Genomic DNA, 72,089 nt, shown 5'->3' with positions numbered 1-72,089 from the left:
ACAATAACGAATCTAGACTATCACGCAAGTTCCTTTATTCCCCGCTATATGTCAACCACCAATCACTTAACACAAAACTGCTTGAAATAAACACAACATAAAATGATCCAATCCAGAGGAGAAATTGCCTAAATGTTAACCTATCCGGGAAGAATTTAACAATTTTGGAAAACCTTGCAATATTATAACCCTTTCATCCTTAAAATTTAACCACAGCATACTGTTTTCAGTTCAGCAATATTACTTAGTTGCCATAAAATAGGAACGACAGGAATGCTTAAAACACAACTGGAACATTATATAGATTAGGTCAACAGTATCTAGATACAAGCAAAGCAGGCCAACATAATACTAGAATTGTCACTAAAAATCAAACTCCGAAAATAAACCTACTTGAAAAGAGAAAGGGTAGAAGTATAGAACAAGGCAATGTTACATAAAATAAAAGTAATTTTATTACCCAATTTGGAACAGAAAGCTTGTGTAAGAAAGTTAATGAGGAAGGACGCAAAACAAATAAAGTTAACATCCCATTAATAACTTTTTGTCTAAATATTATAAAAATAATCAATAAAAGTATTATTAGCTAGGATATTAAAAGGAAACTGCTAATCTATAGAAAGAAATAAAACAGGTTTGATTGCATACCACCAAATGTTCGTTATCACAGAAGGAAGAACCTAACCTTTTGAGCAATAAGTCAACTTAAGTATCACCACCACGAAAATTTCATTATCACTAAAATCTCTCTAATTTGGAATTTTATAAATATTAAAACATTCTTCTTAATATCCAATTCCCTTTCTAATCAAATTCCCTAAACATCCAAGTGAAACAAACAATAAAGGTATCCATAAATAGAAAAAAAAAATCAAATAATGGAGCTGCTTGTAGTTGTTTCTAGCCAAAGAGAATACGTGCAACTGAAACAAGTTTACATGCTAAATCTTTGTCAATTGTTACAAGTCCAACGAATGAACACTATATAACAAAATACTCAATCAAGCATTGAGTGAAAAGACAATAAACAAATTCTCTCTAGGCAATGAAAGATTGCTTTAAATTGAAACTTCAATATACAGGAACAAAGAGGGTGGAATTTTCCCATTAAATGCTGTTGTCATAAATAACAAAACGAAAAACTCAGTAACAGTAAGAATACCCTTTCTTATTGAATATTTGTGATGGATTTGATTAACTACTGCCAAGCTAAACTGAGCATATCTACTCCAACCATATGGCAATGCAGAAGAATCCGCAACATCCAGGTACATAGACAAGTGATCCACATTGTTTCCCTTTGGAAAAATTAGTATCCTCCTGCACAGAAGAATCAACCCGACAACCGAAGATCTATTACATACAGTCCGCAGCACACCAAATAAAAGATATTCCAATAATGACAACACAAAGAAAAGTCACCATTTACCATTTGTAACCACCAACAACAAATATATCTGAATAATGCTTCTTGGTGTTGAGCCTAGAAAAATTCTCAATTGTCCAAGTGAATTTCATTGATGGAGGCTCCTCCACTTGCTGATTCTCAACCGTACTAGCTGGCTCAACTTGGGCAACTAAATTAATCAAGATCATAAAATCAACAAAAAATCAAAACCCTAACAACCTGAATAATCAAATTATTACTCCATAATAAATCACTCCATAATTACAATAAATAAATAAATAAAAGAAAGAAAAACCCAACTTCCGGATCAACCTAAGATTATAAAATCAATAACGCGAATTAGAGTGAACTAAAAAATTTCTATAAAAAAATACAAACCTTCCATTGGCTGAGTTCCATCGACTACATCAGAATGCGGCACGAGCATCTCCTCATCTTCTTGCTGTTCCAAAATCCAAAGTTTAAAACAATCAAAACTCTGAACAACCATATCCTAACCCTAACACTCTCAATCAAAACCCTATCTCAATGCATTCAGAAAAAAAATTGCACGAAATTCACGTAAAAAATTAATCACTTGTCAATTTAAAAGTAAATAACTTGAGAAAACAAAAAGTAATCCCTTGAAGCACATCCACCAAGAGAGAAATTCAAGAACAAAATAATTATTGAAGTAACTATTGAAAGTGAAGAGAGGAAAGAGTGTTATGTACATCTAACGGCGGAGTCGTCATCATAGTCATGGCTGGAGAGATGTGAATCGTTGATCAGAAAATTAGAAAAAATAAAAGAAATTTTAAAGAGTGAGAGAGAGAGAGAGAGAGAGAGAGAAATTAAAGAAGAGTGAATTTCGACAAAAGCTGAGGACGGGAAGGGAAGAAGCGGACACTGCAAAGCCACTCAGTAAAGAAGAGTGGTGGTGGTGGCAATTTGAGTTTTAGTTGAACGTAATGGTATTATCGAGGTTTTATGGATGGAGCGGGGGTTGTTCTGGGAAGAAAAACATATCAGAAATGAATTGGAGACGTGGGAATTATTTGAGGTAGGGGCTAAAGGTAATATGGAGTCATTGTATTCTTTCTAATTAAAAAATAACTAAATTAGTATTTATGTATAGTGAATTCATCTTTTTGTTTAAAATTTTATCCATAAATTTTTGTATGTCATATGGTGTTGTCGAATTATTTACTTTAACAATATCAATTTTTAATAGTATAAATGGATAAAATTTTTAATATAAATAATTAATATAGTCTTTTATTTATTTATTTTGATAACAATGAATTAAGGTTTTAATCTAATGTATAAAAATTAATCTTTTTATTTTAAAGAATGAGCAAAATACAACTTAAAATAATAATATTTTTATGATAAATCATGTGATCATTTCTATTACATAATGTGGCCCTTGCATACATGTTTGAATCTGTCCACAAACAAGGCCGATTTGTTATTATCATTTGAATTTTTATTTGTATTAGATTTTAGTGAGTGTTGTTTTTAGAAGAAAATTATAATTTTATTAAAATTCTACATTTTCTGATTCTTTATCCCGAAAAAGGTGCTTAATTTCTTCATTATGGATTTCCAGGTAGGAGTAATGTAATTCAACATCCAAAAAGCTTCAATTTTGAAATATGAATTAATAAAATTAATTGATTTATATTATTGTCTGAAATATATCATGAAGAGTTGGATAAATAATTTTTGGACCGTTCCCTGAACCATTCATAGTGAAGGTCTTGTCGATGCTCGTTTGTTCTATGCAAATGTAGTCCCAAAATCATTAGGATAAGGTAAATAAACCATTAAAGCTGTGACATCCTTTGTAAGAAGCTCATAAACCTTAGCATATGAGCAACTTCCATCGAATACATGATCTACAAACAAATAAAAGGAATTCTTGAATCTTCTCTCCATTTTATTTTATGATATCTATTTCAGCCTTTCTTTTCTTTCCTTAAACTTACCCGAAGCCACTAATTTTTCTTTTTTTTGATCTTTACTCACTTCAAATTTGGATTCATTTAATGAACTAAATCAATGAAGGATAAAAAAAAAATGAGTAGTGAAAACTTAAACGTTGATAAAATAAAATAAAAGGTTTTGTGTCTATGGCAAAGTGGTGAAATATGTACAAGTAAATAAACTCTGCGTAAACATCAATGGTTGTCAAGCTTTGCTTTTGATATAATGCCTCTAATTCATTTACACTCTGTTTGGTTCGATGTACTGGGTATACCATTATGCGCCGAATCGGTGGGCCCTACCTATTTCAGCGTTTGGTTCGCTGTAATGCCCATTACGCTCGTATTACATTACGTACGTATTCCTCCTTACTCACCGATTTCTATTCCCTGCCCAAAGTTCAGATTAGCTTCCGTTTAGCATTCTTAGAATTTCTATGCCCTGTTTTACCCTCATCTTCCCAAGCCGAAATCCACCTCCAGAACTCTCCCTCCCAACATCAAATGAAGTCGCCAAAGAAAGTGACCTCCACCGCTCCCGTTTCACTTTCATTTGATTGTTTTGTCGAACCAAACGCACCCTTCTGTTCTTCAAATGCAATGAGTAGGGAAGTCCAAAAACAGACTTCTGTTCTTCAAATCCCAACAAGTATCTCCAAAGAAACCCTCAAGAAAACCTTTACAATTCAATCAAGGTAAACATTGCCTGCCCTAACATTTTTCTGTCAACGTGTTTTCCCTTTTATGTCTATGATGAGAGATTCAACATTCTAGAAATTGAATCATGCATTCACCTTTAAAATGAGGTTTTAGTAAGACTTGATTCATCAAATTAGTTGAATCTCTGTTTACAATTGTTAAAAATTGGCATCTAAGGTTTCTGAAAACTAGGGCTTAAACTAGTTGAATTGAATCATGAATCCCAATTTTCGTGATCAAAGATTTAATATATTCCTAAAATAAAACTTTAATTCATTTGATAAAGAATTAGAAGTTGTAATGGCTTGATTCTTGATCCTTTTTTTTCAATTTCAGCAGACAAATCAAAAAATCCCAGAGTTGGGGAAAATACAGTTAAAAGCGTATAGAAAAGAGACAAGGAGAGCTCTTCGTCTTCTTCTTCCCAATGCTCTGTAAGATGCTTTTAATTGTAAAGATCATACCCTTTAATTGGTTAAGTTTTGTTTCAGTTCATTGCTGGTTTGTTTCAGAATTGTTGACCTTTTCTTTTCGTTTCAATTTTTGTTTCTTTCTGGGATTTATGTTAGTGCTTTCTTTTGTATGTACTTTCATTTTCTTCCTTATATCTACTAGTGATTCAACTTCTACGTGATTTTGGCTCTTTTATATATAAATTGTCAATAGCAGTTTTAGAATCATTATTTTCTGATTTAAGATGCTTTTTCATTCTTAAGGATAGGGTATTTATTTATAACATTGATATGAAACGAAATTGTATGATAACTTATTTTAGCTTGTCTTGGCTTGGAATATGTTGAAACTGAAATCAAATCGTCTGTCAAGGGAAATTTTCATATACTACCTTGAACTTATTTTCTTTATAACATTGATATGAAACAAAATTGTATGATAACTTATTTTAGCTTGTCTTGGCTTGGAATATGTTGAAACTGAAATCAAATCGTCTGTCAAGGGAAATTTAACTTATATCAATATGTTGAAACTTATTTTCTGGGATTTATGTTAGTGCTTTCTTTTCTATGTACTTTCATTTTCTTCCTTATATCTACTAGTGATTCAACTTCTAGGTGATTTTGGCTATTTTATATATAAATTGTCAATAGCAGTTTTAGAATCATTATTTTCTGATTTAAGATGCGTTGTCATTCTTAAGGATAGGGTATTTATTTATAACATTGATATGAAATGAAATTGTATGATAACTTATTTTAGCTTGTCTTGGCTTGGAATACCTTGAAAGTTGAAAAGAGGTAAGTTTCCATCAATCAGAGGGTTTTTAGGACATTCTATTTATGTCAAGTAACCTTCTTCTATGTTAAATTGTGTGAGTGCTTTGATATAAGCATATATCCGACATGGTTTTAGTGTGTAATATATACATGAGCAAATCTTATTACTCTTCTCCCTTTTGACTTTTAATACAACCACAATTGTATTAGTTCCCAGGTTAGAAATAGTGTATGAGGGAGTTTCGGCCAATCTCATACTGCTCTACTTTTTTGTGAGTGTATCACTAGGATTTTGGTTAAATGACTTACAAAGCACTTACCTGATGTGATTCTAAATTTTTTTTTCTGGTTTAAAGCCTAACCCTACAAAGACTGAAATTTTTGCTTCTGGGATTCTTGAGAGGAAATGGAGGATATTCTTAGAATTACTGGGATTAACATGGGAAGGCTGCCTATTAGGTACCTTGGTGTTCCTTTAGTGACCAGGAGGCTGACAGTTAAGGATTGTGCTCCTTTAATTGACAAAATAATAATTTGCCACTTGTTATAATTATAAATTTTACAAATATTGTGATAATTATTTTAATACTAGTTGATTTTAATTTGATTTCGAATGCTTAGAAGTGTAAATTCTTTTGTATATTAGCACCCTTGTTAAATTTCTTGCTTTGGTGTATCGACCACCGTTATTCCAAAGAAATTGATGTTCAATGTGAACTTTTGTAGGTATTGGACTGTTAGCTACCGATTTGCTCCAGACATAAATCGTTGGCAAGCTGAAGCTCTATTTGCAATTCAAGAGGTATTTTATAGTTGCAATTCAAGAGGTTTTTTATAGTTGCAATTCCAGTAAATTGGACTGTTTTTTTATGGCTTACTCCATAGTAATGTTTTTATAGTTATATTTTGCAAGTGGTGATGTAATAAGTTGATTTTTATTGGTATTGAAAATTTTGAATTTGGGATCGAATTTCTTAAGTTGAGGTAGTTTGAAAATTTTAATCGAGTAATTACGAGACCTGTACGAAATTATAAGATTGCTTGCACTAGTGTATATTCATATACAACGCATTAATTAAATGTGTATATTCATATACAACGCATTAATTAAAAATATTGTTATATCCAACAAAATTAAAAATATTATTTTAATAATATTACATATATATCGACTTTTGAACCATTATAAATTAAACCTAATCCAATCATGAGTAAATAAAATAAAATAAAATTGGATCATTAGATATAATCAAGTAAACAACTTGATTAAAAACAAATATTTATAACATATTAAAATTGGATCATTAGATATAATCAAGTAAATAACTTGATTAAAAACAATTATTGGATATATGAAAATTGGATCATTAGATATAATCAAGTAAACAACTTGATTAAAAAACAAATATTCATTGTTAATGTTAAATTTGTAACATTGTTGTCAAAAAATACAGTTAAGATTCTAAACTAGTATTGTTCATTTTTCTTTGATAGTGTGATATTGCTTCCTATTGAGGCGGCTTGTTTGATTGCTTCCTCCACCCACAGTTCAGCGTTTTCTTTCCACACAATCACTGTAAGTTCTTTGGCAATGAAATTATTTAATTTTAGTTTACTGTTATTGAAATTATGATTGGAGAAATGTGGCCCTTTTACTACAATTTGACAATATGGAACACATTAATATCTTGCAGTAATGGCTCGTCTGCCTTTAATTGCACAAAGTGTGAGGCGTAAAAGAATTGGAATTGCATTGACAATATGGTTGGAAATATGTAAAATTGCGAGTTGGTTTTTACTTACATTGGGTGCCATCGATAACCTACATACTTATAGACCAAGGATTAGGTCCTATATTTTAGATTTTTATGCACAACGGGATTATGTGAAAAAGCTTGTATATACTAGTGACGAGACCTGTATTGAACAAGTTAGGATGAATAGATTTTCCTTTTCCAAACTATGTGAGATGTTACAAACGTTAGGGGGATTGAAGTCGTCAAGGCACATGCTTGTTGATGAGCAAGTAGCAATGTTTTTACATATCATTTCCCATCACCTTAAAAATCGAGTTATCAAGCATCACTTCAATAGGTCCGGGGAAACTGTTAGTAGATCATTTCATAGTGTTTTAAATGCTGTCATACACTTACAAGATGTGTTATTTAAAAAGGCGGAGCCAATTACAGCTAATTCTTCAGATAGAATGTGGAAATGGTTTAAGGTATTGGACTGAGTTTTATATATAGCTTGTACATAATTTAGTTGATTTAGATTTAAATTTCATATCCTAACTCAAGGTTTTATAACATGTCATATAGAATTGCTTAGGTGCTCTTGATGGAACCCACATCAAGATTAGGGTTCCAAGGGTTGATAAACTTAGATATCGAACGCGAAAAGATGACATAGCAACAAATGTTCTAAGTGTTTGTACACCTGAAATGCAATTTGTTTATGTTCTTCCTGGTTGGGAAGGTTTTGTTGCTGATGGACGAGTTCTTCGAGATGCCATTAGTAGGAGACATGGACTAAAAGTTCCTTATGGTAAAGTGGATAGTTAGAGGACTTTGAATTATTCATTAAGATCAATTTTTGGGGGGAATTAATCATTTTTTATTTTTTTAATAGGTTGTTATTATCTAGTTGATGCTGGATACACAAATTGTGAGGGATTTCTTGCACCTTTTAGAGGACAACGATATCATTTGAATGAGTGGCGTCAGGGTTATCAGCCAAGTACTCCACAAGAATTTTTTAATATGAAACATGCCTTAGCACGTAATGTTATTGAAAGATGCTTTGGGTTATTAAAACTTAGATGGGGAATACTTAGGAGTCCATCATTCTATCCTGTAAGGGTGCACAATAGAATCATTATTGCATGTTGTTTGCTCCATAATTTTATTCGAACCCATATGAGTATTAATCCTATTGAAGCGGAGGTGGGAGAAGGATTACCTAGTGATGTGGTAGATGACGATGAACCTCATATCGTCAATATTCATCCATCGGATGCTTGGGCTACTTGGAGGATGGAACTAGCGAACCAAATGTTCGATGAATGGCAAGCATCTAGAAATTAGTTAGGTTTAGAGAGAAAATTAGTTTGAGTTAATTTGTTTATGTTATTTTATGTATATAGTTTGTGAAACTTTGTTGGTGTTTTTGTGTTTTTTGTATTGTACTAAACTTGTTGAATTATTATTTGATTTCTTTTCATTCATCATGTGTTATAATTTTATACAGTGTTGAGTTTGTGATTCATGATATTGAACTCAATTTTGAATTTTATAAAGTGTCACCTTTTGATTCATTATATTAAACTTAATTTTAATTTGTTTTTTTTCTTAAGATAATTATGTCAGGTGTTTCAGAATCAAATGTTCCTTCCCAATCATCTCGAGGAACCAAAAAGAAATGGGTTCCAGAAGAAGATGCAGCACTGGTTTCCTGCATGGTGGACTAGCACAATGTTGGGACATTTAACGCTGATACGGGGTTCAAAGCCGGTTACTTAAACGAGTTAGAAAAAATGTTAGAAAAGGCTTTACCCAATGCAGTGTTGAAGGCTAGACCTAATATCGAGTCAAGGATTAGGTTACTAAAAAGGGATTGGTCAATAATGTATGACATGCTTAATGGCCAAAACAATAGCGGTTTTGGTTGGGACGACCATAGGCAGGTCGTTGTTGCTGAAGATGCGGTTTGGGACTCTTATTTAAAGGTAAGAATGAGTTCAAGTCTTTATTATCCTATTCTTACCAAACTTATAACTAATATGATTTCCTCGTTTTTATAGAGTCATAAAGAAGCCGGTCAGTTCAGACATCGTAGTTTCCCTTACTACGACCAACTTACTGCCATATACGCAAAAGATCGAGCGACTGGGAAAGACGCTCAAACAGCCGCTGACGTTCTTGAAGAAATAAATGCTTAGGATGTACCTACTGCAAATATTAATGAAGAAAGAAACGAATACTATGACTGCGATGCTAATGTCTCTTTGGAGGACATGGATGTTTCTGCTACGGAGCCGCAACCAGATAGAAACCAAGGGGGTTCCTCCTATTCAAAGAGGAAAAAAATGAATTCTGATGCAAGTGGTCATTTTTCTTCTTCAGTTGATGATGCTGCCACTTTATTGGCTGAAAACATGTGGGCCATTGGCGAACAAATCAGTAGGAGTATTGCGTCCGATATGGTAGTTCAACAAAGGTCAGAAGAATTCCAGACCATCCAAGAAAAAGCTACAAATTTATATCCAACCTTATGTGAAATAGAAGGTTTAACTGTGGATGAGCGGTTTCGAGCATTGAGTAAAATTCCAGATCATCCAACTCAAATGCTCGTTTTCTTTAGTTTACCTTCTGATGTACGGTTGGAATGGGTCAGGAGATTTCTTGCTGACCATTAAAAATTATGGTTTTGTTGATGACATTTTCGTAACATTTTCTGTTTGTAATATTTGGGATGGTATGTCATTTCAATGTTCTAACTTTTTGATGTGGCAAAATTGTATAACATATGGATTGTGACATAGAATTTCATGAATTTCATTTAACCTTTTGTTAATATATGAAAATTATGTTTATGCAAAATATAATTCTAAAGTTATTTATTACGCTAATATTTTTATTGTAGAATAATTAAATTATTTGTTCCACAAATGATATTTAACCACATTAAATATGTATTGCGTTTAAAAATAATAAAGTAGATTATAAATTATATTTAATAATAATTATTTAAATTATATTTTATAGTATTATATATTATGATTTTAGTAAATTCACATAAGAATATTTATTAACAATTTTATTAAAATATATATTTTTATTAAATTATATTTAATAACAACTATGTTAAAATATGATTAAATTATTTATTATTTATATTAATAATCTTATTAAAATTTAATAACAATAACAATAATCATCTACCTAAAAAAAATTCTGCTAAGGGTATTCTAGTCATTTTAGCTTTTTTCCTTATGCTATTACACCTCTATTCCATTCAACCAAACACAAGAATACCATTACGCCTCTATTTCATTCCATTCAACCAAACAAAAGAATTACCTATTACGCCTCTATTCCATTACAACGAACCAAACGTGGTCTTAGTTCTCATGTAAAGAGCTCTTATTGTAGTTACTGTTTTATAATGTGCGGTAAAAAAATTATAATTTAATAAGTTTAAAGTGCTTGGACAATGTATATATTCGTTTTAATAATTAAAAAAATAAGTCTAATTATAATAATATAACTATTTTTATTTTTATATTAAATTAAATGGAATTTTTGCAAAGAAAGATATAAAAGGTTGCAATCCGATTATGAATAACATATGAAAATAATAAAATTATTTTATACAAGAAAAAGAAAACCTTTCAATTTGTAGGTAAAGGTGACAAACCAACAAATTCAAGCTATCTTCGGATTTCAATTATTTCAAGTTTGGACTTTTTGAGGCTCGTATTCAAATTTCCTTGAGCTTGAGCTTTCTCGAGCTCAGATTTTTTCAGGCTCGAACTCTTTCAGATTTGATTCTTTTTCAAGCTTAATTTTTTTTTAATTGGATCAGCCTAGGTGATGTGTGCTAAATTGGCATATGCAATTAAGGTGGTGTCATACTTGCTTTAGCTTTATTTTTTTAGTGAATTTGAGTCATTTAGTGCTTAGTAGTTTAATGTGTTGCATGTAGGACTAGTTATGTTTTTATGCTTGTTTTAGTGTCTTTGATGTTGTTTTAGTTTTAGGTGGTTCATGATACTTATGGTGCTTAATTTGTCTATTTAGGAAAGCTAGGAGACCAAAGCATACAAGGCTTGGAAGTTGGTGGAATAAAGACTGACATCACAACGTGAGGATTCTTTAAGTCGTAACATGAAGGGCTATCCAAAAATGCCTTAAGATGATCAGCTAGGAGGTCACGATGTAGATGGAAGTTAGGTCACACTTGACAAACTATTTGGAAATGAATGGATAGAGCTTTGAAGGCAACACCGCAACATGAAACCTTTGAGGTTGCAACATTGGATGAGCTTAGCTTGAAGAAAGTGTGGACAATAGGTGGCACCGTGACGTGGAAAAGGCTAAAGTCGCAACGTTAGATCGCTAGGTTGTGACATGTGAATCTTGAGGTCGAGACGTCAATGCCTTGAACTAAGCCAATGAGAAGTCATTCACCAATTTTGCGACGCCGTGATATTGTTGGTCACGACATCACTCTGTAGATTTAAATCAAGTGATGGTTATCCAAGGGCATTTTAGTGGAATTCTAACTTCCAGCCTTTGAAAAGTTTATTTCTCAGTAAGGACCACTTAGTGATTTAGCTCCTTACCATATAAACTTGTTTGTATTAGAATTAGAAAAGAGAAAGAGAACTTAGAAGTTTTAGAGAGCATTTTCAGATTAAAAAGGATTTTTGTAGGGAAAACTTGTAGAAGTTTTGTTTTTTGTTGTAGTTGCTTCATTTATTTCTTGTTGATGACAATGTAAATGGAGATCGGTGCAAACTCTAGCTTTGATTCAGACATTTCTCCATGACTGAGCATTTCTAAACTTGTGCTTAATTCCTTATATTGATTGATTGTTTATAATTGTTGTTTGTTTGTGATTACCATGATGTGCTAGATTTTATTGATGGTTGGTTAGAATGCTAGTGGCTAAGTGTTGGTGATATATATGTTGATGATCAATTGATTATTTCATTGTGTTGCCATGCTTATTAAGCTAGAATTGGAGCCTCTAGCTGAACATCTAGATAGGTGAAACAGAGAGATAAATTTATAGAGTAGCGTCTTAACACAATCATGTTGAAAAGCGAGACTAAAAAGTGAGCTATGAACTAGGTGAGATCGAGAGGAGATCCTAAGTGGTAGTTTTTAAGTTAGGATGAGATCGAGAGGATATTTCTACTTAGTAATGGCAATTGAATTAATCAAGACATGTATGTTAGCCTAATTAATAACTAGTTAACCAATCAACCATCACTTCACTAATTACATAGTTTAAGACAAGTAAGAGGACAACTAGATTAGTTCATACAGTAGATAATCTAGATTAGCTTTCATGAATTTGAATTGATTTGCATTAATAATTCCTAAATTGACTAGATTGGTAATCACTAAACTAGTAGATCATATAACTATTTCATAATTCTTTATCAATCCCTGTGGAAGAACAATCCTTGAAATACGTGCTTGAGTGTTTCTTTGTAAAACTACTATATTAAAATTTGATATGGTCATGCTTGCGGTTTATCGTGCTTAAAAGTTTTTAATATTTTTGTTTTGTAAGTAATACAAGCAATCAAGTTGTTGGCACTGTTGTCGAGAATTGTAACGATGTAATTGTCCTTGGTTATTTGTTTTGTTTGCTAGTTATTGTATATCAATTGAAAGATAATGGAATTATTTAGTACATTTTTATTTTGTTGTATTATTGTTTTTATGGTGTTTTTAATTTCTTTCTCACTCACTTTTTTGTAAATTTGTAGGTGTTCAATAGTTTATGTATAGATAAAACAAGGGCTTGATGCTATTAGATTCTAAGATTGAATAAACTTTGTGTAACACCCTTAACCCCTCTCCGTCGTTGAATTAGGGTCACGGGCATTACTAACACATCATACAATTAATCAATCATAATTACACATATATATACTAGCCATTAACAATATAATATACAGGGGCAGGTCACAAACAATAAGATCATATCATACTAGAATATTATACAATCGAATAATGATTCATGCTATGCAATGCTAAACTTGGTCTTCAACTGTCTACACTCTTATCACTATTTATACATTGCTAAACTTAGTCTTCCACTATCTACACTCTTATCACTATTTATCCCTTCTTGAATGTCGAAATTCGGATACATACAAGACTATCCCAATTATTAGCATTAGAGTGTTAGTCCATGCTCCATGCTCCATGCTCCATCTACGATTATCTTTTTAATTTATCTTCGATGATGTTAATGGAATGCACTTAATTTAGGTTTGCTGATCCACCCCAATACAGAATAAAAATTACTCCTATAGCCCCTATTTCGAGTCTACGGGACCTTTAAAGTAGTTAAAAAAGGCAGGGACTAATTTGAAACAATTCTGGAAGTTTAGGAAATAACTACAAAAATTTTGATTTTAGGGGTCACACGCCCGTGTGGCCAGGCCGTGTAACTCTCTGACTTGGGTCACATGCCCATGTGTGTTGCTCGTGTGTGACACATGTCCGTGTGGCCAGGCCGTGTGCACCCCAAAGTACCATAAAATTCAAGTTTATCATTTCCTAGTTACTTGGGCACTAAGCAACTCAATTACCAATCATTTAACCTATTAAAAACACGATTAAACATGCCCAAAATACACCAAATTCATCATCTAATATGCCTAACCAATGTACCCTCATTGGTACCACATTTTATATGTTTAAATACATCAACAACACATCAAACATTCAAGACTTTCATTCATATCACATTTACCATATTTGAACTAACTTTCAACCTCTAAAGTACCAAATATGAAGCTAAGCACATACCAAGCATTATGCTAAGCTACCAAACTTTAAACTATCGCATACCTAAATATAAACTAGGCTAACATACAAACATAGCCTCAACCACAACCATATACACATTTAACCATCATTTCACTAGCAACTAAGTCAACAACATCTTATAAACAATATCAACAAAAGACTCCCTAGGTACATGCCATTACAAAATGAAATATCACCACACTTGAGATCTGGATTTTTTTTTTGATGCTGAGTCAGTGATAAATCTAACAATACCTAGACTGCGCACAGAAAACAAAACTGCATGCTGAGTAAAACTCAGTGGTATTTCTATAATCCGAATAACATAAACTCGGTATAAGTATTTAAAATGCAAAATGCAACAAGTAAGCTATGTTCATGTGTTTCAATTCAATAGTATAATTTTTGCTCATTCATTATTCACATCTACTAAGATTTTCACATGCTCAAATATATAAGTGTATATCAATGGCATTTCATTTAACATTTGAATACATCATCATGCAATGGCATGATTCATATGTTTGATCAATACTTGAATTCATTTAAGTTTCACATCTTAATTCATCATTTCATATTTCATTTCTCATCTCATATTCATTTCTCATCTTTGTCATTTCAATATCAATCACATAAATTATTATTTTACTTTCCCCTATTAACACGACACAGACTCAGACGGATACAACTAACACACCAGTTTGGCAACTAGTGCCTCATCGGATAAATCCGAAGTAATGATTGTGCCCAGTGCTATATAAATTGACACCCACTTTCTCATCGGTTAAATCGAAGCAAATTGGCACCCAGTGCCTCATAGACTCGAGGTCGAAGTAATCCCTGAACTCTTCCTATCATATGGCATGCCATTTATATCCGACTCAGCCCGATACAGTTAACTGGGATTCATTTCACTTTCCAATACAACAAATGTCTCAATTTCATGAATACATATCATCACATATAAGCATATATTCAATTTGATAATAATCACATTTTTCTCAATACACATATATTCATAACCAATATATTTCATAATATACAAAATCAATCCATTTCATTTCAATTATGAATTTAATTCAAACCCAAAGGACCAAAGTACTCACCTCAATTGCTTACCATATGCAAACAATTATATATGCAATAATCTACTATTTAATTCGGATTATAGAAACACAAACCGTGATTTTTGAGCTATTCGACGTCGATTTTATCCTTCTCATTTTTACTCGAGGATTCCGGTACGACGTTAGCTACGGAATAAAACAATTAAATCACATTAATATTACACGTTTCAACTTCACATTAAATTTTAATTTTCACACTATATTTTGTTTATTCTTCAATTTAGTCCCTAAACCGAGACTAATTTTAACCTTCACAATTAACTTCATATTTTTATACTAATTTCACTCTAGACCACATTTAGCTTCCTCTTTTACAATTCAACCCATTAATTTTGAGTTTTCACAATTTAGTCCCTATTGTTCAAAATCAACAATTAATTCCACAATTTAATCCTTTTCTATTTCCAACTTAAAAATCTATCTATTTAATCCCTAATACTTAAACTATTCAACAATGTCAACATATAAAATCTTGAACAATACTAAAAATTAAAATATGGATAGGGGAGCCCTAAGTACCGGGATTCAAAAACTATAAAAATTACAAGTGTAAAGACTAAATTGCACTAACCTATTTGAGCTTAAACTTCCAAACCCCTAGTGTCGTGCGTTCTTTTCTCCTTTTTCTTTCTTTCTTTTGTTTAATTTGCATGCATCCACTTTCTTTTCTATTTCATTTAATTTGCTTTCATTTAATTAATTAATTATTATTATTACTAACTTTATAATATAACATATATAATATATACACATGCATTTACACTTAACCATATTCAACCACCTATACACAACCATTTATTAAATGGTTTAATTGTTACTTTAGCCCCTTTAGCTTATTTCAATTTATAATTCAATTTTTAACCCTTACGTGATTTAGTCCATGTACCTTAATAATTCCTAATTTCACAAAATTCACTAATCCAAAAATTAATTAGCTGCCCAACTAACTTCGTAAATATTTAATTAAATATTTATGATCCTGGTTTATGAAAACGGAGTCCAAAAAATATATTTTCGACACCCCTGATTATCGGGTCGTTACAATTCTCCCCCACTAATTAAATTTCATCCTCGAAATTTACCTGAAAAGAGGTGGGGATATTGAGATCTCATCGTCTCTTCGGGTTCCCAAGTCACTTCCTCAACACTATGGTTACGCCATAAAAAATTTTACTAACGGAACACGTTTATGAGGTAATTTTTTCACCTCGCGAGCTAAAATTTTGATAGGTTCTTCTTCATAAGACAAATCAAGTTGAATATCAATTTCTTCTGTGGAAATAACGTGAGACAAATCTGAACAATACCTTTTAAGCATTGACACATGGAAAACATCGTGCATTTTCTGTAATTCCTCTAGTAATGCCAACCGATATGCAACTGGTCCTACTCTTTCAGTGATTTCATACGATCCAATAAAATGAGGACTCAACTTCCCTTTTCTGCCAATCGCAGAACTTTCTTTCAGGGTGACACTTTTAGAAACACCTTGTCACCAATAGCAAACTCAATATCTCTTCGTTTCAAGTCTGTGTATGATTTCTATCTATCAAAATCTGTTTTCAATCTATCTCGGATTATCTTAACAATGTCTTCCATTTCTTGAATAAATTTCGGCCCAACAACTTTTCTTTCACACAATTCCATCCAACAAACAGGTGTTTGACACCTACGACCATATAAGGCTTCATACGAGGCCATTTGAATACTCGATTGGAAACGATTGTTGTATACGAATTCGACCAAAGGTAAATAACGTTCCCAACCTGATTCAAGATTACATAAGTGCGAAGCATATATTCCAAAATCTGAATAACACGTTTATATTGTCTGTCTATCTGCGGGTGAAAGGTTGTGAAGAAATTGAGTCTCGTAGCAAGAGATTCATGCAACTGTTTCTAAAATCTCGACGTGAAACGTAGATCTGGATCAGAGATAATGACATAGGGACACTGTGCAACCTCACAATTTCCTGAATATACACTTCAGCAAGTTTTTGAAGTGACCAATATGTCCTGATTGTAATGAAATGGGCCGATTTTGCAAGTTAATCAACAATCACCCACACAATATTTTTCTTTCTCAGAGATAAAGGTAATCCCGTTACAAAATCCATCGTGATGCATTCCCATTTCCACTCACGAATAGAAATGGGCTGAAGTAGTCTTGTGGGAACCTGATGTTTTGCCTTAACTCGTTGACAAGTTAAGCATTTAGCTACGAACTCAACTACATATCTTTTCATTCCTGTCCATAAATACACTTCTCGTAGGTCGCGATACATTTTCGTTCCCCCAGGATGCAAAGCAAAAGGACTATCATGAGCTTCGCAAAGTATCAACTCTTTTGATTTTGTAACATTTGGAACACAGGTTCGATTTTGAAATCTCAAACAATCACAATCATCAATAATGAAACATTCTAGTGCACCATTTTGAACCATGTCTCTTTTCTTCGCTAATTTCACATCATCTAACTGTGCTACTTTAATCTGATCAAGCAACATCGACTTGACCTTCAACTCAGCCAACAAGCTCCCATCATTATTGGTACGTTGAGAAAACATCGCTCACAATTCAACGATTGTTTTCCTGCTCAATGCGTCAGCTACGACGTTAGCTTTACCAGGATGATAATCAATAACATAATCCTAATCTTTTAGAAGCTTGACCCAATGTCGTTGTCTCAAATTAAATTTCTTTTGTGATAAGAGGTATTTAAGACTCTTGTGGTTGATATAGATATGACACTTTTCACTGTGCAGATAGTATCTCTAGATCTTTAAAGCAAAGACCACAGCAACTAACTCTAAGTCGTGTGTCGGATAGTTACATTCATGCATTTTTAGTTGAGGAGACGCATACGCGATCACTTTTCCTTCTTGCATCAAGACATAATCGAGGCCACTCAATGAGGCATCAATGTAGATTACAAAATCTTTTTCCAATTCACTGTAAGCCATTTAATGAGACACAATCGAATGCTGTGAATGCATAACCCTGTACAAGTATGTGAACATTTTAAGTATGATTACTGGATGTCAAATTGTTATCACATGACATTTAAATAAGTGGCGTACTATGTGTTATGTAATAAGTACTTTTATTTGTGTGAAATGTATGATTATATTATATGTGGAGTATAGAGTTTACCTTTACAGGGTAGATAAAGATATGAATAATTGGCATAATAGAGGAATGGAGAGACTAAAATATGGATTGAAGGGAGTTGGGCGGCATTGTGGAATGATATCTACTGGTTCATTAGAGTGACACCATGAGAACGATCTATCAACTCTATGGAGTGACACCGCGACGACGATTATCGACTAGTCCTTCAGGGCGACACCATGCAAATGATATATAGGTTCTTCGGGGCGACACCTCAGAAGAGGTTTATTGATTTTTTGGAATCAAAGGTCTGTGAGAAAACATGGCACCATATTGTATAAGACCATAGTTGGGATATGGCAACAAATGAAGTTTGCCAGGATGGTGAACCAGGAAGCCGACAGGGCACAAAAAGAGACACTATTGTATGTCTCTCGCGACGAGTATCATACTAGGATGATCGCAACGCATCTGAGAACACGGGTAAACATAATAGTAGGAGAATCTGTCAAATTACGAAGATAGGAAAAGATGGTAGAAAGGTATGAGAATGTGAGTAAGCTTGTTAATAAGGGGATCCGCCAAATTTTGACGAGGAGAGGAATTAGTATAAGCAATCTTGTCACACCCTATATTTTATTTTAAATCCGTTAGTTCATGAACAAGTAACTAATCTAGGCTAGTGGTTAAGGGCCTAATTAATTTCCCTTAGGTCTTATGTTCAATTCCCCACACCCTCATAAATTTTTTAAAAAAAATTTAACTTATAAATCCTTGGCCAACACCCTTATGTCGTCCCCCTATTGTTGCCATATTATGAAGATTTTTTCCTCATTTAGTGATTCAACCTTCCTTATTTAGCCCCCTTTTTACTCCACATGTCCCCTTTAATCCACTTTTCATACCTTTGTCCCTCCAATTTTCCATTTCCTCCCATTTTCCTAGTTTGAACTGTAACAGCCCGATTTTAGTTAAATCAGAATAGTAGTTTTGAAACAACAAATCTGAGGTTAAAAAATTATTTTAATATTATTTTTGGTATTTACAACATGTGGTTATATATGTGTGAGAGTTTCGTAAAGAAATTTTACTGTTTGAATGCTTAATTCGGTAAAAAGGACTAAATCGCGTAAAGCGTAAAAGTTGTGTTCTATAAGCTAAAGGTGTCTAATAGCTATAGAACATTAAAGTAAAGGTCCTTAAGTGGTAAATAGGCCATTTTTGAGTTAGTGGATGATAGTGGAGTGGCATTTGGTGTAATTACTAATGTTTTTAATGATACAATAGTAAATAAGTAAATTAATGATAAAATAAATAAAACCAAAGCTAAAATTTTGTCCATCTTTTCTTTCTTGGCCAAATATTGAAGAATAAAGACACCATTGATGAACACTTAGGGTTCAGAACACACATAACTTGATTAAGGTACGGTTTGAGCTCGATTTTTGATAATTTTTACGTTTTTGAGATCGTTGCTTCGTGTTCTAGCTAGCCCATGCCTTAATTGTTGAATTTTTTGATGAATTTGTGAGTTTACATTGATGATACCTTGATTTTTTTGAATTTTTATTATGGAAAATGAATTATTTTTGATAGATTAATATGTTTTGTAAAGTGATTTTTGACAAAAATGTCAAATAGGGATTAAATTGTGAAATATGCAAATTGAGTGGTTGAAATGTGAAATAAATGAAATTTTTGGGCTTTTAGGGGCACTATAGTAATTCAGCTAAGCTTGGGTTATATTGAATTGTGTGAATTTTGTGTATTTGTGAAATAGGGACTAAATTGAATAAATGTGAAACTTTAGGGGCTAAAGTGAAAAAATTTCCAAATAGGTATTTTTGGATGAAATTGAATGAATAGGTGATTAAATGAGCTAAATTTGAATTCATATAGATCAAGAAATAAAGAAATCGAATTTAGATTGGGGGAAATCGAAAGTTGACGAGTAGTTGGTCCGATCCGTTCGTTTCCGTACGAGGTAAGTTTATAAGTAAATAATTTTTTTTGAATTCAAATGTATATGTTTTATATATTTTTGAATTTATTTAAAAATATATATTACTGAATTGATTTGAGCATTGGATGACTGGTTTCGTGCATGAATTGATTTAATTATGAAGTCGAAAGCTCCGAATGAATGTTAGGAAATGTATAGGATACTGATGTCATGATATTAGGACTACCGAGGTGTGATTTCATGTATGACCATGTCTGGGACATTGGCATCGAAGTGAGAAAATGTGTAAGACCATGTCTGGGACATTGGCATCGTATATGATTCGTATAAGACCCTGTTTGGGACAGTGGCATCGATAAGCGTTAACATGTAAGACCATATCCGGGATATGGCATTGCACAAGCTTTATATGATTTTCGTGTGTTCTTAACAATTCCGAATATGAATTTGAGCTAAATGGTTCAGGTATGTATGAAGTTTATATTTTCATAAAATAGTAAGGTAAGTTTAGTACTCAATGGGATAATATGAATTTATATGAGAGAGTTAAATGTATATGTGTTTGAGATTTATTTAAATTCGACCTAGTTGAATTGAATTATACATATCATTGATATGATTTATTTGCTTATGACTTACTAAGCTTCCAAAGCTTACTTTGTGCATCCTTCCATTGTATTATAGATATATAAAGCTAGCTCGAGCTCAGAGATCGTCAAGGATTTTCGTCACACTATCAATCGCCATTTTGGTATTTTGAAAGCTTGATATTATGACATATGACATGTATAGACTATGACAAATTTTGAATTGTATATAAGTTGCCATGCGAAATGGCTTGTTAGAGATACTAATTTTTATGTATATTCGGTCATGTTATAGGCTCTTTTGGGAAGTATGTTTCAAGGTATATATGTATGATAATGTTTGGTTATAAGATTCGGCTTGAGTAATGATTTAGTTGGTAGATGTGTTTTGTTATAATGTAATATGTTTCGATGTATGTTACTTGGTTCAAAATTTGAATAGTAGAATGGTTATGACTTGGTTAAATTTCAGTGTATGAATTGTATTGTGAAATTGGTTTGCGTGGAAAATAAGTATGGTTTGTATATGAGATATGATTAGTAGACATGAATTGTGATAAATGACTGTGTTAGACTATGTTATGTTAGGTAATGCCTCGTAACCCTAATCTGACGACGGATACGGGTTAGGGGTGTTACATGAACCATCCACCCTACTACAGTAGCCATTATTCTCATTTTTTTTCATTTTGTTTTCTCCTCCTCTCTTCTTGATCGTTCCTCCTCATTGCTCCTCTCTTTCTCACTTTCTCTTTCATTTTTAGCCTATAAACCACCTCTTTTGCTTCATAGTTTTTCCATTTTTCACCACCAATTATTAACCACACCACCACCGGGCCACCACTGGACCACCACTACACCATCTCTGGACCACCACCATCACCGCCGTCATCGCATTGCTGCACCACCACCATTGTTGGTCATTATTTTTCTTCATTTTCCATTTTTCAACTTTCTAGTACTCCTCTTTTCTTATTTTTCTTAAATTGTTACTAAATCCTATGCCCATTGTTGTATTTTTAATGATGATTTTCCTATAGTCTCTACTCCTTCTTCGAATCAAGACCCCGATGAACCGTCAATCCTTCTAACCCAATCGTATCAGGTGTGGGATGGTTCAGGTATAAATCATCACTTCTTTCCCACTATTTTTATTAAGGGCCGAATATAGTAGTAGTATTAGATATCATTTTTCTTCGATATTAACATCTCGTGTATTATTCGTGTGATGAAACATCGATTGCTAACAACTTGGACCACCCTTGACTTTTTAAGTGAATCACGACTCCGATTCTGGTTATATAAGCATAAGTGCGGGATTACAAATCCAGATTAAACTGCCTCTTATTAAAATGGGATAACTAAAATAACATTTTATTGATGGATTGTTGTTTCACGCTGAAATTTGTAATTGATTTAATTAGATATGAGAGTGGGTGTTCAAAGGAGTGTAGTGTTGCATTTGGTCTACTAAATTCAAGTGGGGGTTGTAACGCGTAGGTTTGTGCAAGTGTACACAGTCATTATCAAGTAATAAGTAAGTATCGAGTTATCGTCTCCACAGGGATTGTATTTGTGCTAAGTCACTTAATTTGTAAAATTATAGTAACAATTTGGTAAATAAAAACACAATATAGTTGAGAAGTGGTGATTAAGATATATTAAACTAAATGCAATGATCCCTAATGCAAATTATCCTAAGTATGCAAACTATATGAATGAAATACATTTTAGTAAAATTAAATACAATTTACAACAATTATATCATAAATAAACTAGGACAATTACTTTAATTAAACTCAATTTATTATCAACATGCTTAATAACATTTGAAAAAGCATTCTATGGCAACTCGATCTTTCATGAGTTTGGAAACCACATTAGGTCCTTTCGGAATGCTTTACTTAGTAAATACGCATTTTACTGATCTTTATTTACTAAGAGTTTCTTAGCATTCGTGTGAGGTAACAGGGATGTGTCAGGTTTGAAACAATTTAATCACATAAATCTAAAAACTATGTAGATAACAGAGCTTGGTCAGAGTTGTTATGCAACGTACAATTTAATCGGGTCAGGATCTAAATTGAGCATGCACATTTCAATTATGTGTCCATTAGCCATCGTCTGGTCAGGATCTCTCATCTAATTTAGGTGCATTTCAATCACGTATAAACGAAATACAGACTTGATTTTAATTGAAAACATGATCAATTAAGGCACAAACATTATAAGCATGAATCAAATAAATATTATTTAATCAAAGCAATCATCCTAGCTTAAATAAAATTAAGCTAAAATTGTTGTAAACAAGAACAAGGAACACATAGCAAACATCTTTATATTAAATTAAATAAAAGAAAGATTAAACCCAATTCAGAGTGGTTGTCACCCAAGACTCTAACTGACGAGGCTCCTTCGTTCCTTTGCTTTGCTCCTTTGCTGATGGCTCTCCAAGGTGGCCGACCAAGGGTTCTTTAAGAGGCTTAATTGCTAAAATCTCTATGAAGAGATGATGCTAGGCATGGGAATAAAAAAACTAAGAGAATTTTGAGAAAAGAGAGAATGATGAATGATGAGAATGGATGAGGAATGATTGAGGGATGCTTGAGGGATGATGAATGAAGGAATGAGAGGGTCTTATTTATAGGTGAGGAGAGGGGGATAGTTTGGTAAAAATAGTGGATGTTAACCTCTTCAAATCTCCTCAAATTGTGGTCGACCATGCTTAGTGTCTTTTGACTTGATTTTTGCTTGATTTTAAAGCAATTTTGGATGCCACACAACTCAGGACTGAGACTCGGTCAATCGTAAATCTTCGGGCAAATCTCTAATTTCTTCAACACTGCAAGGACCTTGTGTAGTTAAACCAAAGAATGGTTTAAATGGACAGCCATGTGTAACCAAATATTGGGTTGACTTGGTCTCTAATTTGGACGGTTTTGTAATCCAGGAAAGCTATCAGACCTATCCAGAATAAATCAACAAGTTAGAGGACCAAAGAATAAAATTTATCCAATTTAATTAATTAATTAAAACCCAAATTATTAACGAAATATTTTAAAATGAATTATTAAATATAATTTTATATTTTATTATTTAATTTAATCATGCATGGCCCACTTTATGTCTTAAAAAATAATATATTCAATTAATATAAAATAAGTCATTTATTGCATGAAAACTATATAATAAAGCATAAAATCACATTTTAATAATTTCTATGTCCTAATTTCATATTTTCACTTATTTCATTAATTTATTAAACAATTGCTTAGTTTTAACAACGGATTTAAGTAAAGAGGTGATAAATTACATAGGAAAAATCTTATATATTTTTCCGCTTACATGGGTCTAACTTAATACAAAATTATATGAATAATTGCTAAAGAATATATATATGATTTATACTTTTATAAGTACTCTAAATGTGACTATATCTGAATACACTATGTATTCAAAAGGGATCATAAATCCATTAAAAAGGATGATTTCCAAGTAAATGATTCTGAGCTAGTTAATTCATGATGATATGAATGTGTTTGTGTGTTTTATTGATGAATGAGATATCATGTTTATGTTTTGACACTCATTTTATGTGATTTTATGGCATTATTAGATAAGCATGAAAAATAAACCATGCCACTATTTCTGTTATAAAAATTTGATTCACATGTTAAGCATGCCCATTGTACCATCTCGTAATAAAATTTGATTCACATGTTAAGCATGCCCACTAAAAATATTTGTTTCTATATGCCATATCACATGCATGGGGTTGAGACGATATTGAAAAGGGGAAGATTCTGACAGTTTAATGATATGCATATTCTAGTGGTTTAACCATATTTTCTGGCAGTTTATTTGCGATTCTAGTGGCTTATCCATATATATTTGTATCTGGCAGCTTGTCTATATTTTCTAGTGGCTTGTCTACATTATTGGTGTGTTATTAGATGGACGAGTTTTGGGAACTCTTTTATGGTGTGTAGCAGAGTTAGGTAGGAACGTTTTTCTGAAAACTTTGAACTTATTTCTAAAAAGTTGTGTATTGACGTCATCATGGATACTGTTGTCTGTGAAATTGAGTTGTTATATAAATTTTGCAATTATTAAGAAATGTATGTTGCTACTTAAGTTAGTACTCACACTAGGCTTAAATAGCTCACTTTATAATTTTCTAACTTTTTACATAATCCTCGGGGTTAGGGCATGCTGTCAATAAAATTTCACCTAATTGGTTAGTATAATATACATTAATATACAATAAGTTAGAGTTAACTAAAGATGTCAGGTATTGCTATGAGACTCATCTGTCAACTCAATTAATGTGCATTTGAACACCTCACATGTTTTGTTTTTATTGGTATTAGTTCAATATCCGTCATGCCATTCTACCTTTGTTCGTTTATCTTACTATCTGAATTTACCCTTTCGACCTATAATGATCACTAGCAATTCTTTCCACAGATGGTAACGATTAGTCCCTTTTAAAATCAAATAGTAACGTGACCACCCTAACCTTTTTTTATAGTCTTTGTTCCACAATAGATTTAGGGAGTGCTATTGCATAACATTTTTAAATAATGCATTTAACAGGAATAATGTTATGGAGGGTATAACGTTATTATTTACCACATAACTTGAGTTCTGATTCCAAAATTTTTCGGGTTTTTCTGCAAATTGGGTTATAAGTCTATTGGATGATTTTTGTAGTAACTAAGATTGATCTTTTTGTTCGGCCACCCTTTCCTCAACTGGTTCTGTAATTTCTCGTGAAGCTATTTCTCCTAATTCGCTCGGATACTATTCCATACTCAAGATTAGTTGGCTGTTCGAGGGTTCCCCTTCCTCACAAGTATGTTTAGTTGTGTTTTTCTCTTCGTCAAATTTTTAGCTTTGCTTGTATTGATGACCTATTGAATTTGTATTGATATTAATATCATTTTCTTGCAAAAGGGCCGATTTTCATTTCCTGTTTCCCACCAAGTGTTTTCGATTTGGTTCATGTATTAGTAATTTTGAGGGTTGTAAGTAACATTCTAGCCTTACTTAATGGCGAATCGGGTATATATTTACACTAATTATTTGACCTTGATGTATGCTATGAAGAAGAAAAAAAAGGCCAATTAATAAGGTGGGTACTACTATTTCAAGAGTTTGACCTTTGAATCTTAGACAGGATAGAGAAAAAAAACCAGGTTACAGATCATCTCTCAAGGCTAGAAACAGATATGGAGAAAGAAAGAGAAATGACAATAAATGAAAAATTCATCGATGAGTAGCTGTTCCGAATTGAGCAAGGCCAGGTAATACACGTAACACATGGGATGCCATGGAATGCTGATATTGTAAACTATATGGCACGAGGGGCTTTTCCTACAAATGCATCATGCCAACAAAAGAATAAATTATACATTACTCAGGAAATTAGATCTCGGAAGAATCATACACATTTTGACAATGCGTTGATAAGTTATCATTTATAGTTAAATATCACACCAAAAATATAAGAGCTAAGAACGATGATGTCTGCAAGTGCACATGTCAAATTTTAATATAGTTTAGTACAATGAAATACTTTAGAAGTATTCTGAGGATCGTACCCAAGTGAGGATAGAGTAAATAATGAAAACCTTTTTACAAAAATAAATCTAAGTAGTAGTAGTTGATTCCTATATTACGATAAACCATTAAATAAGTTGATGGAATAAAAATAAATAATTAATGAAAATAAACAAAGAAAGGAAAATAAACAAACGAAATAAAAAAACCAATTAGGAAGATTAACTCGCTTTAGAGTTTGTAACTAAATTTATATTAGGGTTTTAGGATGGATTAGCTATCGATTAACCAATTATTACCTCTCAGCCTCTAATTAACTAATCGATTGGTTGATAGTCACTTATCTCTCGAACTCACTTTCTAAGCCAGGATAAATGATAATTTACTCGGTTTGACTTATCTCACGACCTCGTCTTGCCTATGATAACTTCTTAGGGTTGTCAAGCCTATTAGTTTAAGCACACGTAATTCGTACCAACTAATCCCTATCAATAAACCTTAAATCCTCTGTTAATCACATCCCCATCCACACATTAATTCATAATCTCTATCTTGATTGAATAAATAATGTGAAGAACATAATTGATTTGAAGGAGAAAAGAGATTTAAATAATCGTGGATTTGATCTCGAATGGGGAACGTAGTAGTAAATCTTTCAATTGGAATAAAGAAATAAAACAAATGCAAAAGAACATAAATTGAAATATTTGAATTGAATAAGTAAACTCTTGAATCAAAACTTATTTCAAGAGGAAAAACAAAATAGTATTAAAAAGCTGAAAAGAAAAGAAAATAAATTAAATCTACTTCTAAACTACTAGGTTTATGTAGGCGTATAAAACGACTTAGTTAAATTCAACCCTAATGTCTTATTTATAGAAGTGTTGGCAGCCCAAATTAGGTCTTCGGCATGTCTCAGGTCTTCATATAAGTTTGATTGAGCGGACAAAAATAACCCTGATTAACTTGGGTAGCACGTTAACGTGTGTTGCGCCACATCCCTTGTACAGTGCGACACGACACCAAAATTCTACCCTGTGTCTTTTCTTTGTGCCTTGACATCCCTGGAAGCTTATGCATCACTCTGCTTCCACATCAATTAGGCCTTTATATTTTCATTCTATACACTCAATTGAACATATTTGCACAACCTAAGGCCCATGTCGGCCTATTGGGTCACAATACTTACAAAATGTGTTAAAAACACATATTTTATTAATATTCTATCCTAAGGCCTAAATACTAAAAGCAAAATATAAAATAACAAATTGCTTAGAAAATAAGGTCCTTAAGTGCGAAATTGACCAGACTTGACTACTACATTTGGTGGCAGGTCAGTTATTAACATGGGTACGTAGTAAATATTATATTTTATATCATGCTTTAATATATACATTATTTGCATTCATTGATATATTCTTTATTTTCTTTGATAGGGTACGAGTTCATCCAACATCGATTCCATGAAATGTTGGAGAATTTGTGAGCAATAAACAAAAAAATGATTAATACCTCGATGGGATACCCAAGGAACAATGGACTCAATCATATGATAGAGGTCTACGATACAGACATATGGCAATAAACCTAGCAGAATTCATAAATTCCATATTGAAAGGGACACATCATTTGTCAATAATGTCGGTGGTCAAAGAAATATATTTTTGCTTATTAGCGTTGTTTCCAAAGTAGGCGGAAAAATGTGTTTGATAGATAAAGGGCATACACATTTGGTGCGAGGAAGTGAGGAAAGATATGGTAGAAAATGCAATAAGAGCAAACTCTATGTCTGCAATGGGTCGCTTGCATCTAAATGAAATATTTCGGGTTACAAAGTTTCATAGACCCAACGAGGGTATCATCGGGGGATCGTATTGTGTATAACTAAAACAAAAAACCTACGGTTGGAGGAGATTTCAAGTACTTCATTTTCCATGTGCACATGTAATTGCTGCATGTGCCTTAACACATTTAAACTGCATGAAGTATGTTGATGAAGAGTACAAACTAAAATAGATTTATAAAGTATGGAAGTCTGAATTCCCATTGGTCTTAAATGAAGGTAGATGGTCGTTTGTTTTGAACGTTCTATTTGAATTGCTATAGAATATTGAGTTGCGTTGCAAGCCAAAAGGTTGATCAAAATCTATTCGGATATGCAACAAAATGAAAATTCAGGAAAAGATAGACCAACCGAGGTTATGTAGCGCTTGTAGGAACCTAGGGCATATTAAGTAAACATGTCCACATCTGGGGGCAACATTGAAGTGAGGATCTAATTAAAAAATTAATTAATTAAGCTATGTTTTTATATTTTTAATAAACATATAAAAAAATTATGATAAAATATAAATAAGTAGATTAATGATGTAAAAATAGAATACAAATATTAATGGAAGCAATAAATATATAAATTGTAACGACTCAAAAGTTAGTCTTGGAATTTATGGTTTGAACCCCATTTTATAAATCGAACTCATAAATATTTTTATTAAATATTTACAGAGGTATATTAGAAGTGAATTGAATTTTGGTTAGGTAATTTTGTCGAATTAATGATTAATTAAGATATAGAGACTAAATCATAAAAGTGTCAAAATTTAATTATTAAGGAATTATAATTAGAACTTAGTATAAAGGGCTTAAATGAGAATTATACCTATGTATCTTACTTTTATAAAGCATTAGTTAATAATATAATAAATGAATTAAGTAACAAGATGATAACTTGGTGGAATTAAAGAGAAAACTCTTCTCTGTTTTCATTTCCACAATTTCAAAACAAGAAGAAAATGAAGAAGAAGAAACGCACAGTTTAGGGCTTTTAATTTCAAGCTTTAATTTGGTTTAGTCAATTTAGTCTCTTTTCTTGTAATTTTTGTGTTTTTAAAATCTCGGATGTTTAAGCTAGCGGACCCATGTCCTATTTTTCGGTATAGTTAAAGAATGAAGATGATGCCATTGATGGAGATTGTTGATGTTTTAGGGGTTAAAGTGATAGATTTTAAGTTTATAACTGAGATAGATTTTAAGTTTAGAATTGAGAAAAGGACTAAAATGTAAAGTTAGTTGATGATTTTTTTCTATAGAGACTAAATTGTACCAATTTCAAAATTTTTGGGATAGAAATGAGAAATTGGGAGTTAAATTAGGTCTAAAGTGATATTAGTATAAAAATTTGAGGTTAATTGTGAAAGTTATGTTAGTCCCAATTTTAGAGACTAAATTGAATAAAAATGAAAAAGATGCATAAATTAGAAATTGAATGTGGATTTGGCTTTGTATTGATGAAATGTATTATTTGTTTTAATTTGTAGCTAACCTCGATTCGGATCCCTCAAAAAAGAAAGGAAAAGATAAGGTTGTCGACGAATAGCTCGAAGTTCACGGTTTGTATTTCTTTAATCTGAATTATTTCAATTATTGCATATAAATATTGCATCATATGGTAAGATTATAAGGTGAGTTAGTTCTTTAGAAATACTTGTGAAATACTAATTAAATTAAATGGATGTGGTTGAATGATTAGTTATGGAAATAACTTAATTGATGGTTATGAAAATAACGTGTATTGAATTATATGTTGAATTGAATGGAATGAACAATGTTGACAGATACATGATAATGGATTATGAATTGACGGAAACATGATTTTATATTAAAGATTTAGTATGTTGATTTGAATTGAGAAACATGTTTCCGTATTAACTGTTTGGGCAGGGTCGGGTATAATTGGCATGCCATAATATAGGAAGAGTTCAGGGTTATTTGACTATGGGTCGGGGAGTGTTGGGCACCCTATTTGTTGGTTATACCGCCCAGTGCTGAGCACATTTATTTGTCAGTCTTTACTGGCTAGTGTAGGGCGCAATTTATTATTACGTTTGTTAGTTGAATCCGCATATCCATCTGAGTCAGAGTCATGTTAATAGGGAATTATAGAAGAAAACCGAAACCATGATGGTGGAACATTTGAATTAAGGATGAATATGAACTTTGAACGTATTCATGGTAAACTATGAGATGGAATGTGCTAGAATATAATTTGAATTACCAAACGGTATATGTAATGAATTTACCATGTTCTAGTATTGATAATAATGTGATGGTTTTTAGAAATGAAAAAGTGAATTGGTGTATAGTAATTGTCATGTTACATTTCATTAATTATGTTAATTTTTGCATCATTTTGTGTTAGAATAGATATTAATATTTGGATTATTGAAATACCATTGAGTATACTCAAAGTATGATTTTATTTTCCATGTGCAGGTTAGGTACGTTTTGATTCGATCATCAACTTCAGCATCTAGTGGCAATCTCGAACTCAAGTGCTGGTGATGTATTCATTTTGGTCTTGCCATGTACCTAGGATGTTTAATGATTATAATGAACATTAAGTATTTTGGTTGGCATTTTGGAAGTTATTTATAAAAGTGTATATGTATGTGATGGAAATAGTCATGTTGTTATTATCTTGTTAGGTAGCTTGGATCATATGTTTAATGTTTAATAGTGGAGAAAATTATATGTTATGTGGTATGCTTTGATTAATGTTTGGTTATATGATGGTCACTAAACTAACTATAAATATGACTAAGGCAAGCGCACCTATCAAACAATAGTATAGTTATGGTGAGTAGGGAATATCGTATCCACGAGGACTAAATGTACTAGCAATTACCGTTTTTCTATTATTTAGCCGACAAATTGGAGTGATTGTTTTTAATCTAAATTTACTAATCTAATTTATCTAATAACGCAATAGAGAATGAAACAGGAAAATAAACAAAGATAACCAATGAGATAGACAATACCCAGGAAATAATCTACCTAGACTTCACCTCTTATTATGAATCTGAATTAAATGATTTATTCACTTGTGTCTTGACCTGTAGAAATCCCTAAATTATGTTAATATCTCTTTTGAGAGTAAGAACAACTGACTCTAGGTTGATTAATTGAAATCTTTTTCTAATTAAAACCCCTAGCGTCGCATTATCTCGATCTATGGATTCCCCTATTAGATTTGACTCTAATCCGGTAGATTTATGTCGTCCTATTTTTAGGATTGCATGCAACTCCACTAAATTATGCTAGATCTACTCTTAAACAGGGACTTTTGTTCCACTAAAATAAGCACATTAAACATGAATTAATATCCCAAAAATATTAAAACACAAAATAAACATATATAATTGAGAACAAGAATCAAGTATTTATCGCATAAAAACAGAAATTAAATAATAAGATTCATCATAGGTTTCATCCTCCCTAGGTATCTAGGGAATTTAGTTCATAATCTTAATAGAAACATCTCAAAGTTAGGATAACCATAAGACATAAAGAAACTAATTAAAAAATTGAAAGAAATTAAATGGAGATCTTCAATCTTGAGGGAGATCCGCTTTCGAGTTGATTCAAATGGCAATCTTCGAGTGTTCTCTTCGATCTTCTCTGATTGCCCCCTTATGTCTTCTTCTAATTGGTATTTATAGACTTTAGAATGCTCAGAAAGCCTAAAAATTGAGTTTTTTCGCGTATTTAGGAGGTAGGATGCGATATCGGCACGGGCTGGCACAGGCTCATTTTTCACTCCTTTCGCTCCCAAATGCTCTCCTAAGTATAGAAACATGAATTTAAAGGATTAGGAGCATCAAATTAACTAATTTGCATAATTAATCATCCAAAAACGTATTAAGAATGAGATTAAAATATGTTACTTTTATAACTTATCATTATGGAATAATGATTGGTAATGTTAGTTATGCTTAAAATGAATTAGTAAGTTAGGTGTTTAAACATGAAAGCAGTTGAATGGTCATTTGGTGTTTGATTTAGTTGATTGTTAAAGTGATATTTTTAATATGTTGGAAATTAATAGAAAAGTCCTTACCTATTGATTTTTATGTTATAATTGTGTTTATAAGGTACTATTTGAATTCTAGGTGATTTTGGCATGAAATAGACAATTTAAATATAGATTTTACTATTTCGAGCTCAAGTATCGATACTTTGGCATTTGCTATAAATACTTGGCCATATAAACAATTTTAAAACAAAAAATGTCAAAATGGTATCGATATTTATATGAGTATCCATACTTTTTCATAAACTATCGATACCCAAAATGGATATCGATAATCTTGTTTTGCATAGTAAATGAATCATGAGTTGGTATCGATATTTAATAAGGTACCGATACAACATCAATACCCAACATAAAATCAATACCAACTTAAAAACTTTAAAATTTTCAAAATTTTACAATTCAATCCTATTTCATGCATGAATTTCACAATTAAATCCTTGTAGACTTTAAATTATTACATTGCATAATATGCAAATGGAGTTAGTGTAAATTATATATATGTTTGTATTTTCTTGTACAATTTTATTACCCAGGTTAGGCGATCGGACAGGGTAAGGGGTATTACATTTATTAGAAAAAATAAAAGTTAACAAACTAAATGATGATGTGCATGAAAAAAATAAAAAATAAAAAAATCATCTCCGTCGTCTAGTTGAATGTGTTCCACAACTCGGTGGGCAGAGGTGAATCAGGAAGGGCTAGCAGGGGCCTTGGCCCCCCCTAAAATTATAAAAATGAATATTTATTATTTAGCCCCTTCATATTTGAAAACTTTGCCCCCCCTTAAATTGTTGTTTGGCCCCCTTTCCAACTTTGAACGTTAAAAAAAATCTTTCTTTTATTTTTTTATTTTTTCCATATAATATATTTTAAATTTTTAACTTTAAATATTTATATAATATATTACAACTTTCTTTTTTAGATGATAGTTGTTCACTTTTTAATATAACATTAAATGTGAATTTAGTTTAAAATTCAATTTGTTAACTAGAAAAAGAAGTCTGGACCATATCAACCTATTCTTTCAGAATATCTTGCTTCCAATTCAAAAAAAGTATTCTCGTTATTTTCAACCATCATGGTTTAAATAAATTTCCTAGTTAAAATATTCACCTTCTAAAGATGCAATATTTTGTTTGCCTTGTTTTCTTTTTAATAGCAATCCAAGTAGTCATTTTGGATCAACTGCATTTACTCATAGTGGCTTTAGTAATTGGAAAAAGATACACGATGGATGCAATTGTACTTTTTTGACAAGTATGGGAAAAGATCCGAATTTACTGCATAACAATGCACAACGAGCTTATGTAGATTTAATGAATCAAGCTCAACATATTGAAGTATCACTTGATAGGCAAACAACACAGCAAATTACAGCTAATCGTCTACGTCTGAAAACTAGTATAGATGTTGTTCGATGGTTGTCATTTCAAAGGTGTGCTTTTAGAGGTTATGATGAAAGCTCGAGATCAAAAAATCGTGGGAAATTTCTTGAATTTTTATCACTATTAGAATCATATGATGAGAAAGTTGAATATGTTTTGAAAAGTGCTCCACAAAATGCTAATTATATTTCTTCAACAATACAAAAAGAGATATTGCAAATTTATGCTAGTAGAGTTCCTAATGTAATTCGTGAAAAAATTGGTGACAGAAAGTTCAGTATTATTGTGGATGAAGCGAGAGACAAGTCAAAAAAAGAGCAAATGGCAATTACTTTGAGATTTGTTGATAAATAAGGATAGGTAAAAGAACGGTTTTTTGATATAGTCCATATTAAAGATACTGCATCATTGAATTTGAAGAATGTGATTTTTAATGTTCTCTTGCAACATAGTTTTGACATACAAAATATCCGAGGTCAAGGCTATGATGGAGCAAGTAATATGCGTAGGGAATTTAATGGCTTGCAAGCTTTGATTTTGAATGATTTTCGATATGCATATTATGTTCACTGTTTTGCTCATCGTCTTCAGTTAGCATTGGTTGTAGCAGCTAGAGAAGTGGTTGAAGTGCATCAATTCTTTAAAGACTTGTCTGATACTGTTAATATTGCTTTGGCTTCTTCCAAATGGTACGATGAATTACAAAAACCCCAAGCAATTGAAATAACTCATTTGGTATCCATAAATGAGTTAGCAACTGGAATAGGAATGAATCAGATTGGCACTTTACAACGTCCTGGTGAGACTCGATGGAGTTCCTATTTAAATTCAGTTACTAGTTTACTGAAGATGTACAATGCTACTAGCACGGTTCTTGAAAATCTAAAAAATACGGCTTTTAACTATTATCAGCGAGGAGATGCTTATAACGCATATAATAGATTTAGATATTTTGAGTTTACTTTTATTTTGCATATGATGAAAGAAGTTTTAGGGGTTACTGATAATCTTTGTCAAGCTTTGCAACGTCGTCCTCAAGATATATTAAATGCCAAGAGTTTAGTTTTGACAATGAAAGATTTAATTCAAAAGTTGAGAGATGATGGATGGAATGAATTGTTGAAAAATGTGATATCTTTTTGTGAAACTTGGGAGTTTGATTTTCCAGATATGAATGCTCAATACATTGTGGGTCGTAGTCGCAACAATAAGGAAGCTGTTACAGTGGAGCATCATTATCGAGTGGATATATTTTTTTCTACAATAGATACTCAGTTGCAAGAATTGAAGAGCATGTTTAACGAACATGTTGTTGAGCTTCTCACTCTTACCACAGCTTTAGATCTCAAGGAGTTTTTCAAGTTATTTGATATTGATAAAATTTGCATTCTTGTAAACAAGTTCTATCTAGAAGATTTTTCTTAACAAGAGAAAGAACGTCACCTATATGAGTTGAAGCATTATGAACTTGATGTATGTAAGCATCCTAATTTGAGAAAAATATCAACACCTTCTGAACTTTGTAGAAGCTTATTTGAGAGTGGAAAGTCAGTCATGTACCCACTCGTTGACAGATTGATTCGTCTTATATTGTTTCTTCCAGTTTCAACAAGATCCCCAGAACGTGATTTTTCTACTATGAAGATTGTGAAGACTCGACTTCGTAGCAAGATGGAAGATGATTTTTTAAGAATTCTTTGGTTGTGTAGATTGAGAAAGAAATTGCAGAAAAATTTGATATAAACAAAATAATTGATGATTTTACTGAGGTTAAGGATCGAAGAGTGCAATTAAAATAAATTTTAAAATTTCTTTCTAGTTTATTTTTCATTTATTAAATTATTTTTCTTTAATTAATTTTTATTTTTAAATTTATTATTTTTCATTATCTTGGCCCCTCTCTTGAAATTTCCTGGCTTTGCCCCTACTAGTAGGTGTCGATTACGATGAGGATTTTGTCATGGTTTGGGTTTCGGCTCTTCATTGTCATCTCCATCCCCACCTCCATCGCCATCTTGATTGTGATCTCCATCTTCATCTCCAACGTTATCTTCATATTCATATTATTCTTCCGTGTTAAGCTGCATTTGCATCCTAGGCTACCATCGTATATTGTTGATTGTATTAGTAGGTGGTTGCGAAGATGACCCACCTTTGAAAAATAATAATTTTCGTAATGTTTGCGACACTATCGGTGGAGATATATAGTAGCGTGCATAGAATGTTGAAATTGTAAGCAATGACGAATACATTGGTGTTGTTGACAGAAATGGAATGTAATATGCTCTTACGGGTGAAGGTGGTGCAAAAAATATTCCTAGAGAAGGTATTGATGCATGGTATGATGGTGCATAATTTTGGTGCTTGTGTGAAAAACATGGGGTTAATAAAGACACCAAAAAAATATGAATCAAACTGATCGAGAGGTGCACGCATCAGTAGATAAGGCTTACCATGATTTCTAAATCATGTCATGTAATTCAAAGACATCATCAAATTTAGTCTGGCAATTAGTTCGCGTATAAGTATGAAATTATACCTATGTTCCCACAAGTAGATATACTTGGCTTGTAATTTAAATCAATCTTCATTGGTTCTCTTCCGCAAGTCAATCTTGTGAAGTTCATAGAGGTTTTGAGGTGAGGGTGGAATATTTTGCACTAACTGAAACTGGCGCATCACTCGATTAGATTCATGAATCTCAATTGGTCCAAAACTATCAATAACACTTTGACGTGCCAGATATTGCGATTCGTTAAGAATTCAAACGAGATGCATTCTTGAATTCTCGGATTAGAGTATAGGATCCATTGAAACTACGATATTGAATTATAAATTTTATTACGCAATATTAAGTTTTCAAATCCTTACTTAATTATTATGTAATTGAAAAATTCAAAAAACTAACCTCAACTTTCGACTATTGATCTAACAATAATCGAATATCTTCAAGCTCGTTTGGTATACCCACATGAATCGTATCATTATTCCACTTGTTCAAATAATATGTTATTCCAAAATATATAATAATGAAAAAATAATATGATAATTATATTATTAATTTAATCTTACCTTATTATCAGTGGGAATTGATAAGAGAAGATTACTTGGGACATAAAAATGGTAAGTAGTATCATGCCCATAACTGAAGGAGTATACAAGCACCGATTTTAATTTTATACGCTTCAGTTCCCAGACACATTTCTTAGTACAATGTATCTGGGACAACTGATCCCCAATTGAGTCATCCGACTTCTTTTAGGTTGATTAGTTGTAGGAGCCATATTAAATGTACCAGATTTTGAGATTTATCTAACATTAGAAGACCCTCAATCAACCTCAATACGAATGCTCGAGTTAATTGTTGTCTTTCAACCATACTAGAAGAGTTGTTGAGATGTGAGAAATTATCTTCTAACCATTTTATATCTATCTAGTTACCACTCAACTTTTCTAGCACATTGCCTAATAGCTGGTGACAAATTGGCCTCCAATTATCAATGCGCACTACCTCCATAACAATTGACCCATCAATCAGTAGACCAAGTTGTAATGCCACATCCTTGAGTGTAATCGTATACTCACTGCACGAAAGATGAAATACATGTGTTTTGGGCCTCCATGTTTCTAGCAAAACACTGATAAGTGTAGGCTCCAATTTAGTCCCACTGAGCATACGGGACATTAGTAAGAATCTCGTCCCTTCCAAATATTGTACAATAACACACGGTGCACTCGCACTTAAATTGTGTATATATGTTTTGATAATCTGATCTTCGTCCTGATTATATAAACATAAAATAATAATAGTAACAACTTAATAATGTAAAAAAATATAATAATATTTTTTTACCATTTGTAATTGGATGCCAAAAATGTGTTTGTGATCCAAACGAATTAGAGGCGTTGACATTTTTAAAATCTTTAAAATGATGAAAATTGACTAAAATCCAATAAACTACAAACGATTCACTACACAAAAACAGGCTTTTAGCGACGTTTTTAGCGGCGTTTGGATAAAAAACGCCGCTAAGGATCGATCATTAGCGGCGCTTTATGGAAAACACCGCAAAAACCTAAGCCCAACGACGCCGTTTTCTGAGCTTTCGGGGATTTAACGGCATTTTTAAGAAAGCGCCGCTAATGATCGATCTTTAGCGGCATTTTTGAGAAAGCGCCACAAAAAACCTAAGCCCAACGATGTCGTTTTTTGAGCTTTCGGGGATTTAGCGGCGTTTTTGAGAAAGCGCCGCAAAAAAACCTAAGCCCAACGATGTCGTTTTCTGAGCTTTCGGGGATTTTACGGCGTTTTTGAGAAAGCGCCGCAAAAAAACTAAGCCCAACGATGTCGTTTTCTGAGCTTTCGAGGATTTAGCGGCGTTTTTGAGAAAGTGCCGCTAATGCTCAGGGCTTTAGCTGCGTTTTTGAGAAAGCGCCGCAAAAAAACCTAAGCCCAACGATGTCGTTTTCTGAGCTTTCGGGGATTTAGTGGTTTTTAGTTTAGGGTATATGATTTGTTTATTTTTTAAGGCCAGTTTAGGAGTTACTATTTTAAGGTATATGGAGTATGGGTTTAGGGATTATGGATTAGGGATTATGGTTTAAGGGTTGAGATTTAAGGTTTAGGGGTTTGAGGATTAGGGGTGTAGGGGTTAGATGTTAGGGGTTAAGAGTTAGGGATTTAGGGTTTAGAGATTTAGGGATCGAGTTAGGATTTTGGGCGTTTAGATTAATTTTTTAATGTATATTTTAAATATGTTCTTATATAATTGTAAAAGAGATAATAATAAATTTGTTTAGGGTTTTTGGTTTAGGGTATATGATTTATTTAAGATTTAAAGCCGATTTAGGAGTTTATATTTTAAGGTTTAGGGAGTATGGGTTTAGGGATTATGGTTTAAGGGTTGGGATTTGAGGTTTATGGGTTAGAGGGTTAAGGGTTTAGGGGTTAGACGTGCTAGGGGTTAAAAATTAGGGATTCAAGGGTCGAGTTAGGGTTTTGGGTTTAGATTAACTATTTTTTTAATTTATATTTTAAATATGTTCTTATATAATTGTAAAAGAGATAATAATAAATTTGTTTAGGGTTTTTAGTTTAGGGTATATGATTAATTTAAGATTTAAGGCCGGTTTAGGAGTTCATATTTTAAGGTTTAGGGAGTATGGATTTAGGGATTATGGATTAGGGATTATGGTTTAAGGGTTGGGATTTAAGGTTTAGGGGTTAGGGGTTTAGGGGTTAGATATTAGGGGTTAAGAGATAGGGATTTAAGGTTTAGGGATTCAGGGGTCAAGTTAAGGTTTTGAGTTTAGATTAATTATTTTTCTAATTTATATTTTAAATATGTTCTTATATAATTGTAAAAGAGATAATAATAAATCAAATAGATTGAAATTATGAGTATAGTTTAAATTATTTAAGAGATATATAATAGATAGACTTTATATGTATTGAATGGTTAATTTAGGGTTTAAGGTTAAGGTTTACTTGAGATTTGTTAAATGATAAAATTTTATACAATTAATTAATGCTTTTATATTTAAAAAATTAATCTAAACCATTTGATATATTTAAATATTAGTTTAAATAGAATTAATAAATAAGTTAAAAAAGTAATAGATTGATATGGATATTTAGGTATAATTATTTATTTTGGAGAGGACCAAATTATAAGAAAAAATACAAAATAAAAATGATATGGATATATAGGTAATTATTTAATTTAGATAATTCTAACTTAATAATTAATTACAACCATTTTATCATTTATATTCTTATTAAAATATACAATATTTATTTTGAGAGTACTTGTTTTTTTTATTTTCTAAAAATAAATTTATAAAAACAAAATAAAAAATTTTTAGCATAGCAAAACGGCATCATTTTGTTCAAAGTGAAATAATATTTTGCAGCGTTTTTATGAAAAACGCCGCAAAAGATAAGCAATAGCGGCGTTTTCTATAAAAACGCTGCAAAAAATAAATCAATTTATAAAAAAACAAAATAGCAAAACGGCGTCATTTTGTTCAAAATGAAATAATATTTCGCGGCGTTTTTATAAAAAACGCCGCAAAAGATAAGCAATAGCGGCGTTTTTATAAAAAACACCGCAAAAATAAATCAATTTATAAAAAATAAAATAAAAAATTTTTTAGCATAGCAAAACGGTGTCAATTTGTTCAAAATGAAATAGCGACGTTTTTTATAAAAAACAAAAATAAAAAATTTTTAGCATAGCAAAACGGTGTCATTTTGTTCAAAATGAAATAAGTTTTTGCGGCGTTTTTATAAAAATGCCGCAAAAGAAAAGCAATAGCGGTGTTTTTAGCAAAAATAAATCAATGTATAAAAAAATAAAATAAAAAAATTTTTAGCATAGCAAAACGGTGTTAATTTGTTCAAAATGAAATAGCGGCGCTTTTTATAAAAACGCCGCAAAAAATAAATAAATTTATAAAAAACAAAATAAAAAGCAAAATGGCGTCATTTTGTTAAAAATAAAATAATTTTTTGTGGCGTTTTTTTATAAAAACGCCGTAAAAATAATTTAACTTTTACGCGATTTTTTCCAAAATTCCCCCTAAAACCCCTAAATTTTCCCCCCTAAATTTGGTATCCTCAAAACACTAAGAGCATGTTTGGTTGGGTGTATTGGCTATGCCAATACACCCCTAATCGGGGGGCCCCACTTATTACGCCTCTAATCCGTTGTTTGGTTCAATGTATTGCTATTACGGGGCTAAACCATTACTGACCTAATCGGTGAAATCCACCGATTTCTAATACCTCCCTTTTGCTCCGTTTAGGCGATCCTTCAGTTTACCCTCCCTCTTTTACCTTCCCAGGCTTCACCTTTTATTTTCTTTTTCTTTACAACCATTTGCTCCTTCTCAACCTTTTCTTTTCTTTTTGTATCATTATAGCTCCAAATTTTTGTTGTTTGATCGAATCCAAAATATTAATCTTAGCCATTACAAAAACGTAAGTCAAATACCTTTCTATCGCCAGTTTATTTCTTTATCATTTTCGTTGAATTTTGTCTTGCGTTTAGTTATTTTTTCAATCGAATCCGTGATGAGTTATGAATATCGGATATATGTTATCATTATATTTATTTCTCGTTGTAGTTCCTTAAATTTTTTTTATTTTGTTGAAACCAAATGAAAAGAATCAATGGAGGGTCGATAAAATACCCTAAAATTGAACCGAAGACAACCGGTTTCAATTCTTATCTCCTAGGTAATTCTTATTATTTTTTCTTTCTCGTGTTAAATATCTGTTTGGTTGCATTGAAAACCAAGGAAAAGGAACTGGAAAGTTTGTAAATGACGTTTCTCGCTTTTTCTAATTGGGTTTAGCCGGATGGTTGAATGAATAACCTTAACTAAGATGGAATACAATTTTCTATTGTTTATTCTTTTTTCTTTGAAAAGGAGCATCTGTTAGTTTTAGTTTTCTTTTGTTTTGGATTAATTATTATTTAGCTTTTCCAAGTAGAGGGTTGTTCTTAGTATTTCATTGTATGACAAAATTTGAAGGTTCTTATTGGATGCCCGAGATTGATCGCCTTGTTTTAGCATTCTTGCATTGTTAAGATAGTCGATGTCGTTAGTCAAGAGTAGTTGTTAGTCGAAGTCGTTATACAATTGGTTCAATTGTAACTATTTGCTATCCATTATAGTCTGCTAAGGAGTTAATAGTAGTCATTAGTCGAAGTCGTTATACATATTCTTGTATGAATAGCTATAGAGACTTTATTGTAAAGAGATCATCTTTGCGATTGATGGTATTTCAATATCGATGTCTTTCTTCTTGTATATTTAGTGTGTATCTTGATATGCATTGATGTGATTTCCAGATTAGAGCAAAGTCATTGTTTAAATTGTAGGTTATTTAATTTGATATGGATTTTAGTACTATGACAAATTTTATGTCGAAATGTACCTATAGGCTATAGCATATTTTGCTTCTTTTTTTCTTTTTGCTCGCATAATATGCTTATCTTTGTTCTTTTAGTTTGTGGAATAACTTGTTAATCTTGGTGAATGATAGTTATTTTTATTTTGATTTTTTTTGTTATTGTTGTTTATTGGTTCAAGGAAAAACAGTAGTGTTTTTTAATGATGGTGTTAGGATCTCGGAAAAGTGGAGGATGTAGTAGCTATTATCGGTTTCGTTTTGACTAGGTGGTCGAAGTTGGTTGATCCGCTAAGTAAAATAGTGGCCTCTAACTGCTAACTATGAGATAATTTCCTTGTTTGGGGATGAGACAACCATTCCCACGAAGATTGATGCCGTACTTTGATAACCGATATATGCATAAGTTAAGTTGAAGGGATTGGAAGGAGTGAATTACAAGGTTGTCAAGATCATCGAAGATATCCAATCCATATGAGATATTTAGGATTAGTTTGGACCAAGTTAATTCATGACTAGCACAAACCAAACTGAATTATGCTAGTGGATAAATCATTGGTTTTCTAAGAACTCTGTTGTTAATATATTCCAAGGTTCCTCATCCCAAGCATGGGTTATGAATCTTCTTAAAATAATTCCACCACTTCGAACCACTCGTGTTGTTGCTAATATGATGTTAAAGAAAGCTACTAATGTCTTTGAATGTTGCTCTTTCTTTTAGATTTGTGGTTGTAAGCGCCTCGTGTTTCTTTTTGTTGTTTAGGGGCTCTTGGGAGTGTCATATTGGGCATCCTTAGTCATGTCGTTTTTATTTCTATTTTTGTTTCTCCGTTTCTCCTTATGTCCGACCTTGTTTCCATTCTTGTTTATTGATGGAAATTTTCTTCCATAATGGTTGTTTCCTTTTCTTGTGGTTTTCCTTGTTTCAAAAAGACCGATTCAGACTGAATTAGTGATTCACTGGAGGAATTTCAGACTTCCCCATCGGTATTCTTTCATCCTTCACCTCTTCTTCTTCTCACGGTCCCCATTCCTTATGCATTTGACTTGCTTTTCCTCGATGATGTCCCCAAAGAAACAATACCGGGCCTTCATTTGGCTCACGATGGATTTCTTAATGAGCTTCGTCGTGCAATTCAAAATGGCAATACCGACAACCGACTACCGACAAAGTGTGATAATGGCGAGATGTGGACTTATGAAGAACTTCATGAACTTTGCACTCAAGTACCTATTGTATGTGTTCATTAGTTCTTGAAATCAAATGCTACTTATTTGGGCGATCGTGTTATTCAAGGTAAAGAATGGTCCAGCATTTGTTTATGTCCCGGTCCTTGGACATGTAATTTAGATGAAAACATTATGAAATCATCACTATACAAAGTGTTATATTATTACTCTGGAACTCTAAGGTGGTGTTTTATTCTCTTTCCTTTTATGAGACAGTAGTAGGGAGGGTATTTTGTTGCTAGACTGTATGGATTTTGATGAATGCAAATCTCTCTAGTAAAATTGAGTCATTGTTCTTTTAAGACCGATCATTCATATCTGTGTTTTAGGGAGGAATGACTGCTAAAGTGAATCGAGTTGTATTGTTAATTCAAAACTTAAAGTCTGCAGTGCCCTTTTTACTCTTTTGTTCAACCTAAAGGTTTGACATGATGATGGGAATTGATATTTGCTTTTCTAACATCGCCTCAATTAAGCATCTAAAAGTTTCATTTTTCAAATTGTAGAACAATTATGAATTGGAAAATTTTGTATGAGAGCATTATATTCAGACATGAATAATATATAAGAATATTAATTATTCTTATATAAGAATATCATAAGCAATAACAATCATATATTATGATTTGAGTAAATTCATATAAGAATATTAATTATTAAGAATTTTATTAAATTATATATTTTAATTATAATATATTTAATAATAATTATGTTAATTTATATTTTGTAGTATCATATATTATGACTTGAGTAAATTCATATAAGAATATTGATTATTAAGAATTTTATTAAATTATATCTTTTAATTATAATATATTTAATAATAATTATGTTAATTTATATTTTATAGTATCATATATTATGATTTGAGTAAATTCATATAAGAATATTGATTATTAAGAATTTTATTAAATTATATATTTTAATTATAATATATTTAATAATAATTATGTTTAAATATGATTAAATTATTTATTATTGATATTAGTAATCTTATTAAAATTTAAATAACAATAACAATAATCATTTACCAAAATAAATTTATGCTAAGGGTATTCTAGTCATTTTAGTTTTTTCCATTATGCTATTACACCTCTATAACACAAGATTACTATTACGCCTCTATTCCATTACATTCAACCAAACAGTTGATTTGCTATTACACCTCTAATCCATTACACCTCTAATCCAATATAGCGAACCAAACGTGCTCTAAGTGTTTCTCTCTGTCACCATCGTCTTCATCATCATCTTCCCCTCTCTCCCTCTTTTTGCATACATCTTAGAAGAGCTCATACTTTATCTGTTTCTCATGTGACTTTGCCTTTCTCAACTTCTTCTCAATCATTTATTTCCATTTCCTTCAACATACAAATTATGGGTTTAAACTTTGAAGGGTAAGTTGTGCGTGGTTTGTGGTAATCTGTAATATTTGAGGCATTAACAGTGAATGGGATTTTTGAACGATTTCACGATTTCGCGATTTTTATTTGGGTTTTTATTTTTCGAGAACTTTCTTTGGTTTCTCCATAAAAAATTGTTCATCTTTTTTTTTTTTTACTCTTTTCATTTGCATCGTATCCATTTGTCTGTCATCATGCACCTATTTTCCATCTTAGCTAAGACGGTAAGTTCTTATACATTTGATCTTTCTTTTTCCTCATTTGGATTTTGGTTAAATGGGAAGTGTAGGAAAAAAATAGCTGAAAGTTCTGGGTTTTGCTTGGTTGATTTTCTTTTTGTTTCACATTTTCCTACTGACCAAACAAAGGGTAAAGATAGAATGTTATTTTCCAGTATCTATGAGGATTTGCATATACAATTTACTTAAGTATTTCTTCTTCTTTTTTTTCTTATTATTATTTAGGGTGCGATGCGGGTTTTTTTTTTGGTGGAAATTTGGGTTTGAATACTGTATTTTAGATTTCTAAAGTTTCTTTTAGTTGTGTAAATCTGCAATTCGTTGTGATGTTTGGATCGGGACTGGGGATGAATTTCATGTTTGCTTCAATATCTTGCAGATTTGGGATGTTCTTTCAAACAAAGAAGTGGTAGATATTATAGAATCTGCCCCAGCTTGTTCGTCTGCTGCTCGAACCTTGCTTCAAACAGCAGTTCAAGCATGGAGATACAAATATCCGACTTCAAAAGTTGATGACTGTGCTGTTGTAATAATAAGGTTTTCTGTTGCAACGCATGTATTATGAAAGGTAGAGAAAGATGAGAAAATTATGACTGTGATGTGATGTTGTATTAGTTAAAAAATGGGATTTCTTGGAAATTTTCTGGTTAAGTGACATCTTGATTGCATCTTGTGATTTTGGTTAGAGTTTGCTAGAATTTTGGTTTAGTGTCGTGTGGAAATATTAATCCAACATAGTACTCACTGAGTCTGTCTTACATGAAACTTAAAAATGAGAAAAGAAAAGAAAAGAAACTCTTAATTATTGCTGTTGTTCTCGAGTAGCAACAATTATTTCTATTGTTCTTGATTAGCAAAAAAGGTGGTTAATGATCTGAATTTATGTTTCTGAACTACTGAAATGGATGAAGAAATAGAAGAAAATATAAATTCTAGGTTTAAGAGCTAAAGCTCCTTGAATATCCGGAGTTGATTGCTTCACGTAATCTATATCTTTACTTGCTGTATAGTTTCTAAATTTTAAACTCCTAGTATGATGGTGGACTCTGTTTAAATAGTATATGATTTATTGCAGAACAAATTAAGACCAGATTAACATCAAAATTTATGTAATGTCAGCTTAAGTATTCAGCAGACTTCTAAAATTGAACTAAAGCTCGGTAAAAATGGGATCTACCTTCTACCTACAAACATAAAATTAGTATTGTTCAATTAGTAGAAGTATGCAAGTTTTAGAAAATTCCTCGTCCATGGACATGTACTAAATTAAAGGCTTCAGCATTTTATCTTCCTTTTCTACCTTGTTTTAAGATTCTTTGTTGCACTTAACGGCATGAAACCTTGCATTAGTAACTGTCATTTTTCATGGATTAGAAAGACAAGTGCCAAAATAGGCTTTGAGAAGTTTTAAACTATGATGCAAATATGATTAGGTTTATATGCATATAAATAGCATTCAGATAGGCTTCAGAAGAACAAATAGCAAAAGTCTTAACAAGGTTGCAATGTCTCTGCTGATTGTTCTGTGGTGGATTATATGATAGGAAGTTGACGACAGCTGCATATGTTTAATATTTGAATACTCCTTTTTTCATCGAAGATGTTAGTATCTTGATTTCTGTTTTCTTTTTCTAATATTTCATTGTTATCTATTACAGGATCAGATGCAATGGGTTGCATGGAAGAGGCTTTTAGCTTTTGAGAAGTAAGACGCACAACATTTCTTCCCCACCCCCTTTTTTATGATTTAAATTTAAGCCATGGTAGAAGGTTCATCGAATTGGGCACTACCACTTTAGGAATTTACTATTTTTTAATTAAGAAAATATGATCTATTTATGGTATAAGAAATGGTTTCTTAATTTTAATTTCATTGTTTTTGGATATTGACATTTTTGGTTCTAATGAGTATAAATATCATATGAACTAGAATAAGTTGAGTAGTTACGTGGACTGCCATCAATATGGCCAACTCCAATATTTATTTCATATCTGTCATTCTAATTGCATATCTCTTATTTTTAATTTATCAATGTCATTCTAATTTGTTTATCTTTAGTACTGTGTAAAAAAGCTTGTCTTTCATATTCCTTTCATCTGCCAAAGGTTTATGTTTGTTTGTTTAAATTTTTAGCTTAGTTTATACTTTATGCTTTAACTATTAAATACAATTACAGTAAGTAAATTAGGGCCAGTGATATTTTTTTATATATTGTTCTAAAGTTTTTATATTTCTTTAAATTTGCATTGTCTATTTTTGTTTTCACCCTTTTTTTTCTTGATTTTTTCGCATACAAAAATAAAACTAAAAGAGTAGTGTTAGTCGATCCTCTGAAAGAGTTCCATGTCTAACATGCAAAGGAATGGGTCATACAGCTGAATATTGCTCAGTCTGTCAGGCATCTGGTGCTGATCAGTTGAAAGCTACAATTGAGGCAGCTATGCGTCTGAAGCCTGGAATATGTGAAAGAAAATTGAGGGGTTAATAATGGGATTTTTTTTTTAATGGTAGAATGATTTAGCTTAGTTTATTTTAGTATGTACGAATGTTAGGTTATTATGTACGAAGGTTAGGTTTAGCTTCTAGATGCTTAGTTTATTTTAGTATCAGTAGCTTTGGGTTATGAAATATTTATGTTTTTGTATTTTTATTATTTATTGTGATTTAAGCTTCTGGCATTTTATATTATTGATTCTGAATAGGTCTGGTGCCAGCTCCTGCTGTAGTGGTGTTATTATTTTGAACAATCTATACTCTATAAATGGGATGCTGTTATCTGTCGTTGTGCATAATTGCAGAGCATGTTCAGATTCCATGGACGTTTTACAATGATACTATGAATGAGTTTTACAATGTTTCTTCTTATTTTTGTGCAGGGTAGTGATGCCTTGTCAATGGCTGAATGTCAAAATGAAATGCAAAAGCTTTTCAAGGAGTAAGCCACTTTTTCATTAGAACAAGCCTGTATGTCTGTTGACAGTAGTTGTCATAAAAAATTGTTTGCACGCCCTTTGGTTCCATGATTGAATCATAAAAATTAGTTAATTGGCTTTTTATGCTATTATCTCTTTAATTTTTTGAAGAGCCCTTCCACTTAGATATTTCGTTGATGTAAAAGATGCTGGGAGCTCCACATCGATTTAAATGTGTTTTTAATTTATTTATTTATAGTGCTCTTATCCCATTAGATGATCTGTTAAAATATACTCTACTATTGGATTTGGGATATCTATTTTAAGGTTGATGTTTCTTTTGATCCTGGTGTGTTCATGTATATGTCTTCAAACATACTGGCTTTTGAAATTAGATTGTGTCGGAGTCACAAAAAAAGACTACCTACAGAAGATAAAAGTGGTGCTGGTATCAGAATTCATGATAACAATGAAGGAGAGGAATCCTCGGCTGTGCGATTTGAAGGGGAAGTGTCACTGGGAGATTTAATATGGCTCAAACTCCTTGGGGAAACATGGTGGCCTGCAGTGGTATGCCTATTGCTGTGGTTGTTTGATCTTGCAACTAGTTCTCTTTTCCGACCTTTTAAAGATTAATTAGCATTTGGAGCAGAATTATGTAGTTCTGTGGATTTTATTTGTCGATATTGTTTCAGGTTGTATTTTAATTGTGTTATTAATTTATTATTTTAAATTCTAAAAACTAAATTCATTAATTTTTATATTTAGTTTTAAAGTTTAAAAATTTCATAGAAAATTTAATTTAAATAATATTTTTTATTTATTCTTAAAAAGTATATTTAAAGTTCAAATTTAAAAAATAAAATAAAATAAAATATTTATCATAAAAATAAATATTATTTGATTAAAATAAATTTTTAAAGATTATGTTTTTAGCGGCATTTGTGAAAAAAGCGCCGCTAGGTCATGGTCTGTAGCGGCGTTTGTGGGAAAAACGCCGCTAAAGGCCATGGTCTATAGCGGCATTTGTAAAAAAAGCGACGCTAAAGGTCATGGTCTATAGCGACGTTTGTGGGAAAAGCGCCGCTAAAGGTCATGGTCTATAGCGACGTTTATTTCTAAAAACGCCAGAAAGTTTAGTGACGATGTCAATAGCGGTATTTTTTGCGGCGCTTGTCTAGGCGCCGCAAATACTTTTAGCGGCGCTAAAAAGCGCCGCTAAAAACCTATCTTGGTGTAGTGATTAGGATAAAAAATTGAGAGAAGAAGAATTTGGGAGAAAATTGAGAGATTAGGATAGAAAAGTAAGAAGAATAAATGAGTTGAGAGAATAAATGAAAAAAATTGTTAATATAGTTTGGAAATTTTATTTTAAATTATAGCCATTGGTGCCTACGGCTAGAAAATCAACTTCCCTTATTTTCTAATTGTTAACATTCCAACAATTAACATATTTTTTATTTTATTTCAAATAAATCTTGTGTAGAGTGTTGATGTCATGTGTGACAAAAGTAATCCATGCTGAACTAGTTTTCAATATTGACGCACTTTTATCACGTGGCACCAACATTTCACAACAATAACTTATTTCTCCAAATTTCTAAGAAAGAAAACTTAAATTCCTATTATTTCTCAAAAACAGCGTGTGTATATATATGCCTAATTTTCCGTATATAAATTATAAAAAAAACGTGCGAAGCAGGTGTTGATAAACGCTGCTGGAGATGCTCATCTATTGACAAACGCGCATTGGTTTTGCTTATCATTTGAGAAATTGTGTTGTTTGCATGCATGGCCGCCACGTTTCATTTCTTTTGTCGTCGACATGATTGCAAACTTACACGTTTAATTTCTATCCAGAATAAGGGAGATTCATCCCTGCCCTTACTTACGTGAATAGATATTATAGAAATGAATGAAGTGGATGGAGGCCAAGTTTGGTGATGGAGACAGAGAAAGGAAAGTTGGTGGCGCAGCAGGAAGGTTTGGTAAAAAAGACGAGAATAATGGTGGGTATTGACGAGAGTGATGAGAGTTTCCATGGACTTCAATGGACCCTCGATAACCTATTCGGTTGCATCACTGCCACTGCTGCACCAGAACAACCTGAAGCTAACGACGAGGCCGGTTCGCGGCTCATCACTCTGAGTCTAGTTCATGTTCAGCAGGCTTTCCACCTTCACTATGTCCCTGCTGGACCTGGAGGTACAGGTAAAATTAATTTCACTTTCTTTTTGGATAAATCATTTCCTTTCACTACCAAATCTCAATCTCTTCCATAAAAGATATGCAACACGTCTCCTTTTACCAATTTACCAAGGAAAATTTAATATACTATGAGTCGAATTTTAGACTTCACAATGTTCAAAGAGTGATACAATCCTATATTTAGAGTGATACTCATACAAGTCTCATTTAAGGTTTTTCGAAATAAAAATTGAAGGCCTAATTTTAAAGATGACTTGATAAATAAAAAAGATTAAGTCTCGAGTTCATGATTTTTTTTAGTCATATGAACATATAAGGACTTGGTCTAAGTTTGTCATGTGACATTTAATTGGATGTTTTGGATGAACTCAAGATTTTCGATCATGCAGGTGCATTAGGACATGCATAAACAGCATTCGAAAATATATATATATTTTAAAATTTAAACTTTCTGCATAATTTATTTATTAAAGATTTCTTTTGTTTAATATAATATATTAATGATACTAATGTTTTCAAGTTTCAACAGCATTTTACATACCGTCTTCAGTTGAGGAGTCGGTAAAGAAAGCTCAACAACAAATTGCAAAAGCGTTACTTTCCCGTGCATCCGATATGTGCAAAGATAAAATGGTATGCCGTATATGCACAATAAAAGAATCCTCCACATATATTCGAGGCATATGTATGTCAAAGGAGTATTAATGAAAGAAGATGATTTTGATGCAGAACATTGAAGTGGAGACTTTGGTATTTGAAGGGGACCCTAAAGAGAAGATATGCCGAGCGGCCCAAGAAATGCATGTTGATCTCCTTGTCATAGGCAGCCGCAACCTTGGAAAGTTTAAGAGGTCATTTCTCTTTAATCCTATTTTTTCTACCATTTGCTACCTGATTTTGGCTTTGGCTTCAATTATCAATGTAGTACTTTCATTTGGTGCTTTACTAAAAAAAAAATGTTCCTAAATGGTATAAAAACAATTTAAGTATTGAAGCCAAATGTTGGGAGAAAAAAAAATCAAAGTAATATATTGAAAATTTTATGTATCAATATGTATTGAAGTGAACATTGAAGGAAGCTTCAATATCAAATTCAACATTGAATCAAATTTAAGTACCAAATAGTATATTAACTCTATTTGGTAAAAATTATATGTTTTGGTATCCAATAATAAAATGTTGACTTTTAAGCTTAATGAAAGTTAATGTCTAGTATTATTAAGTTTGAATTTTATAATTTTCTTAATAGAATAAATTTAATATTAATTGTGAGTTTGTTTGATTTTGTGTTTTGTTAAATGCAATTTGATGTTCATAATTTTTCAAGCTTTGGGATTGATTTGATAAAAGTTAAATGTTGGTAGTATTAGTTAATTATGAATTTTTATCAAGTCAATTTTAAAACTCAAATTAAAATTTTTTTTACCAAGCCATAACAAGAATTATATCTGACACCAACACTGACTTATAGAATCTCCATTTCGATCATCTTGGGGGAACATCATAAATTCTCAAACCAAGAGGAATATTTCTTCCTAATGCTGCCATGGAATCTGCAGCCATATTCGCTGTGCGTGGAGTAAACATTGTTTTCACATGCCAATCCCTTGCTAATAGCTCTCTGACGATTCGTGTTAGACTCCCTTTTGTCTCCTCTATCTGACCATTAAGCATATTGACCGCAATCAAACAACCACTTTCCACCAATAATTGATTTATACCTCTTTTTCAAGCTATATCCAATCCGTCCATGATTGCCCATAATTCTGCATTAAGTACAGAACAAACGCCTATATTCCGACTATCATCAGTAACCCATTTACCTTGATGATCCCGAAACAAACCCCCAGCAAAGGCTTGACCAGTAATCAAGTGCCTTGATCCATCTGTATTCAACTTGCATCAGTTGCTAGGTGGCGGCTGCCAACTAGTAAAAGACATTGCCAAATCATTTTACTGATTTCTCCTAGTATTCACCAACGTGACTGATTTCGCAAAGACAATAATTCAAGAAACCTCAATCGAAGCCTCACAAAATTCTCCATTGAAAAGTGAGTTGTTTCATCGTTTCCATATTCTCCAGGTTATAATCCCAAATAAAATATTCCAGCAGACACCTTGGACAATAGCCTCATTAAAATCCGAAAGATTTGTTATCAACCATTCTTCCAAATTTAATGAAAAGAAAATATCCAACTTGTCTGACTGTACAAATTTTACCCATACATTTCGAGCTACCAAGCAATCTCTCACCGCATGCAAAGGTGTTTCAACCCTACTCCCCATAAATCGCAAAAATGGCTAGCAACCATTCCCCTCCTACACCGTTCTGAATTGGATAAGAGTCGATTGTGTAATAGTAGCCAAAGGCACTGCCGAACCCTTTGAGGAACATGTAATTTCCATATTAACTTTCGATCTCATAAGGGCCAATCACCATGTGCGAATTTACTGTATCCACTAGCTACTGTGCATTTGCCATTATCCTTTAACCTCCACGATATTTGGTCTTCCCTTGCATCATCTTTTGTGGGATGAATACCTGCAATATACAAGAGAACTTCCCTTGGTAGATCCCTTTCAAAATACTCCCAGTTCCATTCCCCTTCTAATGTTACCATTACATATACTGTGGCATCCTGAAAAACAGGTCTTGCATTAGTGCAATAGTTGGATAAAGGTCCCAACTCTTTAATCCAGTGATCAGTCCAAAACCTTACTCTCCTACCGTCTCCTACACGCCAAAAAAGGCTACTCCGAAGATCAGCCCAGACACTCGAAATAGATCTCCAAGTAAACTGCATCATCTTCTTTCAATGTTCTGTGGACAATCCTCATCAATTTTATATTTTGAATTAAGTATCCTGACCTACAAGGCATCTTTCTATAACAGAAAATTGAAACCAAGTTTAAGAAGGAATGCCTTATTTTGATACTAAGTTCGCTTTAGTCCCAATCCCCCTCGGTCTAGTGGTAGACAACATTTTTTCCAGCCGACTAGTGCTGTTTTTCGAGAAATATTACTCGACCCCCAAATAAATTGATGAATAAGCTTTTCAACCTCCTTGTAAACACCCAATGGATAAGAGCTCACTGCATAAAATAATTGGGAATTGATTGCAATACTGATTTTGCTAAGGTAACCCTACCTGCTAATGACAGAAGTTTCCCTTCCCATCAGAAAGTCGCTTCCTCAGTTTCTTAATAGAAAAATGCATAAGTACCTTTCGTAACTCGCGAGTGTAGTAGAGGAACGCTCAGATACTTGCTAAGATCATCCGTTACTGTGACTCCTAAGTATTTGCATATCTCATTTGCTACTGAATTATCCATCAAGGCTGAGAAATAAATTTGAGACTTTTGATTATTGACTTTATGCCCTGAGAAATAACTGAATGCGTTAGTATTCCCTTGATAATTCTAGCCTGTTCAAGCTCTATTTTACAAAGGAGCACAAGATCATCCGCAAAAAAACAGATGAGATAACCCAAATTGCATAGAAAACTAGCCGTGACAGACATCTATTGGTGCATTTATGTATTATTAAAAGAATCAACTAGAATCTCGTGTTGGCTCGATGGTCAGATATGACTTGGGTTTAAGTTATATTGCTGTAGGTTTAAACATTTATGGTTTAAAGGTATCATTTATTGTTTAATAGAGATATAAATGAAATATTTTATTTGGAATTGAAAAGAACAATTTTTAAATATATTTTATATAATAAATTTTAATTTGTTATAATTAGAGTATATTTGATTTTTTAATAGTACGAGACTAAATTGATGTATTTAAAAATTTCAGGTATGTGTGTATACGATAAAAGTACTTTGTACAGTACCTTAACGATGGTTTTTGTCGCAGATGGATTCCGTGAATAAAATTACAAGCCAGCTTTTATTTTTATTTTTACTTTTCCGTCGGTAAAAGTGCGTTTTTAATTTTCGTCCATTTACTTTACTCTATAGTGACAGTGTTTATGGAGGAAGTGTACATACTTTTGGTGATTTGTGATGAAAGTGTAAATTTACTGTTGTAATTTTTATTACTATGCTTGCCCTTCATAACATCTTCAATATCTGATTAGAACATTAAAGAAAAGCTAATTGATGAGTTGTATATTAATGGTTTTAATAAACTTTATCCCGGAAAGAAAGGCCTGTGATTTGATTACCCTCTTTTCCTTTCTTTGACTATCTGCTAATTTTGGTTGCAGAGCTTTCTTAGGCAGTGTAAGTGACTATTGTGCGCAGCATGCCAACTGTCCCGTCCTGATTGTAAAGTCGCCGAAAGAAGCAAGCAAGTAAAGCAGTGGTGAAAGTCAAAGGCGCCCAATTCTGCATTTTCCATTATCGTATGTGTGTTTCATCTTGTGTGTTAATGTTTGTATTAGTAAACTAGTTTCCGATGGCGTTACTTTTATTTATTTATTTAAAGAGCGTATGGATCAAAGATAACCTTCTGTAAAATAGCTTAAAAAGCATAAATTTTAGACATCAATAAATTTTCATTAAATTTTAAATACATAAAATTATTATTACATATCATCCATATTCAATCTATTTTTCAACTTTAATTAAAAAAAGTTAAACAATACAATTCTTGTTGCTGCAATATATTTTACGAAATAGAGAATATTGAACATGAAAAAGAAAAGAAATCTACAGTCTAGAAACTAATTTTTAAAATATATATATATATGTTGCACAAAATAAAAATATTAGTGATTAAATTTTAGAAGAAGAAAAGATGTTTATTTATAATTTAAAAATTAATTATTTTAAATTAAGTTGGAGAAAATAGTGGATATAAATGAGTGTATAAATAATACTTTGTTATTTTTAAAATTTGATGATGTGACAAATTTTATTGGTGCTTTAAAACTATGCTTTTAAAATAATTCTAATATAATTTATTCTCTTAAGTTTTCGTAAAAAATTTCATCTAATTTAGTTTTTATTAATAAAAATAATTAAACTTTTCCGTTAATATAATTAGTTGTTGATCGGTTTGATTATTAATGGACAAGGATATAGTAAAGAAAAGTAATGAGAAGTTAACATGTTATTACGGATAAAAAATATGTATTTAAAGAAAAATAAAAAAATCTTAAAAGTTCTACTAAGAGTTTTAAAATTATTAATATTTTTAAGCACAACGAAATCTATTTGTTCAGATATTCATTCATTATGGATGTGGTTTCTTTAAATAATTTTCTATTTTTTATAATTAAAAATCAATAAAAAGAGTTGTTATTAATCAAATAGTTGATTCTCACATTTAAAACCGTCTAATGATCAACTCAACTGGATTCAAGGAACCCCATTTGTCCACAAACGGCCAAATTTTATCTTTATTACCCAGTGCCAAAAAAACCTGGTGATAGTGTCACATATCACGGTTCAAAGCCCATGACCATTGTACAAAAAATGTTTCATAGAGGTCTACACATTAAATGGGACTCATTTGACCCACTTGAACTGGTCTGATTCGAAGAACAAGTGACGAATCTCATCTACTTGAAGCCTTGGTGGCTCTCATCTACTTGAAGCCTTGGTGGCCCAATGAGATAATTATAGAAAATTAGGACTACCTTGGTAAATAGGGAAAGTAATATTATTAGAAGTTATGTAATTTGATAAGATCTGATTTTGTAATCTGAGAGATTTTGTTAATCCCTTAATTATAGATATGCTTCAATCTCGTCCGTTGATGCAGCTCGATCTATACCGTCGATTTTGGGGGATCTCAACTATAAATAGAGTTTCCCCTCAGTTGTAATAATCTATTGTATCCATTATTCTTTGAGTGAAAAAATATATTGAAAACATTTACCCAAACACCTTATGTGCATTGTTTTTTTTTTGTCTATTTTGCTCTTTTGAACTTCTTTTATCTTTGAGATTGCTTCCGCTATATTTTGGTGCCTTAAAGGAATTCTATGAGAATCCTCTCTCTTTTTTTTTTCTGCAAGAGTTATGCTAACTTAGATACATTTGAAGTGAACGAATCGCTTAAGGCTGTACGGATTTTGAGACAAAAAGTATAGCCCAGTGACAATAGCCTTCATAGCCTATGAAATACTAAACCAATCATATGAAGGTTTATATACCATTTTGGCCTAAAAAATTACTTTGCACTAAAAACCTAGTAGCGTAGAAAGTTTTTGTGGTGTAGAAATCTCCAAATCTATTTACCTAGTAGAAAAAGATTGAAAAATATACAATATTTACAATACAAACACAAAAAAAAGTCAATTCAACTAAAATGAATATAGAATGTATAAAATACTCAAGAAACAAAGCAAATGTAAGTAAGATATAGCCCAAAATATGATAAGAACTCATGTTACACCCCAAATTTGACAGATCCGAGAAGAAAGCGAATAGATGTGAAAGTTACCTATTTTGACGTGCTATTGTAATATCGTCTGCCACTTTTCAAAATTTTGGCAAGTTAAAATTCTGGCGCATAATGTATCTGCCCCGTATAGAATCTGAGGATTTCATCTCGAGATATTTCTTAGAAAAGAAGAAGTGTGCTCATGAGAGTGTGCGCCTATGAAGGGATACGCACCAAAGTTTTATATATTGAGAACCTATCAAGTGTATGAGGAAATGCAGAAGACTTAATTATCTTTAAGAGCACGCCTTATGAGAGTTACCGCCAAATGTATAGTACGCCAAGTTTGCTCGAATGTTGTGCAATGTGGGTTCTGTAACGTGGTTAGTTAGGAGTCAATTGAATAGATTGACTGATCATCTTAAAAAGTATACTTTTTAGGCATCAATAACATTTCACTATACCATCAAATTTTAAAGACATGAGATTATTATTATACACCCATCTGTATTCAACCTACTCTCTAACTCTAGTTAAAAAAGGTTAAATAACATAGAAACTTTAAAATTTACACAATTCTTGTTACTGAGGATTCAATGCAATATACTTTTTTATTTTAAAAATGTATAATATGAAATAGAAAAAATTAAAATGAAAAAATTCACTATTTAGATTTTAAAAAATGGTTGCAAAAAAAAAAACTAACTTCTAAAAGAACATGTTAAACTAAGCCTTATTGGATAATATGTTTTGATATAACAAATTAAAGTGTTTTTGAATAAAAGTAAAGTTGAGCAATTTGATAAAATCAAGTTGAAATGGTTTCAATTGAGTCAAACATTTTCAAATATGTTTTAACCATTTTCAAACAAGTTAGAATTGCTCTAAGAGAAAAAGTATCGGTACTTTTTGTCCAAGTATCGATATTTTACAAGATATCGATACCCCTCTGATAATTGATACCAAATTGACATTCTATTTCTTTCAAATCCTAGTAGGTATCAATCCGGTATCGATACTTTTCTTAGGGTATCGATATATTTCCTAAGGTATCTATTAAGTATGACTCCTATTTCAGTCAAATTTGAGAAATAATCTTTCAGTTAAACTCTATTTATTTGTTTCAATCAAACTCTGATTAATCTAGATTATTTTATTATTATTTGACCTATGAAGTTCGCCTATAAATAGGCTCTTTTACAACCTTAGAAAACACACCCATTAGAGATTAGAACTCATAACACATTTAGAGAATTTTGTGTTTACGTTTTGAGGGTTCTTTGTTTTCGGGTTTTCGGGGTTTAGTTTTTATCTCCATCTTTTGCAATCTTCGTTCTTTTGCAATTATAATAAAATTATCTTTGTCCGTGGTTTTTTATCCTCTTTGGAGGGGTTTTGCCATGTTAAATTTGTAAGTTCAATTTCTCAATTTCTTCTGCTATTTTTACTTGTTCGTTGCTTAATCAGGTCGATCCCCAACAGAATCGGTATTCCAGCTCCAACGGCCACTAAAATTTGTATTAATTACAAAAAAATTGATACTTGTTTAGTAGGTATCGATACTCGTAGCTACAGGTGAAATTAATGACCTGGTATTTCATCCCCGACGGCTATATTTACCTCCACAACAACCACAACGGTTGGAAATCAATTAGAGGCTATAAATACCATCTTCGAAAAGTCTAGCAACAAGAAAATCAATGTGAAATGCTTAAAGATAAATCAAAATAACCTAGAGCTTAATTCTTTCATACCTTTTCTTGTAGACACTTGTGAGCTTTCATTGTATTCAGTTAGCTCAAGTGTTCTTCTTTGTATTTGTGCTTAATTTGCAAACATCTTGATCTTGTGAGGATTTTTTTTTGTTTGCTTATTTGTATCTATTTTGAGAGAGGATTTATTTTTAAGGTTTGGGTAGAAACCTTAAGGGAGTTGTATTTTAAGATTTTAGGGTATAAGTCTTAAGAGAGATTGTAATGTTAAACCTTATCCTCAAAGGTTGCCAAATTAGTGAATTTAGGAAAATTCTTAGTTGTGGAAAGCTAAGGTAGTGGGGTAGGCAGTTGGGGCCGAACCACTATAAATCATTGTGTTCTTTGTTGCATAATTTTTGTTGCTTCCACCACAACTTCTCAAAGGTCGATTCAACCTCCTTATCGTTGATCTTGAGTTGATCCTTCCGAGCTAACAAAACAAAATGATTAAAATTATAGAAGAAGTAAATATGTTTGTTTATAATTTAAAAAATTAATTATTTTAAGTAATTTAATTAAGCTATATTAAGTTGGAGAAGATGGTAGATATAGATGAGTGCATAATATTACATTATTATCTTTAAAACTTGATGATGTGGTGAAATTTTATTGGTGCTTTAAAACTATGATTTTAGGATGATCCTAATATAATTTATTCCCTTAAGTTATCGTAAAATAATTCATATAATTTAGTTTTATCAATAAAAAATTAATTGAACTTTTTCGTTAACATAATTAGTTGTTGATCGGTTTGGCTATTAATGGACAAGGTTATGGTAAATAAAAGAAATGAGGAGTTAACGGTGACATGTCAAGCGAGATAAAATATTGACATGACATATAATTTAAATATGTATCTAAAGAAAATAAAAACCTAAAAATTCTAGTGAAATTTTAAAATTATTAATAGTCATTGATTATGGATGTGATTTTTTAAAATAATTTTATATTTATCATAATTTTAAAAAATCAATAAAAAGAGTTGTTATTAATCAAATAGTTGACTCTCACAACCAAAACCATCAAATGATTCATAGGAACCTCAGAACTTGACTAGATTCGAGGAACCTATCTGAACATAAAAAGTCGAATTTGATCTTCATTACCCAGTTTCCAAAAATAACTTGGTAATAGTGTCACGGGCCACAATTCAAAGTCCATGACCATTGCACAATAAATGTTCCATGGAGGTCTATATATTAAATTGGGTTCATTTAACCCACTTGAACTGGTCTGATTCGAAGAACAAGTGACGAATCCCATCTACTTGAAGCCTTTGGTGGCCTAGTGAGGCAATTATGGAAAATTAGGGCTACCTTGGTAAATGATGTGAGCATACCCAGGGCAACCCAAGATTCACTTTTCCATCCTCTCGATCCTCCTAAAGTCCTGAATATTCGATCTTGAGCTAAGCAAATGCAAGAGGATGTGACAGCGTTAACGAGTCAATTTTGGCGTGAATTCCATCCCAAAGATGAAGGACTAGCTCGAGCCCAAACTTTGAGCAATCTGTGCACCTTAGTGCAAGCCGAATTTAATTTAGTTCAGCTCACTCGAGCTCAAGTCAGCTCATTCGAGCTCAATTCAGCTCAATCTTAACCCAATGAGCTTATTTTTAGCTTTCTTTAGCTTGCATTTATTTTGCTGAAATAAACCATTTAATTTGTCTTTAGTTAAATTAGTTGTTTATTTTAAGTTAATTAATTTGTTAAAATCTGGACAAGTACTTGGGACGTTCATGCAAGAGGGGGCTGCTGAATGTTCATGCATTTGCACATTTATGGACAGAATTTAAGGAAGAACATATCTTGGGACGTTTCAGGAATGTTCCATTTATTTTCAAGATGATCATTCAAATTTTTAAGGCACTTTAAAGCTCCATTCAGCCAAAAGAGATGTAGGAACATTAAAGGGCTGCACATTCATGGAATTAAGGCTATTCTTCAAGGCTAAGTATGCATGAATGCATCAAGTGAAGAAACATGATGGTTCAGCCAATTCATGCACCATCTTCAAGCATGAACTAAAATTTTAATGATTTAGTGTGAACATTTTTATTAATTGTGTGAACACATAGATGCCGAATTTGAGTAGTCATCTTTGTGTCTATAAATAGTTTATCTTTTCTTTATAAAAGGATATTTTTAGAACTTTTGTCAAATTATTAATAGAACTTTTGTTCTTATGAGGTTTCTTCCTCTCTTATTTCGTTTGAGTCTCGAAGTGACTTATCTAGCTTGCTAGTGGCGTCAACCCGAACTCATTGAACTTATCACCAATCCGGTATGGCGTTCATCCATCTTTTTATTCCTTATGTTCTTACTTCTATATAGATAACGGGTCAAGGTCCATCTTCGACTCTTCATTTAATCCACCTTAAGCAATATAAGTCCCGGGGCAATACTTCATATAGTATTGAATCGTTCTTGACGTTTGAGTTCGTATTTCCATTCCATTTTATCTATCAACTTATAAATTATTTCTTTGTTAAACCGAACATATCAACCATCAAACCAAGCCCATCTTTTGAACCTATTTTGTTTACTTCCGCTTATAAATCAACCTAACTCCATCGATCTACAAAATTGAACGACACTTCTCGTCGACGATTGGGCAATCAAGTTAATCAACTCAATCAACCGAGCCGGATCACATCAGTAAATAGGAAAAATAATCTTAGAAGATATGTAATTTGATAAAATTTGATTTTGTAATTTAGGAGATTTTATAAATCCTTTAATTGTAGATATGCTTCGATCTCGTCCGTTGATGTAACTCAATCTATACCGTTGATTTTAGGGGAGCTCAACTATAAATAGAGAGCCTCCCCTCAGCTGTAATCATTCATTGTATCCATTATTCTTTGAGTGAAAAAATATATTGAGAGCATTTACCCAAACACCTTGTGTGCATTACTTTTTTGAGGCTATTATGCTATTTTGAGCTTTTTTTTTTGTCTTTGAGATTGCTTCCGCTATGTTTTGGTGCCTTAGAGGAATTCTATAAGAATCCTCTCTTTTTTTGTGAGAGTTGGGCTAACTTAGGAACAATTGGAGCGAAAGAATCACTTAAGGTTGCACGGATCGTGGGACAAAAATTCTAGCCCCATAACAATAGAGCTTTCATAGCCTATGAAATATTAAACCAAGCATATGAAGGTTTATATACCATTTTGGCCTAAAAAAATTACAATTAGGAAGTACTTTACACTAAAAACCTTGTAGCATAGAAATTCTTTGTGGTGTAGAAATCTCCAAATCTATTTACTTAGTAGAGAAAGATAGAAAAATATACAGTATTTACAATACAAACATAAAAAATTCAAATCAACTAAAATGAATCTAAAATATATAAAAATAATCAAGAAACTGAGCAAATGTAAGTAAGAAATAGCCCAAAATAATCATATGATGATGACTCATCAACCATTATTTAAGTCTGGAAATCACGTCACACCCCAAATTTGGCAGATCCGAGAAGAAGGTAAATAGATGTGAAGGTTACTTGTTTCAACGTGCTATTGTAGTATAGTCTACCAATTTTCAAAATTTTGGCAAGTTAAATTCTGGCGCATAATGTATCCGCTGTGTAGAATCTAAGTATTTCATCTTGGGATGTTTCTTAGAAAAGAAAGAGTACGCCCATGAGAGTGTGCACCTTTGAATGGATACACCCAGAGTTTTTTATATTAAGAACCTATCATATGTATGAGAAAGTTGTAGAAGACTTAATTATCTTTAAGAATATGTCTTATGAGAGTTATCTCTAAAGATATGGTACGCCTAATTTGCTTTAATGCTGTGCAAGGTGGGTTCTGTAACATGATTGGCTAGGAGTCAATTGAATGGATTGACTGGTCAAACAACATCTACATTAGATTCTCTTTCATATTTTTTCCCTAATTTTGTAAGGCATTTAAAAGATAATTTCTGTATACAGTCGACATTTGTTAAGATCCATTAAAAGGAACTGAGTATATATAGATGGTATGAATGGAACATCCAAATGGTTTTTCTTTTTCTGTTCCACACTCTAGTTCTTCTTCTTAAACCTAAAATATTATTTTCTTTTTCATTAAATTGGAAGCTAAGGTTTTTAGGGTAATCGGTGCATGTTTCAACCTCCTAGTAAGTTTGATAGCTCTACATGTTATGATTATGAAAAAGTAAGGATGTTAAGAAGCATAAATATAGTAGGGAGTGGATAGGAGGCTCTACATGGGGGTTATATATAATTGATATAGTTGTAAATTGTCTCTAAACGAGGTTTTAGTAGTAATCCCATGTTCTTTTAAGCATATGTTGCTGCTGGTTCGAGAATGATGATCAAATTTGGAACCCCGAGCTACAGTAAAAGTGAGTTTCAAGTGAGTCTCTAACCTGGCTCATGGATGTTAATTTATACATGGTTATTCATATGTTGATGTCTACTCTGATAGTTGATTAATGTATGTGTGTATGAAGTATCGTAAGGCTATTGCATTATGACAAATGAGGCATATGCATTGCTACATGAATAAAATGATGTGTGGTAAATACTCATGTGAAATCAGGTATGGAAGAGCATGAATTCATTAGGAGTGTGTTAATGAATCTAGATAAGTGTGTTTTTTTGGTAAGTGAGTAACACAACCATTTGTGATGCCTCCGGTAGCGCAGGTACATTGCTAACCGAACTAGAAGATCATGATATGAAAATATGTGTAAGACCAGTGGAAGAGACCCATGGCATCATATGAAAATGCGAATACTCATGGCGTTGCCTCCAGTAAGATGTAAACCGGACTAGCAGAGTACGACATGAAAATATGTACAAGACCATGTGGGAGAAACCCATGGCACCCTCTGAGGTAGTTCGCTGGGACAGTAAACATGTAATGTTCTGTAAAGCCTTTGTGACTTGTTTGGTAAAGCTTGTGTGGCATATTCTGTAAAGCCTTTGTGGCGTATTCTATGATGCCTATGTGGCGTGTTCTGTAACGCCCTTGAGGCAATTTTGGATAACTACCTTTGTGGTGAAATTAGGGTAAGTTTGGAGACTTCTTCACTAGATAAATCTATGATAGAGATCTGGATCAGTTTGAAAACATTTTTGTTTGGATAGCCTTGTGATGAAATTGAATATGACTTAAAGGAATTTCCTGAAAGAGTTCTCAACAGTATTTCTGAAGGGTGAATCCACCATAGTAGCCTGTCAGTAAAGGTAATTTGGTGTATTCATAATTATGAGTAGTCTAAGAGTTTGTCATCCGGTATCCGTCAAATCTGAGTGTTTCACGTTGTATATAAAAAGGTTATCTGAAGTATAAGTTTCCCATCAAATCAGAGCATTTTCATGATATTTAACATGGTTGTTTGGAATTTCACAGGAAGACTTAGAAGATTTCATCCACCATAATAAGTTGTGATCTAGATTGATTTAAGACATGATCTTACAGGTAATCTGGTAATTATCAATTCGGTATGAGAATCCGTTGAAGGTAGGTTTTGTATGGATATCCTTATGAGAAGTGTATTCGTTTTCTGAAAAAGAACGATATCTATATTGAGTGTTGAAGTTTGGAAGCTCAATGAGTGAACTGTGTGTAAGATGGTTGAGTATGGAAGTTGGCATATATTTATGCCCAAATTAAAGAAGTATCCATCAAAGACAGAAAGGAAACCCAAAATCTTCAAGATGAGGAATTAAAAAACAAATGTTTCAAGGCAATCTGGGATAAGGCTTACTAAGTTCGTTTGAACTTATAATTGTTTGTTTATGTTTCAGGTTTTATTTTAAAAGTGAGTACACTAGGAGGGACCAAGCCAAGATTACACCAGGGTAGCAGTTCGAGTTGTGTCATTATGCATACAGAGGGTATCGTAGGAGTATGGCGCTTAGTACACTATTGAATGAAGAGTCTGTTCTTAGAAAAGTTTTAAGTTGTGACGTCTTATGCTACTTTTGAAATTCTAATGTATTTTTAAATATTTTCTTTATTTAATCTTTTGTTTTGAAGATAGTTAATAAAATAATAAGAAGTATATTTTAAAATGGCTATATACCAGTTGTAAAGTTTTTGCTAATTGTTTATGTATTGTGTCATCTAATATCTAGATCGGTGTTTCGAGTCGGGTAGAGGTGTTATAGTTTAATTGGCATCAAAGCTTCGGGTTTAGCTGACCCTCTAAAAGTTAAGTGAGAGTCAACCCTGTATGCATAATACGCTAGATCTGGCTTAGTCGCTTAAGTAAGTAAACATTTTTATTTATGACGAATACTTTGTTATATTGTTGATACTGTGGTAAAGAAGACAATTGAGAAGGAAAATGATAACTCTATTGATAAAAGATAATGAGGATATTACAAGAGAAACAGAAAGATTAAGTACAAAGAAAAACAAAACAAAATTTTTGGTTCCCTTCCTTAGCGAGCTAGTTAGTAGGTTCGGTGGGGACTTCTTCTGTTTGGAGGCACTCTCTAGGGGCTTGCTCTAGGTCTATCAAGCCTTTTAAGTCCTCTTCCTCATCTTCTATTTCAAGTTCAGTGGGAATGAAAAAGTCAGTTGATTGCTTCCATTCTCTTTGGAAATTTTCCCAATCCTCGCCTTCAGGGTCGTAAATGTTTAAGTTTAAGGACTCGGTAGAGGCCTTTTGAAGATAGTTAAAATTTACCTGACTCGGGTTTAGGATAAACAAGATTGAAAGATAAGTTTACCGGGTAAATCTTAATTTATCTTGGTCAAGAAAGTGAGGCTGAGAGGTAAGTGTATATTGGTCGATTAGTTAATTAGTTAGAGGCTGAGAGGTAATAACTGGTTAATTAATAGCTAACTTGATAAAACCCAAATTCTGAAGTTAATTAGGATCACTGAAGTGATTTGATCTCTTGTCTTTCTTATTGTATTTATTTCGGTTGGTAATTGGTTGATTTTTAGTTTAAATAATTTATACGTTAATTTGATTAATTGATGTTAATTTGATTTTTCATAATATAGTTTTAAGTTGGTATTGTTTAGACTTATTAGTGTAGAGAATTAATTTTGACTCGCATACTTGCAAAAACCACTGCTTAAAATTTATTATCTTTTTGCTTCAATATTTTCAGGCCAGACGTTCGTACGTCTAGCGATAGTCAGAAGAAAACGAGTGTATATCTCAACAATAAGTCATTCTATTTTCTCAAACTGTCTGTTAGCCTACCATTGTTGTAGTTGGTCTCTGGCTTTGGCAAATGGGGTTCGAAATTGAGCTTGAATGGAGTTATAAACTTCAACATCTATTGTTTAGATACCAAAATCTAGAATGGGAATTGTAAAAGGGCTACTTGGGCGTAGGATAATGGTTACGGTCTAGTTGTCAAAAATAGGTGAGGAAGGTGGGACAAAGGGGAGGTCACCAACAATAACAACTATTACACTTTCAGAGGGGGTTAAATCATCACTATCATCATTTTTGTCCATAGAGGGATCAAAATCTTTTTCCATTTCTTGAAGAGGTGGCACCCAAACTTGAACCGAAGTGAAAACCTGCTTCATTTGGAAAATAGATAGAAAGAGTTAGTATGAATCCTGGCTGGTGAATTGAGGTCCATGTAGGTGGATTTTTTTGTGCCCTTGGCCCTAGAAACTCTGATGCAACCTCTAAAATGAATTTGGTTTGCATCTACTTCAATTTCATAGCCTAAATCTCTCAGATTTCATCCATCTACTCATTTAACATGTACTCGACATCTTGTAAGCCACTTAGGCAATTGTTGCACATGTGCCCAATCATTCCACAATTGATGCATGTATCACGTGATTACATGCAAGTATGCACGGTCGTACAAGTAATAAGTAGTAAGTAAAGATATTGCCTCCACAAGGACAGTTGTGTAAATTATTTGCAAAGTTAATTATAAACAATTTGGAAGAAATTAAGTAAAGAAAAATATTGTCGATGAAGTCGAAAATAATGTTGAGGATGTAGTCAGATTTCAAATATTCACAAAATAAAACAACATACCTTGTAGAAAATAATCACAACAGAAAGATTAAACATAAGATTTAATAAAACACAACATGAATAAACTAGAATAAATATTTAACTTAACAAGAGTTCATTGGCAATCATAAAAGGAATATCACGAAGGATCGTGACAATATGAAAAATTAGTAAACCAAATTTCAATTAAGGCATGGGCTTTTCTTGAAGTCCTATTATGTCCCTAAGTTATTATGCATATGTCTATGTCAAAACTATTATAGTATGCCCAAAAACCAATCATGAGATAATTGTAATTACATACTTGTTTTACCTTGTTTATTAATATAAGGCATTGTCATAATTATTTCAGTTTCTTTTTCGTGTATATAAATAAATTGACTTGTAATAAAGTCCTAAGAAATATATGATTATTCTTAAAAGGTCATTAGTCAAGTATTATTGTGGGCTTGGACAACAATAATGCATTAAGACTAATGTGTAGTTGATTGATGACAAAGTGTTGGTGTTGGCATTGTCATAGGGATGTCAAAACCAATACATGAGTATGTGTTAGAGAACAATATATTGGATTGACCCGCTAGGAGTATGTTTCTTGGATTATTATGTAATAGGCACAACATTACTCATAGTGGTAACTATGTATAAGAATTCTCAGACTTGAGATCATCATTATCCTAACATCATGAGTCGTATATTTTGATATAGTCAAACGTCTTCTATAACAGGTTCTACTGAAAAAAAAGATGTTGGATATGCCACAATCTATGTAGTGGGATATAGTTGATCAATATAGGATTTGTCCCTCCTACATAATGGGAGTAATATCTTAGGCTACTTGATTGAATGAGACTAGAAATGCATGGCCATGCTCGAATAAGTTGATATGAGATATCATAATTATTTGTTTATTGTAGCCTACTCGAGATATTAAGAAATATGAGATTGGATTATGCAAGTGTGATTGTTCCATGACTTGTATCCAATCTAGATATAAAGGTTTATCACAGAAAGGTTATGTCAAATTAGGACTTCTTGTAATTTAGGTAGCAATGATGCATTGCTAGATGCCACTCACTTCTTGTATTATTAGAAAGGTTCTAGTATTATTACTAACATTACAAGAACCTACAGGGTCACACCCTATGGTTAAAACGAACAAAATCCAAACATAGTTGGTATTGTGGTTAGCTGTCATATGAATTAAATTAATTATTGAATTAAATTAATTTGATAGTTAAATATTAAATGAATTAAATGTATAAGTTTTTTGTACACAAATAGAGAACATAGTTAAAATTAATATATGGATTTGATTCATATAAATTTTTAACAGAATATAGTTTACCAAATTATTATAATAATTTATTATAATTATGATTTTGGTCAAACATTGAAATATGGTAGTTATAATTATTTTAAGAAAAATATAATATTTTAATACTTTCCATATGTTCTCTTAAGGATTATTCTGTTTTCGATATATGGATACCAAAAATCTTGAATTAGGAAAAGTGTGTTTTAAAAGAAAATAAGAAAAAAGTCTAGCAGTCATGTTGGGAGATTTTCTCTGGAAAAGTTCAAGGAGAGTTTTTCTTATTCGTTTTAATATCGAGTGGGCTACATAAAGGTTAGAACGTTTTTTTTGTGACTTGGAATCGACATCGAATCAACAACATCCTTTCACCGATTTTTCAGTTAAAATGGTATGTCTTCAATCTTATTACAAGTCGTTTCATTTCTTGTACACGGATCCATGGTTGAGGATCACCGGAATATTTTTTTTCTCTGCGCCATGGGGCGTACCGGTGGTCCCAATTAAAAATTAACCTAGAAATCACCCTTTCAAGCATTTATACAATTTATGCATACAACAATCATCTTTCGATATCGACTTGATATGCACCATTTAGGTCTTTTGTCTATTAAACATTACCTCTTCTCAGATTAAACATTTAATTCGTTAACTTGCAAATGTTGGTCATACATTTACAAGTATTAACATGAATTAAACCTAAATAATGAAACAATCATTTGCACAAAATACTCAAAATACAAAAACCTATTAACTCAAATCATGATTCATACTTATTCTAAATAAACAAAATTATCTAAATAAACAAAATTAAGTCATGCATTATTAAATTGAAAACATAAAGATGAGATACAAACTTATCTTTCAACATAGAAAACATCAATTAATAATAAAAAGAAAGGGAAACAGAGTAGTCGAGGGGGGTTATCCACGACCAATTCACAATAAGAAAAGAAAATAGTTGAATTGCAGATGGTTATCCGTAACTGCTCCTTATGGAATACCATGGTAGCCCTCTTCCTTATCTTTATATTAAATTACCAAAATACTCTCAAGTCATCTCTCTCTGATTTCTCTTATATTTAGCAAGTGAATTGTCTTACTTTGTGGCAAACGAGTGTTTAGCAAGCCATGAGAAAGATAAGAACACTCAAAGGATGTTTCCTGAAAACTGGTGTGTGTTTATGAATGAAATGAAGCATCTTTTTATAGCCTTTTAGCCCCCAGCGTCCCTTTCTATTTTTAGCAAAGGAATCATTGATTTCCTCCCCCCTTGGTGTCGTTCCTTGATGTGAGGAAGAGTGGGTGGAGACTTGCTAATTTTAGAGAGGAGGTTGAATTATTTTTCTCTTTGAATGGTAAAAGGGAGGTGATTTTGACTGTTTTTTTTAGCAGATAAGTGGATGGTTTTGAGGCTTGATTTAATAGGAATTTTTTTGATTTTATTTGATGGAGATTAGGGTCAAATTTGCTATTTTTGGGAGATAAGTAGTCGGTATGGAGTATTAATTTTAGCAGTGGGTGTCGCCATTTTATTTCTTGGAAAAGTGGGTAAATGAAATGGTTTTGGGCCTTCAATTAGACAATATTGGGCCACCATGTAATTAAATCTAGAACAAAGTTGTTTTGAAGCCTACATAATTGCCTATTAGATTTTCCATCCTGTACCTGTTTAAGATCCGAATACATCCAAAATTCTGCCATCCTTTCCCTTAGCCCAATTACCGCTAAAAAATAATAAAATAACATGCATTTAATATAAATTTTACAAACTTAACACAATACCATGGAAATTATAAAATATCACAAAATTGAGTATAAAATTGTTATTTATTTATTCGAAATTAGCATAAATTGTACATAAAAGAGTGCTGAAATATCTATATATTTTAGAGTTTACAATGCATACTTACAAACATGTTCATTCTTGAAGTGGACCCATTGTTGAACACCATCATCTCACTGGATGGTACATCCATCTATCAGGGGGTGCCAGAGATTGATTTCTACTCTAACTCTCAGGAAAAAAATGTTTCGAGGAGTCTTATCATGCTCATCAACTTGCACGAGTCTTCTAGTGATTCAACCAAATTTGATGGCACAAAGGATTTAAGGTACTCCAAGGGGAAGCCCTAGATTTGGATCCAAACTAGCAAGGAAGTAAAGAGTTCTCTAGTGGGAGTGGTGTTAGAGGACTATTTGGCCACCATTAGCCCTTCTCCAGATTTGTTGTAGGTTTGTCATGTAGTCGAATCTTAGGAAAAAGAAGTCCCCACTATTAGAGTCAACATGCACTCTGCCTCGTACATTACATACCCTGTTGATGATTCCTTCTAGCAGATGATGGTTAAAACATCTATAATCATGCATGCAACCAATAAGGTAGTGGCTCCATTGCGCTCTACTTACATCAAGTTCTTGCTAGTTGAAAGATATGATTGGGCCTCTTCTGAGAGCGACATTTGCATGAAGATGTATTTCTGCTTGGATAGTGTGCTGCATGTTAGAATTATCTGTAGAGGAGGTTCTAGACGATGCACTATCAGGTCCTCGATAGGGTTGTAAATGAACCGAGTTTGAATGAACAAACCTCTATTCATGTTCATTTTTATATTTTTAAACTTGTTCGTGCTTAGTTTGTATTCGTTAAGAATTTCAAATTTTTATTCATGTTCGTTTGTTTAATGTTCAAGAACATGTTCATTTAACTTAATCGAACATGTTCACGAACATTAAACGAATATGTTCACGAACACTAAATGAACATGTTCATGAACATATAGTTGAACATGTTCACGAACAATGTTAATAAATAATAAACAAATAAACAATAAATAAATACATATGCACACATATATTGTTTTGATATAAAATAGTCAAATATAAATATTAATAATTGTTAGGGATCGATCCGATTAAGCAACAAGTAAAAAATAGCGGAAGAAATTGAGAAATTGAACACACAAATTTGACATGGAAAAACCCCTCCAAAGAGGATAAAAAATCACGGGTAAAGATAATTTTACTATAATGGCAAAAGAACGAATAGTACAAAAGATGGAGATAAAAACTAAACCCTGAAAACCTGAAAATAAAGAATCCTCAAAACGAAAACACAAAATTCTCTAAACGTGTTATGAGTTCTAATCTCTAATGAGTATATTTTCTAAGATTGTAAAATAGCCTATTTATAGGTTAAATTCATAGGTCAAATAATAATAAAATAATCTAGACCAATCAGAGTTTAATTGAAACAAATAAACAAAGTTTAAGTAAAAGATTATTTCTCAAATTTGACTGAAATAGGAGTCATACTTAACAAATCTCCACAATGGCTCATATTTCCACAACGCTATCTTTGCCAAAGCTCGCAACTGGCCTATCTTGAACTATGTAGGGAATTAATTGAATCGAATTTGTGCTTAGAAACTGGAAGACTTCTAGCCTTCGACTTGTACACTGCCAAATAAAAACTAACCCGGGTTTGATTTTCACGAACACAGTGCCCTAACTTTTCAAAACCTGCATCCAAAAGAGAACTTCTCTTTAACAAAATGGTCATACATTTTTCCCTCCTATGACTAAGTTGCCTCCACTCCAAACAAGTTGACTTTGACTCCGTAACGGACGAGGGACGTCTGATTTCACCGATCACTATAGAACCTTCCAGAATATAATGACTACTGGTTCTTTTACCTTTTAACAAAACGAGAGCTCCATGAGATACTTTAATGCCGCTCGACTTGATGTTGATTATTCATCCTTTCAACTCTAAAATACTCAAGGAGATGAGATTCTTTCGTAAATTAGGTACATACCTAACATCTGAGAGTGTGCTAATCGTCCCATCGTGTATCATAATTTTAACAGTACCAATACCAATTACCTTACTGGATAAATCATTTCTCATGCACACCACTCTACCTTCAATCGAACTGTATGTGGAAAACCATTCTCTATTAGGACACATGTAGAAAGAACATCCCGAATCTAGGATCCACTTAGACGTAAGCTTGGAGTTATTGCTCGTTGACACTAACAAGAAATCATCACTACTTTCATCGGCTAAATTAGCACCAGCTACATCTTCATCATTACTCTCAGCAGCTCTTTTATTTCACAGTTTATAATAAGCTTTGATATGACCTAACTTTTTACAATAGTGACACCTTTTGTCTCGCTTCTTTGATGCTACCAAAATGGAAGCTTGCTTATCTGCTTTGCTATCCGAACCAAACTCATTATCAAGTTTGTCTCTACTCAACAAATGACCTTTCACATCTTCGAACGAGAAATTATCTCTGCCATAAATCAGGGTCTCCTTGAAAGACTTGTATGAAGGGGTAAAGAGCACAATAATAACGTAGCCTGATCTTCATCATCAATCTGAACATCGACGTTCTTTAAATCATTTAAAAGAGTAATAATTTGACTGATGTGATCTCTAAGAAACTCACATTCGTTCATGCAAAACGTAGATAGACATTGTTTGAACACTAAACGGTTAGCTAGGGAGTTAGTCGCATAAAGAGTTTCTAACCTTTTCCACAAGGCAGATGAGATATTCTCCATTAATACCTCCTACAATACCGTATTCGTGATGCACAACTGGATTGCAGACAGGGCCTCTTCATCAAGCTCTTCCCATTTTGTTTGATTTAGATTCTCAGGCTTTTTCTTGATAATAACCTTTTTCAGACCGGTTTGAACTAGAATTGCCATTATCCGAATTTGCCATAGATTGAAATTTGTGACACCATAGAACTTCTCAATTTCAAACCTTGTTGCTACCATCTCTGAACAGCCTGATCTACAAAAATTGAACTAGCTTTGATACCACTTGTTGGGGATCAACTTGATTAAGCAACAAGTAAAAAATAACGGAAGAAATTGAGAACTTGAACACACAAATTTAACGTGAAAAAACCCCTCGAAAGAGGATAAAAACCACGAGCAAAAATAATTTTATTATAATGGCAAAAGAATGATGAGTACAGAAAATGGAGATAAAAACTAAACCCTGAAAACTCGAAAATAAAGAACCCTCAAAACGAAAACACAAAATTCTCTAAATGTGCTACGAGTCGTAATCTCTAATGGGTGTATTTTCTATGGTTGTAAAATAACCTATTTATATGCTAAATTCATAGGTCAAATAATAAAATAATCTAGACTAATCAGAGTTTAATTGAAACAAATAAACGGAGTTTAACTAGAAGATTATTTCTCAAATTTGACTGAAATAGGAGTCATACTTAACAATAATTATATTATAAATGAAAAAAATAAACACCAAAATAATTTTATTAATATATACTAATGGAATTTTTATAAGA

At 32.2% G+C, this 72,089-nt stretch overlaps 4 protein-coding genes and 1 long non-coding RNA gene across 6 annotated transcripts in view; 4 read left to right on the top strand and 1 right to left on the bottom strand.

The window, feature by feature from the left end:
* LOC105766590 (ubiquitin C-terminal hydrolase 12) overlaps positions 1-2,418 on the bottom strand; it is a 13,397-nt gene extending 10,979 nt beyond the window's left edge. Inside the window, exons 1-4 of the mRNA XM_012586097.2 lie at positions 2,122-2,418; positions 1,787-1,850; positions 1,430-1,577; positions 1,163-1,320 (exon numbers count right to left, since the gene is read on the bottom strand). Of these exons, the coding sequence (XP_012441551.1) occupies positions 1,163-1,320; positions 1,430-1,577; positions 1,787-1,850; positions 2,122-2,151 (400 nt within the window). The 5' untranslated portion in view covers positions 2,152-2,418. The remainder of the gene's footprint in view (positions 1-1,162; positions 1,321-1,429; positions 1,578-1,786; positions 1,851-2,121) is intronic.
* A 6,339-nt stretch (positions 2,419-8,757) lies between these two features.
* Positions 8,758-9,430, top strand: LOC128040642 (uncharacterized protein At2g29880-like). Its single transcript, XM_052629914.1, has 2 exons — positions 8,758-9,033; positions 9,109-9,430. Exons 1-2 carry the CDS (start codon positions 8,842-8,844, stop codon positions 9,244-9,246), a joined length of 330 nt encoding a protein of 109 aa, XP_052485874.1. The 5' UTR covers positions 8,758-8,841; the 3' UTR covers positions 9,247-9,430.
* Positions 9,431-33,968: 24,538 nt separating this feature from the next.
* LOC105767223 (uncharacterized) lies at positions 33,969-34,892 on the top strand. Its single transcript, XM_012586731.2, has one exon. It carries the CDS (start codon positions 33,969-33,971, stop codon positions 34,890-34,892), a length of 924 nt encoding a protein of 307 aa, XP_012442185.2.
* Positions 34,893-43,791: 8,899 nt separating this feature from the next.
* On the top strand, positions 43,792-47,925 carry LOC128040549 (uncharacterized). Of its 2 annotated transcripts, none has more exons than XR_008195209.1 (4): positions 43,792-44,012; positions 44,637-44,825; positions 45,916-45,962; positions 47,135-47,925. It is a non-coding gene; the product is annotated as an uncharacterized LOC128040549 (long non-coding RNA). The 2 variants fall into 2 exon arrangements; XR_008195210.1 differs by lacking the exon at positions 43,792-44,012 and adding an exon at positions 44,041-44,242.
* Positions 47,926-49,057: 1,132 nt separating this feature from the next.
* On the top strand, positions 49,058-53,893 carry LOC105766593 (uncharacterized). The gene is made up of 4 exons (XM_012586101.2): positions 49,058-49,381; positions 49,908-50,011; positions 50,108-50,229; positions 53,595-53,893. The coding sequence occupies exons 1-4, from the start codon at positions 49,114-49,116 to the stop codon at positions 53,683-53,685; spliced, it is 585 nt and encodes a 194-aa protein (XP_012441555.1). The 5' UTR covers positions 49,058-49,113; the 3' UTR covers positions 53,686-53,893.
* Positions 53,894-72,089: the final 18,196 nt, after the last annotated feature.

Source organism: Gossypium raimondii, chromosome 4 (genome assembly GCF_025698545.1).
Source record: "Gossypium raimondii isolate GPD5lz chromosome 4, ASM2569854v1, whole genome shotgun sequence".
Classification (NCBI taxonomy): Eukaryota; Viridiplantae; Streptophyta; class Magnoliopsida; order Malvales; family Malvaceae; genus Gossypium; species Gossypium raimondii.
The sequence above is the reverse complement of the archived record's forward strand: the minus strand, read 5'-3'. Positions and strand labels throughout refer to the sequence as shown.

Coding starts and splice junctions, on each gene's coding strand:
- LOC128040642 (XM_052629914.1), top strand. CDS start 8,842: ATGTTAGAAAAGGCTTTACCCAATGCAGTGTTGAAGGCTAGACCTAAT. Junction 9,034..9,108: donor TTTGGGACTCTTATTTAAAG/GTAAGAATGAGT, acceptor TCGTTTTTATAG/AGTCATAAAGAAGCCGGTCA.
- LOC105767223 (XM_012586731.2), top strand. CDS start 33,969: ATGCGTAGGGAATTTAATGGCTTGCAAGCTTTGATTTTGAATGATTTT.
- LOC105766593 (XM_012586101.2), top strand. CDS start 49,114: ATGGAGACAGAGAAAGGAAAGTTGGTGGCGCAGCAGGAAGGTTTGGTA. Junction 49,382..49,907: donor TGCTGGACCTGGAGGTACAG/GTAAAATTAATT, acceptor AAGTTTCAACAG/CATTTTACATACCGTCTTCA. Junction 50,230..53,594: donor AACCTTGGAAAGTTTAAGAG/GTCATTTCTCTT, acceptor TTTTGGTTGCAG/AGCTTTCTTAGGCAGTGTAA.